Source organism: Eutrema salsugineum, unplaced genomic scaffold (assembly GCF_000478725.1).
Source record: "Eutrema salsugineum unplaced genomic scaffold, Eutsalg1_0 scaffold_1, whole genome shotgun sequence".
Taxonomy (NCBI): domain Eukaryota; kingdom Viridiplantae; phylum Streptophyta; class Magnoliopsida; order Brassicales; family Brassicaceae; genus Eutrema; species Eutrema salsugineum.
This window is the reverse complement of record NW_006256909.1, coordinates 15,158,328-15,226,388: the sequence shown is the minus strand read 5'-3', so window position 1 is coordinate 15,226,388 and position 68,061 is coordinate 15,158,328. Positions and strand designations below refer to the sequence as shown.

Genomic DNA, 68,061 nt, shown 5'->3' with positions numbered 1-68,061 from the left:
AAAAGCAAGGGCTGCGTTCTTGATCTTCTTGTATTTGGGACTAAGACTGCTTCGATTTTAACTTCATCGCAGGTGTTCTTGCTTCAACGTTGGTGTCTGAAGTCACAGATGGTTCCTCCAATGTTAGAGAGGTGTGGAAGCTTTCGTACAAGTAAGTCAAAAGTTCTAACGGGACTTAATGTCGCTCCTTTGTGGAATCGAGTTTAGTGTTTTTTGTTTCTCAAACGCAAAATCTCATTCATGTTTTAGCTTATATATTCTGTTGAGATGGACTTGTCATCGCTTACTTTTGTACTTCGATACAATCTCTGACTAAAGAAAAAGGCTTATGTTCTGCCTTTGATTCTCACCTGACCAAAATACAAAACTCTGTTTACTTGGTAACATGATCTGATAGTGATGACTCGAGATGATTGTGTTTTGGTCACTCCAATGGAATTTGAGATTAGAGGCGTAGCAGTTGGTGTCGAATGGGTCAAAAAGTTTTTAAAAAAAACAAGAAAAAAAAAACCGACTTAAAAATTAAAAAGGTTCAGTGTTTTCAGAAATTCATTATGGACCCCAACTCTTTTTTGGTCCAACAAAGGAAACCCCAAACTCTTTTTTGGTCTAACAAAGGAAAATCCAAATCCAAATTCTGTGTGTTACAACAAAGAATCAAAAGAGAACGATTCAAATTCACCAACCAACAAACAATAAAAAGAACATATGGTTATACAGCTAACACAACTTAGAATGATGATATGATGATGGTGAATGGTCAAGAATCACTCCTGCAACGGTAAATCTTAGGGCAGCCTCTACTGTAAGGATTAGACGCCTTAGGAAGACATTTGTTGGTGTAAGGCTCGCCGCGGTTACCACCGTCGCAAGCAGGTTGATTCCTCCTCAAAGTTCCATATGAAAGCTTATGTACCTGCTCTTCCATCAATCTCTGGCTTGACCATGACTCCATTACCACCGTCATTTCATCCTTCTCCACTACCTTACTGCACCCTCCCACCGAACCATTACAAAGAGACGACGATGATGATGATGAGGATGTCTCGGAGATGACGTGTCCGACAAGGTTAAAGAAGATGATGCTGATGGTGAAGAAGATCTTAGTCTCCATTTGTTAGTCTATTATTGAAGAGAGAAGAGAGTGGGAAAAAAAAAAGAAGAAGAAGAGAGTGCATTGTGAAGGCGAATCTTTGGTTATATGAGTAATAAATAAGCATGGAATGCCACATTGGGGACTATTTCATCGTAGAAAGTATTTCTAATTGTAAAGATAAGAAAACTTAGTGGGAGTAGCACTCTAGAGGGACCGCACTTCACCTAACACACTGCTTTTAGTTAATTGAGTACATATGTATATTTATGTCGGATCAGTGTATCTTTATGCCTATGTTAATGTACAACTTATACATCTCGTTTTCTTGTATACTATAATGTTTTTTTTTTTTTTGGTAAAAAGTTTAAACCTGGATTCTTATTGGAACACTATTATCTACCATCACGTACAAAGTAATGTAATTAGGAAGAGTTTTGTGAGAGAGGATGCTTTCTATTTAATGAGAAACATTATGCATTAGCTTATCCCCGGATTAACCGGACTTGACCTAGGTGCTGGATTTAAAGCATAATGTTTATATCTCGCATGGAGTATTCTGATCCCTTTCTTTCTGCCAGAAAACCTACTTTTTATATTAAGCGAAGTAAAGCTTCCATTTTAATTCAAGTTCTTTTTTTGTAAAAAAAAAATATTTTGAAAGAAAACTCAATTCAAGTTCTTGACGAAACATTGTATTTTCAAATGGTGACACTGCGGAATCGTACAAAAATGAATAAAATACGCATAAATAACCTTTTTAATCATATTGAAAATTTGCAAAATAAATAAAATTCTATATTTTGGTCAAGTAATGGAATTATTGTAACAAATACAATTGGCTGAAATGTTTGATTAGTAATATGTAATGCGGAATTTCAAAATTTTGGAATCTTTTCGCTGATCTAGAGAAATTTGGGTTTGTGAACAAATATATCATTAAATCTTTTTTTTGATAAAAATCATTAAATCTTTGGCGCTATTTACTTGAAGGATTCACTAGTTTAGTTGCTTATGGTTTTGTGTGTAATATCTGAAGAGTTAATTAAAGCCCTAAAGGTATAATCCATTAGTTCAATTGGTGAATTTTTAGTGTAATATTTACAGAGGTTTGAAGTTATAACTTTCTCGTTTGTGTTTTTATCAGCAACATGCATATACGGATTGGAATATGGATAATAACGCAACAAAGATAGCAGCACATACTATGAAATTTACAAATCCTAAGCTTTTCTCGTTCTAAAGACAAAAAAATAATATACATACAGTGTATATATAGAGGAACCAAGGGCCAGTCATATGATATCACGATTCTTTAGGCATGTGACCACCTTTAAGCTAATTAAGGTCCACGATTCCATGGTTTACCAAAAAGAACCAATGAAATTTATTTTTCTACTGGTACGAGAGTTGTTAATCTAAAATCAGACCAAGTGATCAAATTACTAAAATAACTCGATGATCATCCACATATATTTTTCTCTCTTAGATATCAATATTTCGCAAGAGGAGTTACAACTTCTAAGCACATAGTGAAATAAGCAACAAATGTTCCATGTAATGGAAGTATACATACTTACCAAATTTATTACTTATATCATTCATATTTATTGATTTCAAATTATTATATCTCCGGAGAGTTCTCTCTTCAACCCCTGCATCTGTAGTACTTGGGATGGCCAACGTGGTACCTGTTCGACGGAGGAGGCATGACTCTTCCTCCACCACCACCAGCTGGCGGCGTATCATGTTTGAGAGCTCCATAGGTGAGATACCTCACTTTACTTGTCAACATCATCCTCTCACCACTCGATGATGTTACCATATCTTTAGTTTCTACATCATCATGTTTTAGGATCATTTTGTTCACCTCTTCATCTCTCGAACCATCTTCTTCATCGCTCTCGTAACGTTCTTTGACCCAAGTGTTCTTCACGTGATGCTTTCCGGGTGCACGTTTTTCGTCGTTTTCGGTAAATCCTTGAGAGAATGTGTAGTACTCCATGCTTGATGTGGTTTATACTTTGAATTATATATTTATTGATTTGGGATACATCCTTTATTTTATAGTGGAAGATATTCGTTTTTAACTTGTGATGCGTTATCGAATATTTTTTTTTCTTCTTTTCAAAAAGGGTATTCGAGCGAAAAACAATAAAGCGGTCATTCGTTTAAGAAAATAAGTAGTATCGTACGTAAAAAGTGTTATGAAGTAATTGAACTTACCACCCAGATATTTGTTGGGGTCGGTTTCATCCCAACCGGTTAAAACCATATCAAGAATAAATTAATCATCGGGAGAGCCGATTTGGCAAGGGCCGAACCCCCACATAGGAGGAGTAGGCCGAGCTGTATCCAATATTACAGATGGGTCGAGCTGTGAGGAGGCGATGGGCGAGCCGCGCATGAGAGAAGATGGGTCGAGCCATACACAAGTGAAGATGGGCCAAGCTGTGCAAGAAGGACAATGCACCGAGCCGCTACCTTTCGCAATTGGGCCGAGCCGATCCTTCCGAGATGGGCCGAACCGAAGTCTTGAAGGAAAAAAGCCCATAAAAACCCTAGGAAATGCCTTGAGGCGGTGGCCGCACGAAGCGATAAAGAAATGTTCCTAAAATCTCTCCCGAGATTCTCGGCTAGGCGGTTAAGGAGTTAATATAAATAGGAGATTTACACGATTCATTATGTAACTTTGACAACTCGAGAGCAATAAGACCTAAAACACTTTCCAGCAAACAAAACCTTTTTTGATCTTACTGTTCTTGCGATTACCCTATAAATTTCGGATCCCTTAGTTTTTTCTTACAAATTTTTTGTTGTGCGAGTTTTGGCTCACACAATTTGGCACCGACTGTGGGGAACTCGAAACTTTCTTACTCTAAAATCGACAAGACTTTAAGATCCCAAGAACATGGCGAGCAATACCCCCGACGATAACAACAACAACAACAACAACAACGCGGAGAAGGACGCCCCAGCATCGGGCACAACGATGGCGACAGCTGAAACCCAAGCGGAGATGCGAAACATGATGGCTGTATTGATGAAGAAAATTGACGAGCAGGACAAAAGGAACGAGGCGACGGAAAGGTTCGACGCAATGACGGCCGAACGACGACACCCGACTTGGAGAGCCGGAATCTCTGACCCGATGGATGGAATCCGGAAACGCTTCGATTTCTCAATGCCTGCAGAAGCCTCGGGGAGCGGCGCAAGAAACCCCTTGGCTCCACCAATGTTTCGTCCCCTCGGCGAACAGACTCCCTCGGCAACCCGAGTCAACATGACCGAGCCGTCTCCACTCCGTCAAAACTCAAGGCGACGAGCCGACGAAGAGGAGAATGACGCGATCGACGTGAACGCCCAACAGAACGATGGAACCACGAACTCGCAACAAAACGGCTCGGCTCGGCGAATAAGCCAAGAAGAGCTCGGCTTGGCACTAAACGGCGTCCGGACTAATGAAGTCACCGATCTAGCTCGCGGCGACAACCCGACTGAAGAATAAGAAAACCTCCAATGGATCGAGCAGGCGGAGCGCGAAGACGAGCCGAGGAGAGAAGAGCGGGAGCGACTTCCCCAATCAAAAGGAATGACTCACGCACAGACCTTCGAAATCAAGGAACTGCGAGCCTCAATGGCTCGGACAGTAGCCGAGATACGCGCCATGAAGTCTTAAGTGCATAACGCAACGAGTGCTGCGCCCGAGATCGATCGAATGCTCGAAAAAACCCATAGAACACCATTCACGGCGAGAATCACGGAGGCTAGGATTCCCGAGCCCGGGAAGGTGAGAATCTCATTCTACGAAGGAACGACCGATCCGAAAGCACACATCACAGCGTTTCGGATAGCAATGGGACGAGCTTTCACAAAGAACGCTGCCAAACTGACCGAGCGGGAAGTAGATGCCGGATATTGCTTACTCTTCGTGGAACATCTCAAGGGAGCCATGCTCGAGTGGTTTTCGAGACAGGAGCGCAATTTAATCGGCAGTTTCCAACAACTCTCCGCTTTGTTCCTTAAACAATACTCAATGTTTATGGATAGAAGAACTTATGATGCCAACCTGTGGACGCTATCCCAAGGACCGAATGAACCGCTTCGGGATTATATGGCAAGGTTCAAGGCGGTCGTATCCAAAGTAGAAGGAATAAGCGACAAGGCTGCACTCCAAGCTCTGAAGTGGTCTTTGTGGTACAAATCCGAATTCCGACGGGAAATGGCACTCAACACGCCACAAACAATTCAAGATGCCTTGCATCGGTCGTCAGACTTCGTCATAAACGAAGAGGAGATGAATAATCTGGACAAACAGTACGAAGCAACGAAAGCAGCGATCCGAAGCTCAATTTTGACGCGCCCCTCGAAGAAAGGCAATCCATCAAACAACACGGCAACACAGAGCTCGGACGAACCTAGAAGCGGAGGTGCCCATAACTACCAAGTAGGCGCTGGACGCGGAAGAGGAGAGCCGCACTACAACACTTGGGTAAGAAAGCCCACCAACTACGACGAAAGGCGTTCTGCGAGTATCACCAGACCTACGGGAATTCAACGGCACAATGCCGAACTCTAGGAGCAAAACTCACAGCTAAGATGGCAGCAGGAGAGCTCCAGAATGCGGTTAATCTCAAAGACCTCGTCCCTAATGAACCAAAAGAGGGAACCAAGCCGAGCAGCGCGACAGAACCCGCAAATTCTCCCCGACGGGGCGATAACACCAAGCGCGACAGGAGTGGCGAACCTGAAGAGCGACCCGAGCCGAGACAAAGGATCAACATGACCATGGGCGGATCTCAATATTACCAAGACACGGTGTCCTCCATCAAGGCTTATCAGCGCCGAGCCGAAGCGAAGGAAAATTGGACAGAACCGATATTCAGAATACAGTGATCTCCTTCGCCGAGGAGGAAACGACAGGAATCGATAGACCGCACAACGATCCACTGGTGATCGAATTGACGATCAGGGACCACGATGTAGCGATGGTGCTCATCGATACTGGGAGCTCGGTAGATGTCATTTTCAGGGAGACACTCAGAAGGATGGGAATCGAACTTTCCGAAGTGACAGCGATCCCCAAACCTCTGACCGGATTTTAAGGAGAAACAACGATGACTATGGGCACAATTAGGCTCCCAGTGGTAGCTGGCGGAGTTACTAGGATCGTCAAGTTCTGTGTCACCGATCACCCGGCAATCTACAATGTGATTATGGGAACTCCATGGATCAACGCAATGAGGGCGGTCCCTTCGACCTATCATCTCTGCCTCAAATTCCCGACTCTAGCAGGCATCAAAACAATCTGGGGAAACCAGAAGGAGTCGCGAATGTGTTGTTTGGCGGAACACAAGTTGAGGAACCCTGTCACCGACACACGAGCAGACGTCGATCGCAAAAAAGTGAAGACAGACCGAGAGCCTGCGAACGAGCTCTCAAAACTCTTGTAGCAATTACAGATCGCGGAGAGCCGCAAAAAGCGCGCCGAGCCGATATGTGATGCGGTGGACTCGGTGTGCATAGACGAAGCGTGTCCAGAACGACGCGTCGATATCGGATCTAAGCTAGAAGAGCCTCTGAGAAGCGAGCTTCTCTCCCTCCTCAAGGAAAATATCAACTCTTTTGCCTGGACGGCGGAGGATATGCCAGGCATAAGCATCGACGTGACCTGTCACAAACTGAATGTAGACCCAACCTTCAAACCAATCAAGCAAAAAAGAAGGAAGCTCGGACCCGAACGAGCTAAAGCAGTTAACGACGAAGTGGAGAGATTACTCAAAGTAGGATCAATCGCCGAGGACAAATACCCGGACTGGCTCGCGAACCCGGTGGTTGTGAAGAAGAAAAGCGGCAAGTGGCGGGTCTGTGTAGACTTCACTGACCTTAACAAGGCGTGCCCAAAAGACAGTTTCCCACTACCACACATCGACCGGCTCGTCGAAACCACTGCGGGAAATAGGCTGTTAACATTTATGGACGCATTCTTCGGTTACAACCAAATCCTGATGCATCCTGATGATCGGGAAAAAACGGCATTCATAACTGATCGCAGGATATACTGCTACAAAAGTCATGCCGTTCGGGCTCAAGATCGCAGGCAACTTATCAACGGCTCGTCAATAAAATGTTCGCGGATCAGCTCGGAAAAGCAATGGAGGTATACATCGACGATATGTTAGTCAAATCACTCGAGGAGAAAGACCATATCGCGCACCTATGAGAATGCTTCGAGCAGTTGAACAAACACAACATGAAACTAAACCCGGCGAAGTGCAGATTCGCGGTCACCTCGGGAGAGTTTCTTGGCTATCTGGTAACTCACCGAGGCATTTAAGCGAATCCCAAGCAGATCAAAGCATTGATTGAGATGCCCTCTCCAAGGACGAAACGAGAAGTTCAAAGGCTTACAGGAAGGGTCGCTGCGCTAAACAGGTTCATTTCCCGTTCTACCGACAAGTGCCTGCCTTTCTACGACACCCTTCGGTGAAATAAGAAATTCGAGTGGGACGAGCGATGCGAAGCAGCTTTCCAGAAATTGAAGAGTTATCTGGCAAGCCCGCCGATCTTGGCGAAACCAGTTGTAGGAGAGCCCCTCTTCCTCTACATCGCCGTATCTGCTACAGCTGTGAGCAGGGTGCTGATAAGAGAAGAGCGATCCGAGCAAAAACCCATTTTCTATGTCAGCCAGACACTGACCAACGCCGAGACCCGTTACCCCCAGATCGAGAAAGTCGCCCTAGCCGTCATAGTATCGGCTCGCAAGCTGCGTCCGTATTTTCAATCACATTCGATTATTGTGCTCGCTACACTTCCGCTACGCTCGATCCTGCACAGCCCGAGCCAATCCGGGCGGCTCGCCAAATTGACCATAGATTTGAGCGAGTACGACATCGAGTATCGGAACATGTCGTTTGCAAAATCACAGGTGCTCGCAGATTTTCTCATCGAACTTCCTGCCAAGGCGACATACGAGTCAACCCCAGACGAAGTATGGATTCTTCACGTCGACGGCTCGTCATCTAAACACGGCTCGGGAATGAAAATCCATCTCACCTCTCCCACCGGAGAAATATTGGAGCAGTCTTTTCGCCTGAACTTCCATGCCTCGAACAACGAAGCAGAATACGAAGCGCTGATCGCCGGCATACGACTAGTGCAGGGAATCGGAGTTCGAAAGATAAGAACCTTTTGCGATTCACAGCTCGTATCATGTCAATTCAACGGGGAGTACGAGGCAAAGGACGGACGAATGGGAGCTTACCTCAAAGTGGTCCGAGAGTTTGTGCAAAAATTCGACGAGTTCGAGCTCACACGAATACACCGAGATGAAAACACCTCGGCTGACGCCTTGGCAGCACTTGCTTCGACTTCAGACCCGGATCTCCGATGGACAATTCCAGTCGAATTCATCGAACGTCCTAGCACGAAGAGGTAGAAGGAGTTCGGCTGATAAATCCTCCCGAACAAGAACCAGAGAGCGGCGAAGCGTTCGCCACGGACGAAGACGCCTCACCAGCCGAGCTAGAGTACGGCTGCGACAAAGAATGGCTCGGAGCCATCCGAGTATATATCACCGACGGAGAAGTACCAACCGACAAGTGGGAAGCCCGCAAGTTAAAAGCTCAGGCCGGGCGATATGTCCTCGTCGACGGCGAGGTGTTTAAATAGAGATTTTCAGGACCGCTCATGACATGCGTCGAGGGACCGGAGGCAAGAAAGATCATGCACGAAGTACACAGCGACACGTGCAGAACGGCACGGCTACTTCTGGCCTACGATGGTCAAGGACTGCTAGAAGTTTACGGCGAAGTGCGAGAAGTGTCAACGGCACGCGCTTACAATTCACCAACCTACCAAGCTGCTGTCATCGATCTCGTCACCTTATCCTTTCATGAGATGGTTGATGGTTATAGTCAGACCTCTACATCGATCGAAGCAGAAGCGCTTTCTGCTCGTCCTCACAGATTATTTTTCCAAGTGGGTCGAGGCCGATTCCTATGCGAGTATAAAGGACGCTCAAATCGAACACTTCGTCTGGAAAAATATCTTCTGCCGACACGGGGTCCCCTACGAGATAGTCACCGATAATGGATCCCAGTTCATCTCAACGCGTTTTGAAGCTTTCTACGAGAAATGGAAAATCCGTTTGAGCAAATCTACGCCAAGATATCCTCAAGGGAACGGACAAGCCGAAGCAGCCAACAAGACGATCCTAGACGGTCTTAAAAAGAGGCTCGACGCCAAGAAAGGACGATGGGCAGACGAGCTCGAAGGATTCCTTTGGTCGCATCGAACAACTCTGTGCCGAGCCACCGGAGAAACTCCATTTGCTCTAGTCTATGGAGCGGAATGCGTAATTCCCCCCGAGGTCGATTTCCCAGGTATTCGACGAAGACTTCTGCCAGGACAGGAGGGCTTGAATCACTTAATGATGCTGGATGAGCTCGATCTGGTCAACGAAAGGCGCGACCAGGCTCTAATCCGAATCCAGAACTATCAACAAGCAACGAAGAGATACTACAACAAAAATGTTCGAAGTCGAAGATTTAAAGAAGGAGAGCTCGTTCTTTGAAAAGTTTTCCAAAACACTGCCGAGAAGAATGCAGGAAAGCTCGGAGCAAATTGGGAAGGACCTTACAAGATTACAAAAGTAGTTCGCTCAGGAGTCTACGAACTTTCGACAGTAGCTGACGAAGCAATTCCAAGATCGTGGAATGCAATGCACCTGAAGAAGTATTATCACTAAGGCTACAACACGGTCAACATGAACTACGGGACGGCTTGATCACTGCAAAGGGTACGTAAGCAGCCCGTCCTCAGACGGGTTCAGCTGTCCCCCCTCCTAAAAAAGGGGGGGGGGGAGTGGGTACGTATACACATACCTTCATTTAACTCTACAATTTTAGCTCGTCTACCATCTCTAGGATCATTGCCACTTCGGCCAATTTTCTATTCGTTTTAAATCAGTCACTTTTTTCATGTTCACCTTGGAATTCTAATTCGTTCATTGTTGCTTCGGCTATTGTCTCATTCGTTTTGAATCAGCTACTTATTTCATGTTCGCCTCGGATTTTTTAATTCGTTCATTCGTCACTTCGGCAAGTTATCATCATTGATGCACACTTCTCCTAGACTTTTACTTGTCCTTGCATTTACTTCGGCAAACTAAGTCTCCAAACATACCTCACCTCGTTGCTGGCCACAGCGAGGCAACAATCACAAAGTTCTCTAAACGGACTTTTAACCACCTTTCCTAGAACGAGGGTGCAAGTTACATCCTCTATGGATTGAAATAAAGCGTGCTATACAAATTTAAGACAAAAAATGTATCGGTCACCACGGTTCATCATCGCACACGAGGTTATAAGTCGAGACTTTATCGCTTTCTCTAAAACCGAAACAAACTCTTAAAACCCGGCTAAACACATTCACCCTCTCGGGAACGCCAGTCTATAATCAAACTTTGATATCGTCTCAGGACAAAGACCTCGACAACAAGAGGTCCAAACTTAGCGCTTGAAACGGCCAAAGACCCGATCTGAAACGCCTCGCACTCTTTCTCTCTTTCCTAACTCAAACGCCTCGGCACTAACGGTGGAAGGCACAAAGGAACGTTAATTTCTCTTAAGAGCTACCTAAAACGAAGACGCCCCACGAATCAACTCCCAGCTCGGGATTTAGACATAAACAGAATCCTTAACAGCTTGTCCCTTAGCTCGATTTTCTATCGATCTTTCGTAAACAGTTCGGCCAGGGAAGCAATCGAAAGCATTCTCGACACAGCTCGACAAACCAATCAACGACAACTCGTGCCAAACAAACAGTTTTTGTCAAAAATTCATAGATCATCAAGGACAAACACATCAAATCTAACAAAAAACGACTAAGGAAAAGATGAATATAACCATAGCTAAATGAATAGTCAGGTGGATAAAGTCGTCCAGGCATCAATTACATAGAAGTTCGAGAAACGGATAAAATCATCCAAGCCTTAAGTACAAAAACACATGAAACAGAAGATGAGGGAAGGAGGAGAGAGTTTCAAGCCGCGGACTGCGTTTCCCACTCGGCAAGGAGGTTCGAAAGGGCTGGCGTACCCGTATTCGATCCGGTCGAATCTACGACACCCAAGTTGGCTGCTGTCTCTTCGAGCGGCTCGTTTCCCAGACTGGTGTCTACAAAGTCTGGCGACACGGGCGAGAAGACCAGCTCACCTAGGATCTCGGAGGCAATGCGCTCATACCCCTCGTCAACGGCGTACTCGCTCTCCCAGCTTTTTAGCTTCGCCTCCTCGTCGTCCGGTTTCCTCAGATCGACGGTCATTGCAAGGTTGCCCTTGATTTGCCCAACTCGTTCTCATCAGTTTTGGCCTTCTCGAGCTTGGCTAGACCTTCCTCCACCTTGGCAAGGCGTTCCTGAAACTTAGCCGTCAGCTCTCACCTCGCTTCCTTCTTTGCACGCTTGACCTTAGCGTTAAACAAGGCATACTTGGCCTCGATATGCCTCTTAAACAACGCCACCTTGGCGCTTTTGGCTCTCCTAGCCTCCTCGAGGCGAATAACCAAGGCAGAAACCTTGTCGACATCGGCACGAAAATCTATCTTCTCCTCTTCCAGCCTCGATACCCTGGTCATCGCCTCGTCCAGCTTCCCCTTCGCCGCCGTGGTCTCGTTCCGAGCCTCGTCCAGGCGACGTTCGACCTTGGACAGGTCAGCCTCATACTCAGCCATCAGCTCGTTGATGGCCGCTACAAACTGCAAAGAATGGTACGCATTAAACACTTAGTCAGAATTCGATAATATAAAGAGAGTAAGCGGAACATACCTTGGTGCCGTGCTGCGCCATCGCGCCGTAAGATCTTGGTCTCCTCAGCTTCTCAGGAGGATGAAGACGCGTGTTAGCATTATTGACACACGAGAACATCACCGCCGAGGCGTCTGGGTCGTCAACGACCAATTTGCGCGAAGCGGGATCTCCGGACGCCGGTTTGCGTTTCTTCTTAGGTGGCTCGTCTTTCTGAACAGCCACGGCTTTCCCTTTATCAGCGGCCGAACGTTTTCGGCCGGAATCATGTTTCTGAAGATGCGAAGCTGGGGGCCTCGACAACTTCGGAAGAGCCAAAATAGCAGAGTTGGAAGGAGTTTTACTCCGCGCCGCGGAAGCGTCTTTGGGCGCCTCGGGAATGATTTCACCCGGTTCCACCTCGAGTGCCCCTTCTTTCTCGTTCATCTCGGCAACGTTCGCCCCCACAGTTCGGGATGCGCCCTCACCATCATGGCTCGGCGGAACGTCTTGAGGAACAGCCTCGGCCTCCGTTTGAGCCGCCTCAGCGGCTCGTCTCGCAGCCTCTTCTTCTTCACGCCTCTTTTTATCTCTGAGAGTAATGATCACCATTTTCTCCCTTGTGTCTCCTGAGGAATTTGAAGACGAAGAGCTAACAGGAACTCCGGCAAGAATGGCTCGCGCTCTTTCCACTCTCTCAAATGTAAAATGCTTCCTCCAATTAACTTTTCGAGCCGCAAGAGAATCTCGAACAACAAAGAGATCGTCGGGAATTGGAGGAAGAATGTTCAGAACTGCAAAAACAACACGAAAACAACCAACTCAGTAAGGGAAGATTATACGAAAAACAGTTTCGAGCCGAGACAAAGCTTCGGATCGGCTACTAAGTGGTCCCCAAGCGGTCTTGGTTTTTTTTTAACGTAATCCTCGCCAACTGACGCCTCGTTCACCAAGACATAGAAAAAGCGCTCGGTTCAAAACTGATCCTTGATTAGAAAACCACCTATGATCCGGCGATTGGGGTTGTTGGAAATATAAAATCGATCTTCCTTCGGAGCTTTTCTGATTTCCAACAAGTTTAGCAGGTGATTCCGTTCAATGTCGAGCCCGCATTCAAAGCTTCGAACCAGAATGCCGATCATGTGTCGCAGACCCCTCGGCATAATCTGCCTGATCGAGATCCCATGTTTCCAGAGGTATTCAAGGATAACTCTGGGGATCGGAAACCAGAGAAAATAAAGCTCAAAGAACGCCTCGTACAGAGTAAAGTGATTCTCAGGGGGTTTGTCGGCTCGGTCATTCTTTTCTGGAAGGACGAATTCTACCGCCTCGGATATCCCGAAATGACATCTCAATGCCTCGAGTGAGTCAGGGGAGGAGAGCGTGGAACCGGGCGGGTCAGGCTTTTGTCTTTTCACTCGCTTTTGCCTCCCTTGCCCAGACGAAGAAGCACCTCGGGACGCCATGAGACACTCTAATTCGAGCTTCGCCTCGAACAGATTAAAGGGAAACGCTTCCTCCTCAGCTTTCACTGCGGCAGAATTAACATCTTCGTTATAAGCAGGACCCTGAGGGCAGCTCGTCGAAACCGACGGCTCGTTATCTGGAGAGCGAGCGCCTGACGGACTTGAGTGATTCGACGCCTCGTCGCTTTCGGATGAACGGTTGGAAGGGCTCGGCGAGACAGACGCCTCGGAGGATCCCGTTACACCTTTCACCTCGGCGTCTACACGGCTCTGCTCGTAGTTAAAGAGTGAATCTAACGAATCGTTAGAACAGTTCAACATGATTTACAGCTGGTACGGAAAATACAATATTACGCGGCCAACTTTCGTCGGAAAAAGATCTGGGACGACGGAGACCTCGGAACCCTAGCCGGAAAATAAATAAACTAGAGAGAGAAAGAAGAGAGAAGGGAGAGCTACCTTTTAGTGAAAACGAATGGATCTGAAGATTATGAGAAGGAACGAGGGAGCTCACCTATTTATAGAACAACCGAAGCGCGTGGAGTTCGCATGGACCTCGGGATGGCGCAAAGGTGTTCAATGAAGGCGCGTGAAGTCCGCGGCGAATGCGTAACCTCTTGGCGCGTCCGTCATACACGCCAATACTCAAGATGTATTGGAAAGAACTAACAGCCGCTAAATGTTTCCCGTTCAGAGCCGTCCAGGTAAACTGAGCCTACAACACAGCTATGGTTATCTGAGAATATCTCATCAAGCCGTGCGAACCGAACCATGATTTGTCGATACGGCTCGACAATTTCATAAGAACGCCTCGTCGTTATCGCTAACGCGAAGCGGCTCGGCAACTTTCTTAGATAAACGCCTCGTCGTTACCTTGAAACACGGCTCGGCATTATTAACATAAACGCATCGTCGTTACCTCAAAACACGGCTCGGCATTATTAACATAAACGTCTCGTTGTTACCTTGAAACACGGCTCGGCATTATTAACATAAACGCCTCGTCGTTACCTTGAAACATGGCTCGGCATTATTAACATAAACGCCTTGCCGTTACCTTGAAACACGGCTCGGCATTATTAACATAAACTCCTCGCCGAAACCTTGGAATACGGCTCGGCGCGACCTACGCCAGAACGCCTCGGCATAACCTCTGCCAAAACGCCTCGGCAACTGTCCCCGTGTCAGTCGCCTCGCCTCCTTAACGGCTCGGCAATCTTGTTCCTGATATGTCTCGCATGTAATCATCCCACAACAAACTCAACTCGATGGTTAATTCCACGACTAGGAATGATAAATCTCGTCACTCTCATCTCCGAAACTGACGAGCTGGGGGGCTAACTGTTGGGGGCGGTTTCATCCCAACCGGTTAAAACCATGTCAAGAATAAATTAACCATTGGGAGCGCCGATTTGGCAAGGGCTGAACCCCCACATAGGAGGAGTAGGCCGAGCTGTACCCAATATTACAGATGGGCCGAGCCGTGAGGAGGCGATGGGCGAGCCGCGCATGAGAGAAGATGGGCCGAGCCATACACAAGTGAAGATGGGCCGAGCTGTGCAAGAAGGACAATGGACCGAGCCGCTACCTTTCGCAATTGGGCCGAGCCGATCCTTCTGAGATGGGCCGAACTGAAGTCTTGAAGGAAGAAAGCCCATAAAACCCTAGGCGATGCCTTGAGGCGGTGGCCGCACGAAGCGATAAGGAAATGTTCCTAAAATCTCTCCCGAGATTCTCGGCTAGGCGGTTAAGTAGTTAGTATAAATAGGAGATTTACACGATTCATTATGTAACTTTGACAACTCGAGAGCAATAGGACCTAAAACACTTTCCAGCAAACAAAACCTTTTTTGATCTTATTGTTCTTGTGATTACCCTAGAAATTTCGGATCCCTTAGTTTTTCCTTACAAATTTTTGGTTGTGCGAGTTTTGGCTCACACAATTTGGTGCCAACTGTGGGGAACTCGAAACTTTCTTACTCTAAAATAGACAAGACTTTAAGATCCCAAGAACATGGCGAGCAAATTTTTAGTTGTGCAAGTTTTGGCTCACACAGTAATCTTTTAGTATAATCGTCGAATAGTCTACTCACCAGATTTTCTAACGAATTTAAAGCATAACATTCTTTTTTTTTGCTAAATTATACATGTTTTGAATAAGCACGAATCAAACAAGAAGAAAACTAATCATAAATCATAAATTGAAGCAAATATTCGTTTAAGATTTCTTATTAATCGTGTGAATGAATTATGACAAATCTTAAACTTCGTATTTATTGCTTCGAAAAATCCGACTCCTAATCCCACTTGGTAAAAGGTTCTTTTACCAAGTCCAATAAGAAAACTGTATGAAGCGATACTGATCTTTAAAATCGAGCAAATGAAAACGAGATAAAACTCGACCGGATAACAATTTGAAAAGCTGCGTAAAACTACTCTGCATATTAGAAGCTCTTTCCCTGGAAGCTCAAGGAGAACAGCGCTAACACTTAAAGAGGTCTTCAATGGCAGTGATCATCAGCCGCCCTGATGTCATCTAATCGAGGCTCATTTAACTAATCTGAGGAGTTACACTGAATGGAAACAACACCAACCTAGAAAACATGGATAGCTTACTCGATCACTCTACCAAGATTATCCTCCGATGTTATTGAGACAGACAAATGAGATGATGAGAATAATTAGATAATTCCACGAGGGAAATGGATCTCTTACATAAGATGACAGACAGGACGATTCCTCATAATTGGACAACCCCTAACCTACTATCATTTGTTTAAAACGTTTTCTCTTAGTTATTATGGTATTATTATTCCATAACAATGGCTCTCATGCGCCATACTATATTATATATATAATATATATATATATCACTAATTAAATTATCTTCTTTGATTAGATAAGCTTTTAGGCCTTGTTTTACTACACTTAGGCCAAAGAAAGATGCGGGTAATACGATACTATTTCCAATTTATATGTAAAATATTGATATACTTTTTCAATCTTAATTTTGAATATAACTTGTATGCTTCTGACTCTTGATTTACATTTTGATTTGGATCTATGAACGATTTTAACAATTTGATGCAATTTAGTAAATTGTAATTGATGTCAAAACTAATATAATATAATCGAAAAATGTAAAATAAGACTATATAAAGGCGGACTTGGATAATACTTTGGCAAAATCGTAGTGTTCAGATGATGCGGAGATATAGTTATTCTCTCTTGGAATCTTATTCCAAAATATGATTATGAGACGATGACTTACGACGATTCTAAGAATTAGCAGCCTACTTGCGCCTACTTGCGCCTACTTAGCTGATGTCTTAAGCAACGGTCCACGTTACAACTAGTAAAGGCTATTATAAACGGTGGAGAACTAAATCACAACTAAATGATATTACAAAAGAAAAAAAGTAGGACAAAAGTTAAATGATATTTTTGAAAATAGATAATAATTAAAAAAAAATTAGCTACTTTTATAATGCTTCAAATGAACAAGACTACTTTTAACTAGAATTCTTGAATCGGTAAAACCTATTTATTTATTTGGAAGCTCTAATATGAACCATGTCAAACATAATTTCACAAGTAAATAATCTCTACTTCGAGACAAACGCTATAAGCATCTTACCGGGACATCATCCATTTATGAAAGTTTCAGAACTTACTGATAATAGGTCCAATTCATGGAATTTGAACTCTGCTTGAAGAGATCGTCACATCATATATACCATGAATACCAAGTCTGAAACCTTCTTCTAGGTTCAGAAAGTGATGGGGTTGTTGGCATTATACCAATTCTGGTAGTTACACAGTTAAGTTTGGTTATGAGGTCTCTTGTAGGAACGTTGACGAAGAATTAAGTTTCTTGTAACAGAAACCGTCTCTTAATTCACTCAAATAGTACGCATGGAAAGTACATGCGCCAAACAAACTTCGTCATTTTATAAGACAAGCCTTATGGTGCATTAATAGGAAATGAGCGATTGGCACACATACATCTACGTGTGGATCATTATTTTCCACAATGCAGGTACCAAGAAGAGACCATAAACCATGTGATTTTCATGTGTCTACAGCCTTACAATGCTGAGCGCTTACAAATATACCTTCAGATCTAACTATTTTCAAACATAAAATATTTTGGTGAATTTAGACTCTTTTGGCGCTGACCACATTGAAATAGCCACACCGACCTGGATTCATACTCATATAGAAACAAGGAAGGGAAAACGGTCTATTCCGCCACGAATTTTATGCTTTCTGAAATCTATACACGAATTATTGAACTATGCTTATAACTACATGAAATATTGAAATGCGGCCAATTTCACCAAAACCGTAAATGGTGTTAATTTTCCGTCAATAATTAATGACGTGGCTGACATGTGGCATACCGGCTTACTAAATTATTTGGTCGATTTTTATTTTATTTCAGGTGATCAAAACGACGTCTTTTTGATATTTCTTTAAAAAAAAAACATTCCCTAAGACTTGAACACATGACCTTCCAAGTAAGGATTTACTACCAAACCATCTAGCTTCCAAGTAAGGGTTTACCACCAAACCAACTGAGCTAGAGACATTTATTGACTTTAGTAAACTGAAAATATTTATATTGATATCCAACTGAGATCAACATCATCCTTGGTTGATAATCCTTGGCAAATAATCTTCCATTACTTCACTCCGACTTACGGAGTCATCCTCTATGACTTAGTTTGCGCCGGCTAGGGCTGATATTATTATTCGGTATCTAAGATCAGATTTGGGATCCGCTCTGATCTTCTCTGATCCGCTCCAAAAAAATTTGGATATCCGAGAAAGCCAGATCTGGATCCGGATAATAAAATTCTATATCCGTCTACACCAGATCCGTATCCGGATAGTTAACTTATAAGGTCCGGATATCCGTATCTGAATCTCTAACCTCTAAATATATTTAAAAGTTATATTTTATTGATAATTATATAATATATCGAGATTTTTATATATATAAATAATTAAAATTAAATTAAAATTTTTTTCTAATATTTTTTTTACAAAATATTAAATAAAATAAAATTTTTTATTATTTCAATTTTTAGGTTTTAATATTTTTTTTTATCTGGATCCAGATATCCGAAAATATCCGCGAATATCTTAATATTTAGGCGATATTCAAAAGTTCGGATATCCAAACATCCCGGATACGGATCTGGATAATTAAAAATCGGATCTGCCGTATCCGGATAAAGATCCGGATATCTCAAAATTATCTGAATATCCGCTCTGATCCAGGGTTAGCACCAGCAGCGTCTATCCTGGTGCAAACTAAGTCGTAGAGGACGACTGTGTAAGTCGGAGTGAAGTAAGGGAGGATTAGGTTCCAAGGATTATCAACCAATGATGATGTTGATCTCAGTTAGATATCAATATAAATATTTTTAGTTTATTAAAGTCAATAAATGTCTCTAGCTCAGTTGGTTTGGTGGTATACCCTTACTGGGAATGCTTTTTTTTAAGAAATATCAAAACGACGTCGTTTTGATTACCTGAATTAAAAAAAGATATCGACCAAATAATTTAGAAAACTGGTATGCCACGTGTCAGCCACGTCATTAACTATTGACGGAAAATTAACACCGTTTACGGTTTTAGTAAAATTGGCCGCATTTCAATATTTTATGTAGTTATAAGCATGGTTCAATAGTTCGTGTATGGATTTTCAGAAGACATAAAGTTCATGTAGGAATAGACCGTTTTCCCAAACACGGAATGATAAACTTTTCAATAGAATTGACTATTCCGTTTTGGCAGGTTTGGCCCGGAGGCTAGACAGGTTAGGCCACGGCCTAGGGCCACCTCTTTATTTACCCTTTTTATAGGCGACCAAACCAGTTTTAGATTAATAAATTATAAGGTTTTACTCTCTTCTTTTCATATATACAGTAATAAGACCATTTTTTTTTTGTCTAGAGCCACTATTTTTTGTTGGACCGGGGCTACCTTTTGGAGATAATGATATTGCCCTCTTATGAATTGAATAAAATGATCTAATACTTAAACGGGTTTAAAAGAAGTAATTTTTACTTTTCGAAATTTCTAAGCACAATGAAAGCAAAACGATCATATATAGCTCTAAAGTGCCAGAATGTTTAGGGTTGATTTATCTCAACTTCTTATTTTGCATCAGCCTGCCCTTCTTTTCCAGTTTCTTAAGGAAAAATAAAATTAAGTGCTGACATTTAAACTTGTGCCATATTGAGTACAAAGCGAGAGCCATTGTAAAGCAATTTCAAATGAAGGAAGAAATATTACATCTGTTGGGCTTTTCAAGCATATGTCCAACTCCCTATTAATATGATATTGTCCGCTTTAGGCCCAAATGGCAAAGCTCGCACGGATTTGTTTTTGGCTCCTTTCCAAAAGACCTCATACTAATCTGTTGGACATCTTGCTTATATACTAGACACTCTTGGTCTAATCTTCCAATGTGGGACTTGGATTGATATCCCAACAATCCTCCCTTCAAGCCAAGAACCACACAAACCTATGGTCTCCCCCAACTTTCTGCAAAACTTGGCACCCATTTTGTATCGCCCAACCTAACCCTTCGTGCACCGTTAGGAATACTTTCGACACAAGGCACCAGTACCCCAATCGCAAGGTCATTTTGAGGGCTCTTTCCTACACTCAATACACAGTTCACACCCACCTGTCTAGGTCCACATTTTCCAGAACTTTGCTCTGATACCAATTGTTGGGCTTTTCAAGTCCATGTTCAGTTCCCTATTAGTATGATATTGTCCGCTTTGGGCCCAAATGACAAAGCTCGCACATATTTGTTTTTGGACTCCTTCCCAAAAGACCTCATACTAATCTGTTGAAAATTTTGCTTATATACTATACACTCTTGGTCTAATCTTCCGATGTGGAACTTAGATTGATATCCCAACAACACCTCTATAACTTGGAATCACCAGGGTCAAAATGTAGATATGGAAACAAGTTCATGGGAAGTATACTACGGTTAATTTCTTTCATTTTTTTTTTTTTGCAGTTCTTATAATATAGAATGAAGACTTGGCCAATAAAAAACTTATTCAGCGGAACTACATATGTTTCCGGTGAGATTCTTGCTCACCATTTGAACTATATTTTAGTAAACCTCTAAAAAGTGTTTTACTTCGGATCCAACTGGTGACTATTTGGAGAATAACAGGAATGATAAAGAAAAAGAATAAAAGGAATCATAAAGAAAAAAAATATAAGGAATCAATGTAGAGAATGAATAGAACAGATTATCATCATAATAAATGGTAATTAAAAAACATGAACAAAAAATGGAACAAATTCACATTAAATTGATGTCAAACAATATATTTTTACCAATTTTTATTATTTTCTTATCATTTCCTATTCCCTGTCAAAATTAATAAGGAATATATTTATTCTATAATTCCTCCTATAAGAAGGAATAGAGAGGAATTATGTATAACAAAAATTCCATTTAACTGGTAAAAAAAATTTTGAAATGGAGAGGAATACCATATTCCCTATCATTCTTTTCCTCAGTTATGGTCACCAGTTGTACCCTTCATCACTTATATTTTTTACCACGGTGGCATATAAAAAAATAGTTAAAATATATGCTAAACTATGTGGTTTATGATAGGTCAAAACACGTAAAGATCATACTACCAATCTCGTCAATCTCTTTTTAATATGTCTCAGGTAATTATCACATTTACAAGGTGTTACATGTTGTATTATTGTGTGCGAAAGAGAATCAAGAATTATAGTTACTTTGATGCATAGAAAAGCTTACTAAGACTATACTAATCATCAAATTCAAGGCTATCATGGCATCGTGTTCAGACAAACGAAAGTAGACGAAAAATTTCATAGAAATTAAATTATTGGATATAGCATGGTGGGAGTTACAGTTTGTGGCTGTGGTAAGCACGTATATGCCAAGAGAGCAAGGGACTAGGGAGCGAGGAGCAAGAGTATGTAGATTTGGTATTTGTGGTAAGAAGATGACGTAAGTGATCTCAGATGCAAAGGTGTTTAAGATTTAAGTCAGGGAAGTAGTTTGTATGAATCTTACGAGCCTCAGTTTCTAACCTCATAAACCTCTCAGCTGCAGTAAAGGTCAATGGCTCTATGATAGCGTTTCCAATGAGATCCTCAATATTGAAATACGTGGCTCAGTGAGTGACAAAGACCAAGATTTGACCTTTCTTTTGGATTCTTATGCGAGGGGACATGGACAACTTCAAAGGACTAATCTACATGGTTAGTAGAAGAATGCATTAAGTACTAGGACAAACAATGTTGAGGCAGTTTAGTAAACATTGTAATGTTGTTTTGTGTTTTCTGTAATCACTTAGTTTTTTTTTTTTGTTTTTTAGTTACATTACGAAATATTAAATTAAAAAAAATATGATGTGGAAGAAGAAAAATACGAATAACAAAAAAAAGTAATAAAAAAGAAAAGAGGTTGATTTCAAATAACAGTAGAATATAACATACAATTTGCTTTTTTTAATTAAATTTGTTGATATGGTATGGTTTTTCAATCAATTTTGTTCCTTGATTTCAATGTTCAAGGTCTTAAACCTCTTTGGTTTAATCATATCTGATATGAGTGAAGAAATAATTTTTTTTTACAAAAACCTGCAAAAGTTTAAATATTCCTTACAAGAAAAACTGCATTAACCACATTACAATGTCATCTAAGATGAAAAACATCAAACATATATCAAAATATATAAATTAATTAAATACTCGAGAAAATCTGTGCATTTGTGCGAGTCTTCATCTAGTTCTTATTAACTGTTTCCATATATGATCTCGCAATTTTGGTACCAGATCCTCGTAGATAAAAAATAGAAACACTTTTTCCTAAATTTTTTGATTCAATATCAATTATTCTATTATTCAAAAATAAAATAACAACATCAAAGAAATTATCATGGAATAAAACAAGTCCACCATTTATACCGCACGGTTTAACCGTGTACAATTTTAATATAACCGAATTGAAATTGAAATTGTTCTAAAAATATGTCTTTTTTACAATCAGTATTTCTTAAAACTTACAATTCGGTATCATTACTTGAAAAGTGCATAAGAAAATTAAAAATCTAAAAAATCTAAAAAGATAGAAATGTATATAGTTTTATTACAGAGCATCATTAGACACAATGAGTACAAGTGTACAAACAAGTATAAATTGTCTGGACCATCAACACACGGAATCTAGTGACTTCTTATTATTACTCGCTTTTTATTCCATACCACAAAACACATAACAACTACTAATTAGTAATTAATATAACTCGAATTAAACTTAACACAACAAACTCACTCTCCAAACAGGCCAAATTCAAATCCAGATATCAGAAGTGCAGTCTCCACCTGGATATCTCATCTCATGTGCAAGCGCAGGACCCTCAGGTTCATCACCAAAGTCCACAAAGAAGTTAGGGTTTATTGAGAGACCACCTTTCTCTGTATCAACATCAATCTGAATAATGTGTGAGCCTTTATCCATGAGTTCAGGGTAAAACTGACGATCCCACGCGCTAAACAGCGAGTTTGTCGCATACAATCTTTTCCCATCGAGGCTTAGCTGGATCATCTGAGGTCCTCCTCGTAGAGATTTCCCCTAAAAGTACCAAACAAGAAACAGTTTTCAACACAATGCAAAATGTAGAACTTAGTTAAAACCCCCACAAAAGGGTTACAGTCTTGGCACAGACCTTGATCTGAGGAACATCAAATTGGAAACTGTTGCCGTCTTCTCCAACCGCCTTAACAGGACTGCCCTTTTGTAGTAATCCTCCAACCCAAATTTGTCCGGTTAAGACAGGGTTTTTAGGGTCCTCGATGTTGTACTGACGAATGTCTCCATGAAGCCAATTCACAAAGTAGAGGAACCGATCATCAAGGGAGATCAAGAAGTCGGTGATAAGCCCGGGCATTTCTGGAAGAATCCAGTTCTCTACTTTCAATGGTTTAACTGATATAACAATCTACATAGAAAATAGTTGGCATTGCTGGTTAATTATAGATTTGAAAGAACATAAAGAGGCAATGAAGATGATTCAGAAACTACACTTGCCTCATAGCTCCATGTGTCATCACTGTTCTTGAAAAACCTGATCATATTACTTGACAAGGCACTCCCAACATACCCTGTATCTTTAGACGGATCATGCAAGAACCTAATCTGTACAACATGTAAGTTTGAGAAAAACAAACCTGTAATGATTATATGTTGATCTGAAGAAAAACACAGATCACATTTATATAGGATCTTTGATTATGTTACCTCCAAAGGTAAGAGACCAGTCTCTCCAAGGTCAATTAATTGTTTCATTTCACCTCCTGGCCAACTATAAACATGTAGATGGCTTCCATACAAGCCATCAGCAACATGCTGGAGATCGAAACCTTTGGAGAAGGCTTTAGGTGCTCCCCAAGAAGTGCTGATCATTGTCTTGTGACGAGGTTGGTACCAAAAATCATAACCAAACAAGGGACTATGTCCTGGTTTCTCCCACCTGAGAGATCCCACCAAAAAAACCATACACATCAATTCCATTTTAATGCTTCTCTCTTTCCTTGGCTATCCATCTATGTGGTAAACTTTCTATAGTTTTTGTAAACTTTAAAAGTGATAATCACCAACAGTGTGGTATATATGACTAAAAGAGAATGATTTAGTGCAATAAGGTACCTATTCTTGATGTTAAAATCAGAATCAAGAAGGAGAAACCCATTCCCTTTAGCGTTTCCCTCTTCGTCTCCAAGACAGGAAACCAAGATTTCACCTGAGGCAAGACAATGAGCCGTGTGTGGATACGCCAATCCAGTCTTTTCAGCAATCTCTTTAGGATCTACATACTTATACAAAGACGGAGCTCTTGGGTTTTCCTTTGTGTCAATAGCATAGATGCGACCAGATCTTCATTTAAACAAGAAAAAGAAAGAAACATCTATTTGGTCATCATGTCGAAATAAAGTTATAGAGATGTAAGTAGGTTAAAAGGGGAAAGGATCTTACATAAGGGATGGTAACACGAGATAACGTCTATCGGCAGAAGCATCACCATGGCAAGAGCTGCAAGAGTTCCAACCAGAATGATGAAGCTCATCACCAACAAAAGGCATTGGCAATCTGTGAATGACACTAGAGTATGTCTCTGAGGTTGGATCCACATCCACCGTGGCCAAGTAGTCCGGCTTCTCTCGTCCAGTTCCTTAAAATTCCAATTAAACAAATCAAAAAGGTGTCAGAGTGTGTACGAGCCAGAGACAAGCCAGAGGAATTAATCTTACCTAATATTATCATAGCTGATTTTGTCTTGGAAACTTAACCGGAAACAAGCCAGAGAAATATGAGAGGTTACGTTTGAGATTTTTTTTGCTATAAAAACATTTAGACAATTTCTCGATTTTTGCATGAAAATTTGGATTCGATATTTCTATTGAGATTAATTAGGATCTTATAGAGGTTCTTTTTAAGTGAAAAAAAAAAAAGAATTCATCAGAACAAGAATTGATGTCAATTGAACACAAATCATACAATCAATACATCTTAGCAAATCGGGAGATGTAAACAGAGAGATGTCAAGGTTTAGTGATTTCGATCTAGAATCTTGGAGATTCCGTAGGACCTACTCAAGATCTCAAAACCTTCAATCAACTTTAATAAGAAGGTTTTTTCTCTGAAAAAATATATATGAAAACATTCGATCTTGATTCTGATTTCTGAAACAGTATAAATAGATTACAAAACATATTTACCGGAGTAAACGGCAGTGACGTAGATGAGCTTTTCCGATGGACCGGACATGGCCGCGAGTGGCGTCGCATAACCGGGACCGGACTTGCAACATCCTCTGCCTCCGCTGTTGCTCACCGGAGCTACCACTTTAGTTTCTGTCACCATTTCTCTCTCTCTCTTTGAGATCAGATATTTTGTTATATATTATATATCGTAGTGGTATAAGCTACACGTCTCTGACGCTGACGCTCTTTTGATTTTATCACAAACACACAAACACGTGATTTAGATTTATCAATGCGATGCTTTTGGCTGTATTTGTGAGCAAGATCAATCAAACAAATTTTGCTGACTAATTGCTGTTATCTTACGAAGACTTTTTGTTTAAATATATGGTTCACGTTTGCTATTAATAAGGGTTGAATTGTATTTAAATGCTAAAATTGTAATTTGTTTATCAAAATATGGAGTGATGAATTTGAATTAAAATACGTCTCCATGCAAAAAAAAAACACAACAGATTAAACAATTAAGCAAATCGTATCAGTTAACAAAATAATATGGAAGCAAAAAATGAATCTGGTCAGGTGTCTACGTACGTTGCATCTGCAGTGTTCTATTTTGAAAAATGGCTTATTTGGTAGATAACTGAATGTAGAGTTATAAATTAACTGACCAACTTTCATAGAAAATATGAAACTCGTGTGATTTTCAGATATATACGTTTTTATTCTTGAAAATCTTAACTTGATTCTATAAATATATTACATAAGTATTTAATTTTCTTCTGAACCTAGATGGGACAAACAAAATATCAGCGAATCTTCAGCTTAATTGGGTGAAAAAATCCAATCTATAAAATTCAGGAGTGATGATCAAACATCGAGTCGTGCCAACAGTGGCGGAGCCAGAAATATTTTTGACCGTGGACAAAATTTTAAAACCTAAATCATTATCAAAGTTCAAAAACATTATACCATTTTACCATTTTAAAACATTGATAAATAAAAAGTGTATGAATGCATTTATATTTTTTGTCTTAAATTTGTTACACTTTGATTAGTAAGTTACCACATTCATCACATAAGTTATTGTATATATGATGAATAATTTCAAAGCATTTTCAATAATTTTTTTTAGAATTTTGTTATCATGTAATTTACAGAAAACATAATTTTATAAATTGTTTGAAAGAGTTAGAGTAAAAATATTGTAAGATTAAGAAGAAAATGTGTTATTGTGTTAGTACAAGTTAACTTTAAATATGTTTATATTATGTGTGATGTATGTACATATTTATCAACTAAATATCTAAAATTCATAAATTAATATAAGTGATCTTAATAGAAAAAAGTAAGTAAATTTATTTGGCTATCAATTTTGGATGGATAAAACTCAATTATATAAAAACAATTGATCAAATAAAGTAACTGAACAAATGAAAAAATTTGATGGGGGAAAATATTTATTTGATATGGGGGTCAATAATTGATATATTTAAGAAAGTACACTAATTATATATTTTTTACTGGGGCAGCTGACCCCACCCTATATAACGTGGCTCCGCCACTGCGTGCCAACGTTCATTGGTGTAAGAAGCGAATCATATTATTACTAAATGACTCTAAGGGTGTCCACATAGGATTAGAAAAGATAATTCTATTGGTTCACATCAATATTTAAAATTAAAATAAATTTCAAAAATGAATATTAATTGTTAACAAAATATATATAAAAAATAAATAAATAATGTATTAAATTTCCATTAACAACAAAAAATTAAAATAATATTAAATTAAGAATATTTTTTTAAAAATATAAATTTACTTAAATATAAAATAATATGCAATCAATTAAAGAAAGAAAATAAATTTTAAAATTATTTTTAGTTTTCTTATAAAACTGATATAAAAAATGAAATTAAAGATGATGAAAAATCTTACTTTCTTTTATTAGAGAAGACACATATACTAATTTTTTGTATCAATATTATTTTATTAAATAGTAATTAATTATTTTGTTATTGTTTTTAGTTATCATTTTAGTATCCTAACCTACAAGAATTAGAAGAATTTGAAATATTTATACAAGTTAATATTATAAAACAAATTAAAATAATATTTACTACAACATTAAAACAACACATATATTAATATATGGAGATAATTGGTGGTTTAAACATAATTTAAGGGTGGCAATAAATTTGTGATCAATCTATATTTTTATATATATCAAAAATTAATTTAATAGTTTATTAAGGGATAATAAATGCTATCAAGTATAATTTGTATTCCTTAAAACAGTAAAATAAGGAGAAAATTTTTGTCTTTCTTGGTTGTCAATTAAAAATTATTTAGAAGTTATCATACACAATATATTATTCAAAAACAAAATTTGGTATTTATCAATTTAATATAAAATTAACTAAAATTTATATTGATTCATCGATCTTTGTGATTTAATATTAGTTTTAAATTTTATTTTATATATCTTTACTGAAAATATATGAAAGCAAAAATTGTGTTTATTAATTTATTTTTAATTTAGAATAAATCAAAAATTTGTATCGACTAAACTACCTAAGGAAAGAGAATAATTTTTAGTTTTATCATTTTCATAAAAAGCATACATAACAAGGACGCAACTGATGAAATTTTTTTTTTTTTTTTACTAATAAGTGATGTATAGTACTTTATCTTCGTATTAATACTAACTAAATACTATTTAATTAGTTTGTTACATTTTGGATCGATTTTGGTATACAAAATGTTAAGCGTTCAACAAAATAATATGTTTTCTAAACGACATATATATACATAAAATAAAATCGTTGAAACCTCAAAATCTATATATAAATTTTGAGATTAAAACTGAATTACTTTTGATAAATTTAATTACAATACATTAACATCTAAATAAATATAACTGCTTAAGTATGATTTCTATTAATATGATAGTATTAAAAAAATTACCTACGCGTAGCGTGGATGTAAAATCTAGTAAACCTAAAAATTGATGAGTCTTTTCTCCAAAAAATAAAAGAAAAAGGCTCAAAATTTTTAAAAAATTAAATCAACGATGATAAATACAATCATTAAATAATAAAAACAAAACTGAACCAGAATTTCCGAAAAGCTTTGACAATTGCCGGGTATGATTTATGACTAGTTGTGCCTCTGGTATCATTGGTAACTGCAACTGGATATTTTCTCAATTAATAGAATTGGAACTTTGTCCAAAATCCAATGATGATGGAACTTTGAAACTTTGTCCAAAGTCCAAAATCAAGAAAGAGGAAGAAGAAAAAAAAGCCCTCACAAAAATAGAATGATGTGGTATGTGGTAAGTTGTGAGTATGAACATTTACATCACATATTTGAATATTACTTAATTAAGAAAATGGCAAAGAACGTTAAGAAATATGTTTTTTTATTGCAATTTGCTGGAGGGTTTACTGTAATTTCGGCATTGGTGTTGCAGTGTGTAGTGGCAATGGTGTGGAAGCGATTTTAGAACTTACTTATTGTAAGTGGATTCGAAACAAAATATATTTGATGCTCAAATGAGCAACATAAGATAGAAATTAAAACAGAAAATAAGATAGCTCATGAGAGAGCTTTATTCAAGCTTTATTCAAGTGCTGAAAATCCCGTAATCATAGTTTTTCTTCATATAATCCCTTAGTCATAATGGAAAATCAATCTCTTATCAAAATATTCCTCTCAAGTCTTTCATGTATACTTCCTTAATCGCATACATGTCAGCTACATCTGTTTTTCTCAGAAATTTTTCTGAAAAAAAAAACCTTGAGAAAATACTAAAAAAAAAGGTTTATCATTTTCAATCCAAACATGCTAATCTTTGAGAAAACACTAAAAAGCCAATTGAAAAAGATTTTACCTTCAAGGATATCATTACTCTTTACAATCAGACCATAAATTTTAAAATTGAAAGTTTTCTTCTATTCTTCTATATGCATCAGACCAAAATCATGCAAGCAAATTTCTTTAAGTATTATTCAATTTACCTTTGTTTACTTAAAAGAAACATGATGTTTATAACACTATGAATAACATATCTCATTATCATTATGTATGCTCTATTTTTGACGAGGTTGTTGAATGATAGCAAGTTCATATTGTGTGATTTTTTATAGTTTTGAAAGTTTTTTGTTGGATTTTTTTGCTAATATATCATAGTAGCTTTAATAGGATCTTCTGATTTCCAAAGCCAACTTATTTTTGTCTCCTTACGTAATTTTCTATCTGAATGTTCAAGTTGAGCTAACATTATACATAGATTTTCTTCATACAATACCTTAATCACAGTTAAAAAATCATTGTCTCATTTATCAAGATATTCTTCTTGTTTTCAAGTGCTTTCATGGTTTTCATGTATATGTAATTCGCTGCATATATGTCAGCTACATCTGTCTTTCTTATAATCTGTTGTGAGAAAAAAAAAAGAATAATCAAATTTCATAATCCTATCATTTAATCTAAACATATTAATCCTTGAAAAACACTAAAAAGTCACTTGAAAAAAGATTGTACATTCAAGGTTATCATTATCTGAGATACACCCCATATGAATCCTTTTTAATCTTTTTTTTCAAGGATTAATATTAAAAATGTCCAGTTGAGAGGATAGAATCACAATCAACGCAGATTCTATCCGCTCAGCTGTCGATTCTATCCTCTCTGCTACAGATTCTATCTTATAAGCTGGACATTTTAAATGTTAAGAAGAAGTGATTGAGTTTGGATGTCACAGACAGAAAAAGAGCTTCTTTCAAAAGATATTTAAAAAGAAAAGGGAATGATACAAATCATGATCGCATGCATGCATATGAAAAAAAAAAAAAAGAGAGAAATAGAAAAAGTAAAAATGTGCTGTAATTAATATATCGGTCAAACCGTTTCTTAATGATTTCATTTGCTATCGGTCTTTAGTGCGTTTACTCATTACAATATAATACGATCTTCTTTTTCACTAATAAAAACATAATAATACGATCCTCCAAATCTTTTTTAGGTGCGGCAACAAGGTACGCGTGTCTAAAGTTATAATTGTGTTTTGAGTTAACACACCATTAAATCAAACTAATTGACCACTGCAAGTGGTGACAAATGTAACTAGAGATTCATCTAATACTGCAACTCGCCTACATGGCTACATCTAAAGTCTAACAAGTGATGTCAAACAATACAATTTTAATTTATAGATAACTATATTTTTTTGTGTTAGACATGTAAGGTAAAAAGAAGAGAAATAGTGTAATTGCTTGACTCTCACACATGAATCAGTTCCAGGCCTGGGCATTCGTCCCAAACCGAAAAGAACCAAACCGATTGATTTTCCACCAAATCGAAATTTTGAATTTTGGTTTTATAGATATTTTCATCAGCGACTTATCAAATTTCAAAATACTGTGATTTGGTTCGGTTCTGTTTTTCCGTATGCTTGAGGTGTTACTGAATCATCTTTGGATCAACCACTCAGCCAGTCTAGACAACATTATCAACTCTTTTTTACCCACTTTTCTTCATTCATTAGAGAATAAAACTGGTACCATTGGAAATGCTCAAAACTCAAAAGACAGATCGAGACACAATATAAAGTTTTATTATCACGGATTAAACCTCAACAGAGTAGAACAGCTTTTCATTGCCCGGATCAAAACACACGAGTCTAGAGCAAACTCTTATTTATTACACTCTACAAACACAAAAATGAGTCAAATCCAGCTCACTCTTCTTCAAGGGGCCAGATTCAAATCCATATATCGGAAGTGCAGTCTCCGCCCGGATATCTCATTTCATGAGCAAGCGCAGGACCGTCTGGTTCATCACCAAAGTCCACAAAGAAATCAGGATTTATGGTAAGACCACCTTTCTCTGTATCAACATCAATCTGAATTATGTGTGAGCCTTTATCCATGAGTTCAGGGTAAAACTGACGGTCCCATGCGCTGAACAGTGAGTTTGTCGCATACAATCGTTTCCCATCGAGGCTCAACTGAATCATCTGAGGTCCTGCTCGTAGAGATTTCCCCTACAAACACCAAGAAAGGAAAAAGTAAATAGCTTATAGAGCAAGCAAAAAAAAACCTAAAATACTCTAAAAAATATTGCATTTTCTTTTTTAAAACAAACCTTGATCTTAGGAACATCGAACTGGTAAGTTTTGCCATCTTCTCCAATAGCCTTAACAGGACTGCCCTTTTGTAGTAATCCTCCCACCCAAATCTGCCCGGTTAAAACAGGGTTTTTAGGGTCTTCAATGTTGTACTGACGAATGTCTCCATGAAGCCAGTTCACAAAGTAGAAAAACCGGTCATCCAGGGAGATCAAGAAGTCGGTAATAAGCCCCGGCATTTCTGGAAGAATCCAGTTCTCTACTTTTAGTGGTTTAACTGATATAACAATCTACAAAGAAACAGTTCCAATGCATTTATAATCATAATTTGAAGGAACAAGAACGGTAAATGAAGAAAAATGATCAAGAAACTCCACTAGCCTCATGGCTCCATGTGTCATCACTGTTCTTGAAAAACCTGATCATATTACTTGACAAGGCACTCCCAACATATCCTGTATCTTTAGACGGATCATGCAAGAACCTAATCTGCAACAACCACATACAAGATTAGATTATATTCCTTAGATTAGATCATCACATGTTGGGAGTGAGTAATGTTACATACCTCAAGAGGTAAGAGACCAGTGTTTCCAAGGTCAATAATCTGTTTCATTTCACCTTCTGGCCATTTATAAATATGTAAATGACTTCCATACAAGCCATCAGCAACATGCTGGAGATCGAAACCTTTGGAAAAAGCTTTAGGTGCTCCCCAAGAAGTGCTGATCATAGTCTTGAAACGAGGTTGGTACCAGAAATCATACCCAAACAAAGGACCATGTCCTGGTTTATCCCACCTGCTTTTGACATTGAAGTCAGAGTCAAGAAGGAGAAACCCATTCCCTTTAGCGTTTCCTTCTTTGTCACCAAGGCAAGAAACCAACATATCACCCGAGGCAAGGCAATGAGATGTGTGTGGAAACGCTAATCCTGTCTTTTCAGCAATCTCTTTAGGCTCTATAACTTTATACAAAGATGGAGCCTTTGGGTTGGTCTTTGTGTCGATTGCATAAATGCGACCAGATCTTCATCAAAACAAGAAAAAATGTTCATCATCTAAAGATGTGAGGGTTAAAAGGAAAGGTGGAACAAACGAGGATCTTACATTAAGCCTGGTAATACGAGGAAACGTCTATCAGCAGAAGCATCGCCATGGCAAGAGCTGCAAGAGTTCCAACCAGTGTGATGAAGCTCATCGCCTATGTAAGGCATTTTCAATCTGTGAATGACGCTTGAATAGGTTGGTGAGCTTGGATCCACATCTACCGTCGCCAAGTAGTCCGGTTGCTCTCGTCCCGTTCCTTTAAAACCATTCAAACATATCAAAATGTATTAAATACAGAGGAATCAAGATTTTTCCAAGATTCTTCTTTAATTGTGAACTTCACAGTCAAAAGACATTAAACTCATATGGACAATCATAAGAATCTGACATGAGAAAGTGAAATGGAACCTAGAATAGTATGTAAAGAACATAGAAAATCCAGTGATTGTTACTCCATCTGTGTCAAATTAAAAGATATTTTGAATTTTCACACATATTAACAAAATAAATTAAAATTTGATTATAAATGCATCATATTTTGTGATTAACAAATTTCTATAACTCTAAACTAATAGAAATTCAATAAACTAAATTATTTTTCTTGAATTTTACAATTCCTAATCATTAACTAATAAAAAATCTATCTTTTTGAAACAATTGTTTTTTTTAAAGCATATATTAATTTGAAACACAGGGACTACTTGATTTTGAGTCGGAAGCCAATGAAATTTTACAAAAATCTGAGTGATTTCGTAGAAACTAGCAGAAGTTCTTTTAATGTTAAAAGTAAGATTCAGTAAGAAAATACTAAATAAAACGTTAAATAAAAATAGGTAGAAGATGGTGAAAATCAAATGTGTACCGGAGTAGAGGGCAGTGACGTAGATGAGCTTTTCTCGTGGACCGGACATGGCGGCGAGAGGGGACGCGTAACCCGGACCGGACTTGCAACAACCTTTTCCTCCGCCATTGCTCAAAGCCGTCGCCAATACAGTCTCCGTCGCCATCTCTCTCTCTCTCTCTCTATCTGTAACTTTGTGTGGAAGTCGTGAAGTTACACGTCTCTGAGTAAAATGCAGATACAAGCACACATGTGATATTTATTATTGTCAAGCTTTTGGCTCTAAGTGAGTAAAGCTCGATGGTGACTTGTGTCGTTGCTATCTTTATGTCTATATATATAGAGCATGTGACACCAAACAATATTCCTTTACTAATAATTTACTGGTACTATTATCCTACTTTTGGTAAGTGTTTTAATTGTACATTAATGAGTTTAAACAGAGTTCACTTTTGAGTTCACCTTACGAAGTTGTCTCAACATTCAACAACCATACATACATCACTCGAAATAGTTCAAAATATTAGTACATACCATTTATTTATCTTGTAAGTAAAATTAAGCAAAAAAAAAAAAAAAAACAGTAATTTGAGGATGTGTTAAAACATAGATTTTGGTTGAGTCACATAAATTGAAATTAGTTTTTTATTGTTTGTAACTGACAAAATAAAAGATTATTGTTTGTTTTAGTCATAAATAAAAACATATAAAATTTAAAGAACCATTCTCTAAACAAAAAAAAATATATATCAACTCTGTAATAGAAAAAGAAATAGCATTCCTCCATATATTGAGTAAAAATAACATTCATTTATTTTAGAGTTGGAAAGAGAGGTGGATTTGAGAAAATTTAACAGAAAATGGAGTTTCAAACAGAAACAGAGGTGGGATGACTTTATGTTGTAAACATCATGTTGTAAATTAACTTACAACTAATGACTAATGTTTCTAATGAGTGATTGTTGATATGTGAATATCAACAAGGGGCAAAACAGTATTTTAGATCGGTAAACTCGGCTTTATTAGATCGAATCGAGAGAATACAACTGAGTTCGGTTACTAAGTAAAGAATAACGAACTAAGACTTTATGAAACTAAGAATCTAGCGTAATGAGTTCTCAGTCTCTAAGTCTTCTCTGGAATATCTTGTGTCCTCTGGAGTCGATTCATCTTCCTTTATATATATCCTCTGAGTCGGTCATCAAGCGCATCTTCGGCGATATGGGACCGAGAGGACTTTCCTTTTCTCTCGGTCCTTTTCCTTTTCTCATACGAGTTTCCTTTTATCATTAGGAAACTTTCCGTTCCTGACCGAACTCGGGGAACTTCTCAGTTCCTTCGAGAAGCTTCTCGCCGACCTCGGCTTGATGAGCTGCGCTCGGCCCAAAACTTCGCTCGGCCCAGTCTTCCCGGTACATTCTTTCGTGAACCGGGCTTACGTTACGTCGATCTCGATTTGTACCGGAGAAAACTGGGGTGCGGTTTTCACCTCCAACAGTTAGCCCCCCCCTCAGTTCGATGAAAGGAAGTGGCTTTATTCGAACTCAGTTGATTCAAAGTAAGTCACAAACTGAGATCGGTAACTGCAATCGATTCACATTCCCGGATGTTTCGCACCTTGTCTTCAATGAGGCGCGTGAATTCTGGGATCTTCGCGAAAATCTAGGAACCACGATTCCCACTGTTTATAAGGGAAAAACCTTCTCTTCACATTCATTACTCTCGCTCAAGCATATATAAGGTACGCTGCTCTCCCTTCTCTCTAGATTTTTGTTTCTCTCTCTAGTTTTCATTTCTAATTTTCTCTCGTTTCTTCAACTCTCGCCACCGCGATTCCTTGATTTTTCCGACCTATCTTCGAGTTTCCCGTTCGATCTTCATATTCTCCGATCAATCTTCAATCTTTTCCGGTTGATCTTCAAACTGTTCTTCATTCTCCTCAGATCCCCTTTCGATTCTACCTTTCCGAACTCAAAATGTCCTCCAGTTCTTCGATTAACTCTTCTTCTAATCAAATCCTTCCGGAAGATCACCGCGAATCCTCGGAGCCGAGCTCTTCCTCTTCAAACCCTCATCTATCGAATTCGTCTCAGGGAGAAAGCAATCCCCCACAACTAGTTCGCAAGAACTCTAGGTCTGTTGATGCGAGCAGCAGCCGTGCTAGACCTCGAGTCGAAGCTACCGAGCAATTGGTGACAGAAACTCGCGAGACAGAAGCTCGTGCTGGACCGAACGCTGGTGGTATCGACCACGAGATCGAGGAGGTCGAGGAACCTGAAGGAGAGAATCAGGAAGAGAATGCCACTGAAGCAGAAGTTGCCGAGGACAACCTCGAAGCAGTGAACCATGCTTCACCACCGCTTCCAAAGCGAAGGGTCGTTCGCCCCAACAACGTGCCATCTTCTTCCGTTACTCCGGGTGCTGTTCAGGCCATGCTCGAAGAAAATGGGCTCTCGGACCTAATTGTTTTTATAATTTCAGAAGCTGGAGATCGGCTGTGGGACGTGCCCGAAGGCTTCCTCTGCATCTACTTGACCTATTTCACGCAGTGCGGGCTCTCGCTTCCTATCCCCTCTCGTCTCCTTGGATACTGCAATCGGTGTGGTGTAGCTCTCACACAGGTGATGCCAGCCTCGATAACGAACTACGTAGGATTCGTTACCTTGTGCGATGAGCTCGGTGAGATCCCCTCCAGTCGACTGTTTGAGGATCTCTTCTCGGTCAACATCCACAAGTCTAAGGAATGGTTCTTCGCAGCGAACGCCAAACCGAGGAAGAACATCGTGTCTGGGGTCAAGCCCAGTAAATTCAATGACTGGGAATCCCAATATTTTATATCTCGAGATGAACGATCTCACCGTCAGCAATTCTGACATCCCCACTTAATCGGAGTGGAAGATTCCAATTGGTAGATTTAGATGATCTCGTACTTAGTTAAATTCTGATTTTGCATTTGTCTAACTTTCTTTCGTTCTATCTTTCGCAGGTTGTCATCTCCCAAGTCTTCTTCTCAATTCCGGACTAACTTCCGAATTTGAAGCCGCTTTCAGTGAGGCCGGTAAACGCCGTTGGCCCGAAGTTTGGGAAGAAATCCTTCAACGTCGAGCTAAGAAAGCAGGTTTGTCTATTGAGTTCGCTTTTACTTTCTTATTTTGAACTTATTCCAAACTCCCTCTTGATATATTTCCTTTGCAGGTTCCGTTCAAGAACCAAAGCCGGTGAAACGAAAAGTTCGAGCTAATAAGCCCCGGGCTGCTCCAAGACGAAAGGCGCCTAAATCGCGAGCCAAACGAACTCAGACCGCCAGGATGCTTTCGCTAGACGAGATCCCAACCTTGTTTGATGAAGAAGAGCCAAACTTTGCAGATCCGACTCATGTCCCTGCCACCGAAGGGACCAACGAGCAGCCTGAAGAGTTGCCGCCTGCTGCGAACTCGCCTAACCAAGCCGGTCAGAAGAAGCCGAAGAAGAAGAAGTCTTCGAAGAAGACTAAGAGGATTGAAGATTCTTCTCGGGCACAGGATGCATCTGCTGAGCTCGACCCGCCAACAACTGTGGCGTCGGACCTCGCTCTTCCTCAAGATCGAGCTGAGGCTTCTCATTCTCGGAAGAGACATGCCGAAGGTTCTCCGGAGCCCGAGCCGGCTAAGAGGGCTAAAGTCTGTTTCGACTACGATGAGGAGACTCCTTTCGAGGAGAACGTTGATGCTTGCGCCGATCTTTACCACAAGATCTCTTCTGACGTCCCAAGTCTCCCGGCGACCTCCGAGCTCCGGTTCCCTAACTTGTACAAGGGGATTGCTCGCACAACTGCCGTGGTACTTCCTTTATTCCTTTTCTTTATTTTGATATTTTTCCTAAGTATGAGTTCTAACCCATGCTTTACTTTGTGTAGCTCGCCAGCCAGACCAACACTCTGGTAGCTCTTTATGATGAGTAAGTTAGGGTTGCTGAGCTCGAGGAAAGGGTCTCCAAAGCGGAAGAGCGCCTTGCCACCGAGCTCCAAATCAATGACACTCTCCACTCTTCGGTTGATCTGCTGAAGCAAGAGAGTGCAGAGCTGAAGGCGGTGAGAAAAGAGCTGACCGAGGCTCGAAACATGCTTGCTCAGGAGTTCGAGAAGGATCGGGAGCGGCTACGTGCCTTGGTGACCCACTGGAAGGGTCGAGCTAGGAGCGTTCACGCACAAGCTTGCGAACGTTTGGAGAAGGTGATCCGCAGCTTGGACGACGCCGATCGAGCCCGCAAGCCCTACTTGGTGGTCAATCAACTCACTAGAGTTCTCGGCTTCATTAAGCAGCTGAAAAAGAAAGGTTTGTACGAGGTCCCGCCAGAGATGGTTGCCAACATCGAGGCGAAGCATGCTAAGGCGTTAGAAGACTTTCGTTCAATCGATGCTTGTGTTCTCACCGAGGAGGATAAGCGGATGTCTCCGTTCGTGGAAGAAGATGATATTCCGGTCGTGGCTGTGACCCAGAGCGCGCAAGATCCTGCGAGGGGCGAGCAATTCGGTTCAAACAAGGATATGATCAACGTCGATCAAGCTGCTACTTCAAAGTCTGCTTAGTCTTTCCTTTCTCTTTCCTTTCTCTTCTTTTGACTCGAACTTATTTGCCCTTTCATGGGTTATGTATTATTTTGCTTATTTATTTCTGAGCCCTCGGTGGGTTTTTTAAACTTTATTTGCCTTTCAGAAGGCTTTATGATATGTTTTTCGTTATTTCAATGATTTCTAATTCTTTTCTTAAGTAGTAGATCGATACTCAATCTGAACTCAACTTGATTTGATCGGTTACCGATTTGCGATATCATCTAAGTAGTAGATCAGCAACTAATAAGTGATATTTGAACATAATTTTATCTTTCGGTAGCGAATTGCGATATTTCGGCTTACGTTTTGCGAGTGTTGAGAACTCGGCTTACGGTGCGAATCTGAGGAGTTCGGCTTATTGTGCGAGCATTTGAGCTCGGCCTGGGGAACCCAAGTGAATCGTATCGTACTGGAAGAGTGAATTAATTTGAACTCCTGTAAGCGCACAAAACGAGTTCAAGGTTTTTCTAAGTCGAACCTAAGTATGCGAGATGTGCTCGGCTTATTGTTCTTGGTGACTTAGAAATTTAACTGCGGGACTGGCCCCGGCTTTTGATATGTGGTTTTACCACGGCACCATGTGGATGCTCGCGAGACGGATCTCGGATTTTTAAGTTTGCATTCATGTGGAATGCTATCGAACAACTGGCCAGAAAGTCGATGTAAGAACAAGGAGTTCGGTATCTTGTGATTTCCAAACTAGAACTTAGACGTTTTTGTTTTAAGAAAACTTTATTGATGTTATAGCTGGACTCGGTAACAAGCTGCCTACGTACCCTTTAAAGGGATCAAGTCATTCGTAGTTCTAAGTACAAAACTATTTTTTGCTCCGACTAAGTAGTTCGGAGGCTTTTTTTTTTTTTTTTTTTTAATCAATTTCGTAACGAACTAGTAGTAGTATCGTTTGAGATGCATGGAGTTCCAAGATCGCGCGATCGGAGTTCCGTCTAACTTCATGAGTTGATAAACGCCGGGCTTGACGACCTTCATTACTTGATATGGTCCTTCCCAGTTCGCGCCGAGTTTTCCTGCGCTCTTTTCTTCTGTGTTTTTATAGACTTTTCGAAGTACGAGATCACCATCTTCGAAGTGACGGCCTTTAACTTTCTTGTTGTAGTAACGAGCTGCCAGTTGTTGGTAGTTTTGTATCCGGAGTAATGCTCGTTCGCGATGTTCTTCGACTAAGTCGATTGTGTCGAGCATCATATCGTTATTCGCGTCGGGTTGCTGAGTGAGCATGGTTTGACGAATACTTAGGACGTTGAGTTCGGGTGGACACATAGCTTCTGTACCATATGCAAGGAAGAATGGTGACTGACCGGTCGAACGTCATAGTGTAGTTCGGTGAGAACACAAGACACCATCGAGTTCGTCCGCCCAAGTTCCCTTAGCGGTATCGAGTCGCTTCTTCAGACCATCGATAATGGTTTTGTTCGTGGCTTCGGCTTGCCCGTTCCCTTGTGGGTATCGTGGGGTAGAAAAGCTTAGTCGGATTTTCCACTTGGCGCAAAAATATGTGAAAATTATCGAAGTGAACTGGGCTCCGTTGTCCGTAACGATCTCGTACGGGACTCCGTGTCGGCAGATGATGAACTTCCAGACAAACTTTTTGACGTCGATTCCATGAATTTCGGGGTACGCCTCGGCTTCGTCCCATTTGATGAAGTAGTCCGTGACGACCAGTATGTATTGCTTCTGAGTTGTGGATCGGCGAAAAGGACCGCTGATGTCCATTGCCCAGCGCATGAAAGGATATGGTGCGGTCGAGGTCATCAAGAGATCGGTAGGAAGGTTGATCATTGAGCCGTGTCGTTGGCACTTCTCGCAGCGTGTTGTATACTTTTCGTAGTCAGATAGCATAGTAGGCTAGTAGTAGCCGGCTTTTTTGATCTTGAATTCCAAAGACCGAGTTCCGGAGTGATTCCCTCCTTCTCCTTCATGAACTTTCTGCATTACTTCCATGATGTCGTTGCCGCGAACACAAGTCAAGAGTACTCCAGACGCATCCCATCTGAGGATAGTGCCTTTAATGACCACATATCGAGCTGCTCGAGCCTTAAGGCGTCGAGCTGCCCATTTATCTTCGGGGACCGTTCCATCTCCAATGTAGCCTACAATTTCTAAGGTCCAATCTTCGGGCTCGTCTTCACCTTCTGCTTCAATATCGATTGGAATATGTTGGCCTTTGGACTCATCTTCGAGATCAGATCCGTTGTCATCTTGTTCGTCCAAGTTAGTGTTGAGATCGGTGACGACCTCTCTGGGTTTTGTCTTTCGGGTGAGGGGCGGAGCGAGATTGGGTTGGGCTTCGTAATCACGTCATCGTGTAATGATGTTGCAGTTTGGAGCAGTATCGATACTTGGTCGCTCGATTGCTGCGATTGGGATAGTTCGCCGAAGATCGGGATCAGAATTAGTCGAGAGAGCGGCTAAGGCGTCGGCGGTTGCATTCTCATCACGAGGTATCTTTGTAAGCTCGAAGGTTGAGAACTCCGAAGCAACATCCTTAAGGACTTTGAGGTACGCGTCCATGCGATCATTCTTGGCCTCGTATTCGCCGTGAAATTGGTTAGCCACAAGTTGAGAGTCGCAGTAGGCGTGTACGTGCTCGGCACCAATATTTTTGGCAAGTCGTAGTCCGACAATCAATGCTTCGTATTTGGCTTGATTGTTGGATGCCGGGAAGCCAAGGCGGAATGATTGTTTGATAACTTCTCCTTCGGGGGATTTGAGACGAATCCCGACGCCGGATCCTTTATGGGATGAGGAGCCATCGGCGTGGAGAATCCAAGGTTGTACGACAGGATTAGCTTCGACGAGCTCAGGTGGGAGCTCGACCAAGAAATCCGCCAAGACTTCATTGCAGTTCTTCCTCGGTATTCGATGTCGTACTCGCTAAGTTCAATGGCCCACTTGGCGAGCCGTCCGGATTGACTTGGGCTATAGAGGAAAGTGCGAAGAGGGTAGTCAGTGAGGACTACGATCGAGTGAGATTGGAAATACGGGCGTAACTTTCTCGCGGAAATAACTACGGCATATGCGAATTTCTCCAAAGTCGGGTAACGATACTCTGACCCATCAAGGGATTTGCTTGTGTAGAAAATTGGCTTCTGCTCGCCACAATCTTCTCGAACAAGAACACTTCTGACCGCGAACTCCGAGATTTCGATGTAGAGATAAAGTGTCTCGCCGGTTTCGGGTTTGGATAGGACTGGCGGAGTAGACAAGTACTTCTTTAGCTCGGCAAAAGCTTCTTCGCACTTCTCATTCCATTCGAGATGTTTGTTACCGCGAAGAAGTTGGTAGAAAGGCAAGCACTTGTCTGTTGATCGGGATATAAATCGATTCAGTGCTGCAATGCGTCTGGTGAGTCGCTGAACTTCGCGTTTGGTTGTCGGAGATGGGAGCTCGAGTATAGCTGCAATCTGTTTTGGATTAGCTTCAATGCCTCGCCGTGTCACGATGTATCCAAGGAACTCTCCAGATGTTACACCGAACGTACACTTAGTGGGATTAAGCTTCATGCCATATTGGTCCAAAATGTCGAAGCATGTGCGAAGATTGCCGACGTGATCGGAAGCGACGAGCGATTTTACGAGCATATCATCAATGTAAACTTCCATAGTTCGCCCAAGCTGGCTTCGAACATCCGGTTCACCAGTCGTTGGTATGTTGCTCCAGCATTCTTCAGACCAAAAGGCATGACCTTATAGCAGTATATGCCGCGGTCTGTGATGAACGATGTCTTTTCCCGATCTTGTGGATGCATAAGAATCTGATTATATCCTGAGAATGCGTCCATAAACGAGAGTAGCTCGTTTCCGGCTGTTTCTTCCACAAGGTGATCGATATGAGGCAAAGGAAAATTGTCTTTCAGACATGCCTTATTGAGGTCGGTAAAATCGACGCAGATCCTCCATTTACCATTCTTCTTTTTGACGACAACGGGGTTCGCTAACCAGTCAGGATACTTGACCTCGGTGATGGATCCTGCTTTGAGCAACCGCTCGACCTCGTCGTTGACGGCTTGTGCCTTCTCTGGCCCGAGCTTTTGACGTTTCTACTTGATTGGTTTGTATGTTGGATCGATATTAAGCTCGTGACACGCGATTTGTGGATCAATCTCGGGCATATCTTCGACCCACCATGCGAAGGTGGACGAATGCTGTTTTAGAAAGTGAATGAGTGGCTCGCGGATGCTTTGGTCGAGTTCGGCGCTGATTCCGACTTGACGCTCTGACCTTAGCTCGTCGATGCAAACTTGAACGATCGATTCCTGCTTAGGTTTTGTCTGTTGGACGACGAGTTCGTTCGTCGGTCCTAACAAACTAATGACACAAGCTTGATTGGCTGAATGAAGTTTGCATTCGTTTATGTAACACAATCGAGCGATGGTTTGGTTTCCTCGGAGAGTGTAGACACAGTCGGGAGTCGGAAACTTCAGGCATTGATGGTATGTTGAGGCGACCGCCTTCATTGCGTGTAACCAAGTCGTACCGAGAATGGAGTTGTAGATCGCCGGTTTGTCGAGGATGAGCAACTGGATAATCTTTGCGACTCCGTCGAGGTAGATCGGAATGTTGACCATGCAGACCGTCATACAGTGTTCTCCATCGAAACCTGTAAGTGGCTCGATAAAGGGCTCAATCCTATCTGATGATAAATCGAGCTGGTCAAGTTCTTCCTTGAAGATAATGTTGACCGAACTGCCTGTGTCGACCAGAATGTGGCTAACTTCGACATCGTCGAGAAGTAGTTCGACGACGAGGGCATCATTATGCGGTTTATGCAATCCGATTGTGTCGGCCTCGGTAAATACCAAAGGTGTTCTGTTCGGCGGATCGTGCGGGACTTTGGGCGCGTTGGTGGCCTGTCTACTGTACTCTTTGATAGCTCGAACCGAGTAGCTGCAAACCTCGATGGCTCCCATTATCATGTTGACGCGTTTCCTTGCTTTGGGAGCATGGTTCTCCTGTGCTCGGTCATCGCGATTGCGTTTCTGTTGTTCGAGCAAAGCAGGTGGATTTCGGTAAAGCTGGTAACGTCGGTAAAGTTGGTGGAGTTGGTGGGTCTTTAGCAATGGCGTTCTCGAGCTGTGCGTTATTCGGTCGTGTCATGTTTAAACGATGGAGATCGTCAACTGAGGTTTGCCCACTGTTCCTTGGCGCGTTTAAGCGACGGAGAACGTCAACTGAGATTGGCCCCTTTCGGTATTGGCCGAGTAGATATTCTCGCAGGTGTCTGCATTCTTCAATGCTATGTCCTCTACGGTTATGGAATTCGCAAAACAAGGACTCGTCTTGATCTTCTTCACCGCGGACCCATTTATTGTTCCACTGTTTGGTCGGTTGTTGGATCGCATTAGCGTAGAACTTCTTACAATTTTCGTACCCTCGACTGTATCCCGACTGTCGTTCGTTAGTTGTTGCTTTCGAACGTTCGGGTTGCTTTGTCGAATAACTCTGCTCATAAGCGGCTTCTTCTTCCTCTTCGGCGATATAAGTATTAGTTCGGTGTAGTGCGTCTTCTAACGTCTGTGGAGGGTTGTGCGTGATTGTGCTTCGGAAGCTAGTCTTTATCCGAGCTCCTTTCTGAAGGCATAAGAGGGCGGCTTCATCGCTGATCGTACAATTAGCGACAATCGTCTTAAAGCGTTGGATGAAATCGCGAAGGCTCTCACTTGGTCCTTGGGCTATTTGCCAGAGCTCGGAGTTCTTGGTGTTCTGTCCAATAAACATGGAGAAGTGTTTGACGAAGGCTGTCGTCAGCTCCTTATAGTTATCGATTGAGTTAGCTTCGAGTCGCGAGAACCAGTCGAGAGCTACTCCTCCCAGACTTTCCACAAACAGTTGGCACTGAACTGCGTCTCTCTCTTCGGCGGATTTGAACTGGTATCGATTCATGCAGATGCCGAATGATGTCAAGAAGTGTCGGGGGTCAGTATTGCCTTCATAGATATTTATCTTCAGTTTCTCCATGTGTTTGACCGGCGTTCCAGCTATGCGCGGTGTGAAGGGTGTTTTCTGTGTTTCCTGAATGACGCGCTCGATCTCTGTAGCCGCGCTCGTTGCTTGATGTATCTTCGAAGTGATCTCGCGGAGTTGCGTCTTCATTGCTTCGAACTCGGCGTCTCGGCTCAAATCCGATGCTGGTGCATTTGCTGATCCGACTGCGGTAGACCTCATAGTTCCGGCTGGGTCTCCGTCAGTATTGAGGTCGTCGATAATGTTCCGAACTCGAAGGGGAGTTCGTGCTTGACTGAGTTCGGCGATTTGCGCTGCCATCTGGCTGAAACGTTCCTCGCTCCTTTTGTTAGTGGCCTCAAATTGGGCGTTGAACACTTGGAGCAGCAGTTCGGTTCCATAACCTCCTACGGCTGCGGGGGTTTGGCCGGCTACAGTTCCAGTGTTTTCCCCAGGAGTTCCTCCTCCCTGTTCCGCTGGGACGTTAGCGTTCTCTCCACCGAGAGGGTTTCCTTCCTCGTGAATGTTGGTTTGGTCCGTCATTGCTGATTCGATCTATCCGAAATCCGATCTAAGACTGAAAATTCTGTTTAGGCCCCCTACCTGGCGCGCCAATTGTTGATATGTGAATATCGACAAGGGGCAAAACAGTATATTAGATCGGTGAACTCGGCTTTATTAGATCGAATCGAGAGAATACAACTGAGTTCGGTTACTAAGTAAAGAATAACGAACTAAGACTTTATGGAACTAAGAATCTAGCGTAATGAGTTCTCAGTCTCTAAATCTTCTCTGGAATATCTTGTGTCCTCTGGAGTCGATTCATCTTCCTTTATATATATCCTCTGAGTCGGTCATCAAGCGCATCTTCGGCGATATGGGACCGAGAGGACTTTCCTTTTCTCTCGGTCCTTTTCCTTTTCTCATACGAGTTTTCCTTTTCTCATTAGGAAACTTTCCGTTCCTGACCGAACTCGGGGAACTTCTCAGTTCCTTCGAGAAGCTTCTCGCCGACCTCGGCTTAATGGGCTGCGCTCGGCCCAAAAATTCGCTCGGCCCAGTCTTCCCGGTACATTCCTTCGTGAATTGGGTTTACGTTACGCCGATCTCGGTTTGTACCGGAGAAAACCGGGGTGCGGTTTTCACCTCCAACAGTGATAAAGATTTTTTTTAGATATAATTTATTTTTAATTTTTTTTCTAATATTATTATTATAATGATTATAAAAACATAATTCCAACACAATTATTCTATTAATAAAAAATAATTGTTATTATAAAATCATATTTTTAACTCGCACATTCTATTAATCCAAAAATGATCGTAGTTATGAAATAATAATTCTAACCCGTTTTTTCATATTACTATATAATATAAATATTTATTAATTTTGAAATATTTTTTTTCTTAATATCTTGCATGTTTTGATAACCTAACCCGCATAAGATTATAACTATAAAAAAAAATAAACTTTCCATCAAATTATCATATAATATTAATATTTATCAGTTTTTAATATGTAAAATTTTAATCTGATTGAATATGATTAACAAATATCTAATCATATATGTTATTCTAAAAATAATATTTAATTTTAAATGTTAAATTAAATCTAACCTATATTTAAGAAAATTTAAAGTAATTTAAATTAATATCTTTTAAAGAATTAAATTAGTTACAAAAAATAAATAGTTTGAATTTTAAATTAAATATAAGCTATATTTAAGGAATTTATAATTATCTAAATTAATATCAAATTTTCGAAATTAAATTTATATATAAAATAAAATATTTTTAAAAAATATGTGCACGTTGTTACTATATCCGTGAGTTGGTGACTGATATTAGTAAATGCACGTTACTAAATTCGTGAGTTGGTGAGTGCGTGACTGAGTGCGATTAAAACAGTGACCCTTTTGTTGTTATCTAAATAATATCCATCACACATGTGATATGAAACTCCATTTTTTCGTCTTTATTGGGGATACAATTCGGTTTTCCGTGACCCTCTTTACTATGACCAATTCCAAAAAAATCTCAGCAAATTTCTGAAAACAAATGTTACAACAAAGAAACTATACATTACCAGAAGTCATTGCAGGAACATTTTCCTCCTCTAAAATGATGAAATCTAGTAGCATCTCGAACTATAATCTCTCTTCCTGTAATCTCACTTACATGTTTCAGAAAAACATGGCAATCTCCACAAACCCTAAGGTTTTTCACAATCCGTATCGGAGTTCCAGGAACTCCCTTAAGCAATCCGTACGCAACAGCAGATCGCTCGCTATGCCAAAACAAAAGCTTCTCTTTCTCTTGCTCATCCATGTCGTGCAAGATCCAACTCGTATCAGGAACATAACCGTTTCTTCTTCTCATTTCTTCCTCCAACTCCCTAAGCAATCCAAAGATCTCTTCTTTCAGAGGATGAGATGTTTCCCCCGCGTAAAACACTTCGGTTTCTTTCCTAACCTCCACGCTACTATACCCTGGATCTTTCCTAACCTCCATGTCTCCTAGCTTCCTTCTTGCTTCTGATACTTTCCCCCACGAAGAAGCACTCGCGTAGACGTTTGATAAAAGTATATAAGTCGAAGGATCTTTAGGTTTAAACCTGCTTAAGAGAAGATCAGCGATTCTTACACCCATTTGACCTTTCCCCTGTCTCTTACAAGCGCTAAGCAAAGCAGCCCAAGTTGGTTCATCAGGAGGAAACGGCATTGTATGGATTAAGCTCTCAGCTTCATCAAGAAGTCCAGACCGGCCCAGAAGGTCCAACAAACATGTATAATGCTGCAAGGAAGGACGAATCCTGTAGTCCTCGGTCATTGCTTGGAAAATCTCACGGCCTTTAGACACAAAACCAACATGGCTACATGCGTATATCAAACCAACGAATGTGACCTCGTTAGGCTTTACACCGTGAGAAACCATATCATCATACAAGGACAATGCCTTCTCAGCACGCCCGTGCTGAGCCATTCCAACTATAAGCGATGTCCATGAAACCACATCTCTGTGACGCATTCTACTGAAAATATCCTCTGCGGCTATAACGTCGCTGCATTTCGCGTACATATCTATAAGAGCGTTACTGATAAACACACAAGAATCAAATCCTAAAGAGATAACCAAACCATGAACCTGCCTCCCTGCTATGGAAGCTGCCAAGTTAGCACAAGCACCAACAATGCTCGAAAGAACTAAAGGATCCAAAATGTCGACTCTTTCTCTCCTCATTTCAGTGAATACAGAAAAAGCTTCAAGCCCTTTTCCACTCTGTACAAAACCAGAGATCAATGCAGTCCAAGAATACAGATTCTTGGCTGGTAACTCCCTGAAAAGCTCCAAAGCCTCTTCCTTTCTTCCGCTTCTCGCAAATCCAGATACCATAGCGGTCCACGAGATTGTGTTTTTCACTCTTATAGAATCGAAAACCGCTTTGGCCATATCGAGTGAATCGCATTTTGCGTACATATCAACAAGTGATGACTTAACAACATCATCATGAGAATACTCAGAGACTATGAAACGGCAATGAACTTGCTTACCGTGATTAACAGATCCTAAGTTAGCACAGGCTTTGACAAGCGCCGAGAACACGAAATCATCCGGACACAACCCACTGCTAGAAGAAAACAACGAGAGGGTCTTACCGGAGAGATTTGATTGGTTAAGAGCTGTGAGAACAGAGGCCCAAGCGATGTGGTCTCTGTGAGGCATTTCGTCGAACAACTTGAGAGCATGAGAAGCAGAGCCGCATTTTCCGTAGACGTTGACGAGCGTGTTGGCCAAAGGGCAACATTGAATGATCCCGATCTTGAAGATTTGAGCATGGAGGGATTTTGCAGTGTTTAGGGTTCGATTTCTCGCGCAGAGCTTGAGCTGATGAAGATAGTGAGGGATAAGCATTCATCAGCTGTTTGTCGCTTTGTGGTTTCCAGAGATTCTGTATTTATGTTAAAACTCAAATATCTATTTTACAAAAATTCTCACATATTTCGATTCCTTCCTTAATTGGATGTAAGCCGGGAATTCGGTTTCGGGTTTTCAGTTCGTTCGGTTCTCAAAACTCTTAGCAAAATTAACCGAAAAAACTACAATTCAGTTTAGTTCGGTTATCGGTGGTTAGTTCGAGTATATTAAATTTCACCGAAACTAACCAAAATTTTCGAATTTTATGGTTAAATTCGGTCAAAGTCGGGTAATGTCAGTTATATTCGGTTCGATTTGGCTATTTGGTTCAGAATTTTATATATATTGTCATAAATTTTGGTATATTTCGGTATAATTTGGTTTTTTGTTTTAAAAAAAAAAACAGATCCCAAATGAGAACCGATCCTAATCTTAAAAACTGTTGATCAGTTAGGTCCTCAAAACCGTGCAAAATCCGAAAACCGAAAAGTTCAGTTTGGGATGGTTCGGTTCGCTCAGTTCGATGAAAATTCCCAGATCTAATTGGATGGTTAGACTTAAATATAAACATGATTAGAAATAATATAAAATCTACAAGCTTTATAACATGTTCAATTATTGATTTGTTTTTGTACATTTTCTTTATAGAGTAGATGATTTTATTGTTTAATTAATAACTACATCAAAAGTAGGAACAAGACTAATCAAAATGTTGTTAATTGTAAAGTTGATTAATCTCGTCTTTGTACTTAGCCACAACCTTGTCCCTTCTAATCTTCATCGTTGGTGTCATTAAGCCATTGTCTATCTGCAATGTTTACCAGTTTTCTTAATAAGGTTTTTGATCTTTTGACTCCTAAATGAAGCCAAAAACACATCAATAAGAACGGATTAAAGATATAATTACCGTGAAGGGCTCTTCCACGATCAAGACCGGTCCGACTTGGAACGAGCATTCTGATGTCCTGCAACATTGTTTTAAACAGAGTGAATATATAAGATCAAACACCTTTTAACTCAAGTTAAAAAGTAATTTTCTTTTCTTTACCATTTCCTCAGTTCTTGATAAACTAAGCTCTTTAGCTTTTCTTTGCTCTGTTTGGATGTTTCAGGATCTACTTTCTCTGCTTCCTCTTTGTTTGGGATAATGATAGCTCCAAGACGACGTTGATCCTGTGACCGATCAAACAAATAAGCGAAAATGGCCATTTTTCAAAGATTTTTGTGATTGTCTTCAAGAAATATCAAGAACCTGTCCAATAACAACGATTTGTTCAATCAATCTGCTTCTCATGGCAGCTTCTTCAATCTCCAATGGTTCCACGTTTTCACCTAGAGTGATACAATGTTATATCAACATAAAGACCAGTTTCTGTTTTTTTTATTTAGTCTGATTTTGAACATATTTGAGACTTGGATTATACCTGTAGAGAGTACAATTGTGTCTTTGGCACGGCCTTCAAGAACGATAAGACCTCCACAACGGCGACTCCTTCCTGTTGAGTGATGAGGAGCGATCCAACCCGTGTCTCCTGTATTGAACCATCCACTCTCGTTTAGAACTTGTTTGGTGGTTGATGGATTCTGCAGCACACACCAACAGAAACATGAGTCAAAACCACCAATGCAAAATCCCTTAACACAATAACATATAACATAGTGATACTTAAATGTGAGGAAACGAGAGAGTGAAAAGAAAGAAAAATATGCATTAGACAGGTAAGCGAATATCTATGCTCATTAGCAGATAATTCAGAAGAAATGAGCTTGGTTTTTTAAACTTGTGTGTAACTTTATGAAACTAAAGTAAGTTTTGAATATACTACTACCTTATAATAACCTTTCATTATCTGTGGGCCTCTGACTTTGACAATGCCCTTTGAACCAGGAGGGAGAACATTATTAGTCTCCGGATCTACAATTTTGAACTCTGTACCATGCATTGGATGCCCAGCTGAGCCAAGAACCTTCATTTAAAAAACAAAAAGACGACAAAGATTACAGTATTACGTCTATGAAAACGGAAAATGATGGAACAAAAAGACATGACAGCTAATAGCTTGCTTGTAATGTCATATAAGGAAACAAAAAACAAAAACAAAGTTGTATTCGATTATTACTGTTTTTGATTGATTTGGAAGCTCCGTGCGCAAAAAAAAGAACTCAAAAAAGAACATTTGAATCGTTGTGAGTTCAAAACTCGATTGAAAAATTGGAAGCAGGAGTGACTTACATTACAGCTAAGTGTCCGAGCACAGACAACCGGCGAGGTCTCTGTCAACCCATAACCATTTTGTAGAATCACACCAATGGCCTGCATGATTTTGGAACAAAGTCTTTTACATAACAAAACTTGTTCCAAGGCAATAAAAGGAAAAAGAGATCATAGACGGCTTAACCTCAAAAAACTTGTCAATATGAATGGGTAAACTACCACCTCCGCTAATACCAGCCTGTGGAAACGAAAATCATATCAGCCTCACCCAGAAATATTTTGGTAAGAGAAACAGAATTTGTGTACTACCTTTGATATCCCAATAGAAGAATGAATTTTCTTGTAGATTAGGCTTTTAGCAAGCATATGCAATGGCCACAATAAGGCAGCAACTACTCTTGCCCGCAAATAATCCACCAAAGAAACAATATACATTGGAGGCTTTTGTTCTTTTGTCAAACACATACCCTGTAAACAGAGCAACGACCAAATCAGTAATTCAGGCACCAAGAATTGGGAATAAGCAGACAAACTCTTTAACAGAAACCATAAGATAAGAACATATGTGTCATGGAACCTCATAGATCCTCTTCATCTCCATATATACCAGGCTGATTTTGATCAATGTAAGTGCTAGGAATTTACGAGCAGCAGAACTTGTGGAAATTTGCTTTTGAATCCCACTGCAGTGATCAAAGAGGAAACAAAGAAACGAGAGAAAACAATGATGTTTAACAAGCAACTCATGTTTGAAAATGCTGAGAAGTAGTGAATGATTAAGATCACGTAATATGACTATTTTGCAAACTTTTAACTTGAAAATTGACGAACCTGTAAAGTGTCTCATATACTAACGGAACGGAAATAAGATAGTGTGGTTGATACCGCTTTAAATCATCCTATACCAAAAGAAAACCAAATGAAATGAATTAAATCCAAAAGGAGAAACATTCAATGATACACTTCCACCATTCTTCAGTTAAAAAAATTCACATTTTCCCACTTTCAAGGGTAAAGAGCGCGTTTCAAAACTTTCATGGCACAATGATCTCAGGAAGTGACTCAAGTATCACACTGACACAACTCGACATAAGCACAATGACTGCAAAACATACTGACTGAAAAAAAATGGATGATGAGAATCACCTTTAAAAATCTTATAGACGTATACATTTGCTCAACACCACATGTGAATATGAAGTATTCACAAGCACGTTCATAGGCATGCCATGATGGCAGCATGCTTAGAAATCTATCGCCGGCTTGAGCAGGTACATATGCCGATAAATGTTTTATCTGGAAAGTGTTTAAAAAAAAGCATTAAGAAGCTCAAACCTAATTCTTAATAAGAAAATTTAGTATATACAAAAACATAATCACCAAATAAACGCTTGAACCTGGTGTAAGAGATTCCGATGTGTAAGCATAACGCCTTTAGGATTTCCCGTGGTACCACTTGTATACATAATCGCAGCTGTATCATCTGAATTAATGGAGTCATATACAGATTTCCCTGCAGTCATTTTATTTGTTAGCATTAGAAGTTTATTCTTTTAGGACCTTGGAAAAAAAGGTAGATGCCTCAACGTACTGGTATCATTAGATCCTGAGAGTTTCGCACGTCTCTCCTGTCCTAGGTTTTGAATTTCTGTGTAAGTGTAAACTGGAATCTGCATCCCTTGCGTAGCCAATGATGACTTCTCACCCCAGAGAAGTATCAAAAATCTCAGAGATGCCTTGGAAGTAAATGTGTCAGCAATGCGGTTGAAAAACTCAAGATTATCCACAACAAGGGCTACACTGCAATACAGATCACTCGAAATTCTTGATCTCTATATTGCAAACAACTCTGGCACAGATAACTGAAGAGACACTGTCTATCAGCCAAGAATATCTGTGAACCATTAGAATTTACAGGAGCGCTGATGCAATAATATAAATGAGAATTTGAGGTGTTTAGCTAAAATTACACCAAATCAGAAATGCATTTCCTAAACAGGAACCAAAACTTGTCAATCATTAAGAAATCTTAGACTCAGCAGCACCATCAGATACATCTGAAGACTGTGATACAAACAGTACAAAAATTAGGCTAGTATACCGTGATTGAATGCATGTAGTGTTTATAATAAAGTTACTTTTTCACATCTCAAGAGTAGGTATGATATTTACATCTAACAAAAGAATCAAAAAAGTTTAAGCATACCTTTCAGAATGACGGTATATCTGCAGTAACTCTTCAACGGATGATCTAGATCCTCTGACAACATTGACTGCTCCTGTGGCCATTATACCTGCATAAAGTGATAAAATGAAATTAAAGATAGCTAAGCGAAGCTAGCACCGTGAGCTTCTCACAAACTGAGAGAGTATCACGTAACATTTCCTATAAGACTTGATAGACAGAAATCATTGGTCCTTCGATGTATAAGGAAGATACTAATAAGGTGGTTGGGTGTGTGAAGAACTACAAACTTATAAGGACGAATAGAAAAAAGCAGAAACATCTCAAACGTATCTCGAAAGATTGTTTTTTTTTTTTATTGTTAATTTGTAAGCTTGGCAATGCAAATTTTGATGAAATCAATCCTTATAAGTTAATGCTTCATGCTCTTCCTATAAATTGCTAAAATTCTAGTGTGCTCCATATCATCAACCGCATACCTTGATCCGAAACAAGCCATCGGCAGGAGTTATCAGCAAAAAGTGCAATCTTCTCATCTGCTTTCACTCCAACTACTCGTAAGCCCTCAGCAAAGTCCAGAATCTCTTGTTCCAACTGAACATTAAGTAAATAAGATGAAGGCTCACCAAAGAATTAACCAAGAGCATAGTAACTGAAATAATCTTGGTGCTAAGATCCTAAGACACAATATCATATTACAAACATGTCTGATTAAAAGCGTTGTAAACCGTAATTTGAATACTTTAAACTATCCAGGATTTGGATCATCATTAGGATCTAAACAAGAATGTCAATTAACTTCTCTGCGCTAGTAAGGAATGACTTCGCAATATCCTCTCGCTGTAGTCAAGATTTTACCTGCTTGTACGTCAATTTCAGAGGTGGGTCATGATATGGATCTATCAATGCAACTTTATCACCATACTTTTCTGCAGATGATCTCCAAATATCAGGAACAGCCTTCCATTCGTTAGAGCGCAGAGCAGCATCTCCTGACGGTGACGAGCTTTCGAGGATACACACTTCCTTTTCCTGAATCATACATACCGAAAACTGATGTTAACAGATAAGGGTAGTGACGATAAACTACAACGGCCCAAAAAAAAAGACACTAAATGAACATACACACACCTGAACAGAAACTACAAAAGCTACAAACTTTTGCATCAAACAAAAACTTAAGAAGATGTAATTTTGAATAGCTTTCTTGATCAATCACTAAACGTGTTAATGATTACATAAAGAAAGCAACTTTCTTCACCGATTTGACAACTTTCGAGATAAAAAGTGAAAAGGGTATTATACAATTCCAAGAACCCAAAAGCGAGATTTAAGATAAACGAAGGAATCTGAACTCGCCTTGGAAACGCAGTGAATCCGAAATCGCCTTAATGAAGGGAATCGAACTCGGCGACCAAATCCATCGTGACCCGAAACTAATCTGAACCGAAATTTAGGAACTTTACGAGAAGAAGAGCAGTGAGAGATTAGAGTCGGAGGTCCCAAAGAAGTCGACGCCATCGTCGACGCGCGAGGTAAGGAGGAGGAAGAGGCGATGAAGAAGGAATGATTCGGTTTCGGTTTCAGGTGAAGTTGCATTTGAAGATAACGACAAGAGAAGACTGGGGGGACCTCAGAGAAGAGACAGAACAGAGAGAGATCTCGAAACAAGTAAGATGCTGAGTAACGCAATCATATCGTTGTCTTGATTACACAATTTTCACTGGTAAAGAACGGTCACTGGAAGAGAATTAATTATTGAGTCGATTTTCTTCCAAATTTACTGTTTTTGTGTTTTTTATTTATTTGGCATCCAATATGAAAACTTAGGCGTAATTCAATGCAATCACCTGCAATATGCGACATTGTTTTAGTTCTTAACTAATAGTTTGGTAATGAGATTTATGATTCCATGTTCTTTATTAAGGACCAAATTGTTGTTTTTTATAGCTAAGGAATAATCCTCGTTTTTTACTACACGATCGATTGAAGAATTTTTAAATTAGTCTAAAACATATTTACCATTTCGACTAAGTAAGTGAAAGTGGTTAGATACTTTCACGTTTCAGTGAAATCGAAACTTTTAATAGACCAACAAGACAACTCCTTGACAAATGAGAATCACTAATCCATTATCATTTGGTTTAACATCTAAATTGTTTCAAACTGATATGCGTTTGTGTTTGTATTTATTTATAAGTCTAAACAAAATTCAAAAGAAAAACCACGTTTTTGGGATACAAACATCTATCTTAACTTGTCATTGCGAATTTCAAATGCTAACCTTCTTTTTTGTTTAAGGGTTTAATTCAAAATGCTAATCTTTAGTTTGTATTTGGTGTTTTATGTTAACACTCAACCAAAAAATTATATAAGATGCTTAGAGTTCAAGGATTGAAGGTTTAATGTAAATCTCATAGAAAATGTGATCTCCTTTGTAAGGAAAAAAATTTCTTCATTAATTATTTGATTTTTTTTTTTCTCAACATCAAGAAACATGAAGCAGAAAAGGTATAATAATGATGAACAACAACACTATTGTAATAGTATAATCCAGCCTTGATCATTTCATTTTCCTTAGTCCTCACAGAGTAACGCTCGGAAACTTGCAACGATCATTTCCTGTAAAAAATCAAAAATATAGCTTTGTCAGCTACCGTATATTCCATAAATACCCTTGCAAGCAAGGTTATTTTTGTCCAATTTAGAGAATTAAAAATGAATGGCTCACCAGGGTTGATCGTGGTCTCATGAGCCAATCCATTGAAGTAACATCGAACGTCTTGGGTACGGAACTGAGCCCAATATGAGCTAACCGCATAGCTTGCGTGCCAATAAATAGAGACCGGCTCGTAACATTCTCTTCCCGGAGCCAAAGCCGCACACGTCGTGTTGCTTTGGCCACAAGCAAGCCTCAAAGCTTCCTCAAGCTCAGTCTCGTTGGCTCCTTCGACCGGTACGCACCACACTTGACCCTTGTACGGAACGTTGTTCGTCGGTTTAGGCAAAGGGTTAAACCCGGTTAAGGGTTTTTGACCGGTGAAATCAATGTCGTAGATTGGCGTACCGTCGGGATGCAAGAGTCCCCAATGTCTCTGTGTTCCCGAACCGGATTTTTGGTTTTCGTTGAACAATGAGAAAACAAATGTCGGTATAGGTAAACCGGGTCTAGCTGGTGTACCGATTGGTGGGTTTGCAGTCATCTTCTTGATTAAATTCCGGTTATACGTCGCTGCGTTGAGAATGTTGGCTCCGGTTTCGTCGATGTCACCGAAGTTAGGCCATCCGGTTTCTGAGATTGCGATGCGGATGTGTGGGTAACCGAGTTTGGTCATGGCGTAGATAACCGAATCCAACATTTGGTCAAGAAGATTATGGTAAACCAAACCGGTATGAGGATCGGTATAAGTTGAGTTTCCTTGGAACAGAGCGAAATCTAAACTGGTGTTCATAGGGTTTCTTGACCAGCGGAAGTAAGGTTGAAGATTGATGAAGAAGTAAGAGTTTGTTCCGTTAAGAAACTTCATCAACGGCAACATCAATTCTCCGGCGATATCTTCCCGGAAAGTGGAGTTCGACGGAGGAAACGTAGACCGGAGAGAATCCATGGCTAAAGGTGTCCCGACTTTGATGTTGTGAATACCATGAGCTCTAAGAGAAGTCACGATTTTGCGCATCGCCGGTACAAGATTCGCAGTTATGTTCCTGTTTTCAGCGGAGAGGATCTCGTTTCCGACAAGGACGAATCTGATCTGTGTTTGTGGATAATAAGGGAGGATATTGGTTTTGACCCAATCTTCAGCTGTGGTTTGGTTTGAGCCGAGGGAAATGATTTGGTGGTTAGGAACGGTTATGGTGACGTAAAGATTGGTATGAGAGAGGAGTGTGAGAGATTCCGGATCGGCGTCGTAAAGCTTGACATGACCGGCTTTGATGGATTTGATGAAATTGATTGATTGGTAAGGCGATGGGAGGTTGTTTCCTTGTCTACCATAGTTGATACCAATCTTGCTGGCCAAATCTAGCATTGCTTTCCTCTGCATGTACCTGTGCGGATAATGGAACCGAGTCGCTGAGGAACATGAACCTGTAAAAACCAAAGAAAGATTGAAGAATCGGATTGAAACGGGATAAAACAAAAAAAAAATGAAAATTGAATCTTGGATGAAGAAGATGACTTACTTGAGAAAACAAGGATGGTGAAGAGGAAGAAAGCAAGAAGAGCCATTGTCTTTATTTTGTGTTTGGTATGCAATGTGTTTTTGGTGATGATTTGAGAAGGAATGGTGTGGAATTTGAGATAAGTGATTGAGGTATTTAAGTAGGAGTATGGTGTAAGTTTAGTGTGAAGTTTATAGATTTATATTGAGTCATGCAAGAATAGCTTCTTTTTTCTTGCTTTTGGTTACTTTTGAAACTAAATCATAGTTCTTTTGTGCTATGGTTTTTTTTTTTTAAAAAAGATTGTTGGTTGAATGGTTCAATTTGAACCAAGACGCTCTTTCCCAAATTTCTCACATAACATCTTTTTATACAAAATACATTTGGTGATTGTATACTGAGAAAAAGTACCTCAGTAAAAATTTTGAGTTGAGAAGACTAATAAAAGACATCTATGATCATGCTACTGTATTATGCAAATCGGCGAAGACATATTTGATGGTAACGAATGATGGTTCACATAGTATGAAACTATGATCATAACATCATATACAATATATATATATATATATATATTTATCTCTACATGGCATATGATGAAGTAGCATTTATGTATTTCATTTTCAGGTCACTATGTTTGCTACATAGAATAAATCATTCATGAATCATGATCATATCTATTGGTTCAAGATTTGATGACAGCATTGTAACTCTCAGTAAAATTACTACTATTAATGATGCCATTTTTCTTCGTTTCGTGATTTTTGATTTTGATTCTAAATCAGTTAGTTTTTCTCGTTTAATTAGAGAATGTATTATAAAGGGGACCTACATGCTTTTTTCTTAGAATATTCTTCTTTATTCATCTTCCCAAAAAAAAGCTTCTCTATATATGAGTTTCCAATCATCGATTGAATGGAATTGGAGGATGATGAGATACCGTGTTGAATAAAGTAACAAGCACAATCAATAAAACATCAAGTTATCTTTTAATTTGATCTGAAACAAAGGGATAAGTAATCACAAGAAAGCGAGGCTAAGGAGGCCACACGTAACTAACGAAGGAGCTTGATTTTATGGGGCGGTTTTTTTATTTAAAACTTTTTCATATGAAGTGTAGATTGATTTTATGACCGATCAAGAACATGAAAGATAGATCGTAAAACGAATAAGAAAAAAGAGTAATATACTAATATCATGCTACATATTTCCGAAGGAAACATTACTTTAGGTGTTTAAAGCACTCTTCTACTAAGGCGAACTCGTCGACAGTTGTACTTTGCTAACTTATAGTTATAGTGTGTATCTAAATATTTGTGTCTTAGATTACAAAAGTACAAACCTAAATTAATATTCATCAGTTAAATTTAGTTGTGTTTAAAGCATAAATGAATGATTCCCCGAGATATGAATGAAGAAAAGAAAGTAGAATGGAAAGAGGCAAAGAGCTAATTAATATATACTTTCCTTGATAACATCACATAATTAATATACATACATATATATTGTGAATATGCGTAGAAGTCAACAAATATATGAACTTTCCAAATCTTTTCTGTTTTCTTGTAGTCATCATGTATATATACAAGAAAACTCCCTACACAACATCTAATTCTATAGAATCCAAACCTACGCAATTCCTTTTCTTTTTTTTTATAAAAAAATGACATCAAAACATACCAAAGTGATGCTTTTCTTGTTAGCCCTAATCGTAACATTGATGTGCCAACCACCCGAAGAAGCTCAGCCGAATTCGAGCATATGTACCGATACATCGGCATTAGATAATGTGCCGGGATGTTTTGATGCGGTGAAATTAGCGGCGGACAAAGATACCAGATGGCTATCAATAGATTGTTGCAAAGCAGTGAAAACACTTCCCGATTGTCTTTTGATTGTCTATCCTGATAAAGCTTACAATACTGAAATCTTCAAAAGCATTTGTGTCCAAAAGTTCGCTGGAATAATTTCATAACTTTTTCGTATCTTTTTTTTTTAATTTCTTATGATATAATAAAAAAAAAATTATTGTCTATCGTTCATATGTTTCGTCTTTCGCTGTGTTTGAGGTCTCATCTTTCATCTTGTTTCTTTAGTCTTTAGGGCTATGATCTTCTAAATGTCAATATATTTAGACTTCGTATCATGTTTCATATGTCCAAAAGTTAAATCAAGAAAATCAAATCTTTGAAAAATATATTTACGATCCATAATCTTTCTATATCCACGATAGACTTGAAGTCTCGGATTACCAGTTTCTTTCCTCGAATAGCGGCTCGCCATCTCAGACCTTACAAACACAAGTTACCAACACAAAGAAACCAGGCAGCTAAGCAACTTCACACATTTATGTACACACTCCTTGTGAATAAACAGAGATAAAACAACTGAGTTTATTAGACAATCAATTGAATATAAGAACCAATAAATAAAAATCCTGAAGAAACATTGTTCGAAGCCCAATTTTTTTGTGGCTCAACTTCTTGATGCACAACTGCCCTTTTGGAGACGACAGAAGCAGCTCTTGTAACGATTTCAATCTTCACCGAACACAAAGTATACTTCAGAGAGGTAAGTTGGCTTCAACTAAACCATGACAACTTGACAGCTCATAGAGCTTCTTGGAATCGATTTGATCTTTTTGATAATGCTGCCGAAACTGGAAGATAGTGTCGATTTTTTTAGAGCTGCACCCTTCTCTAGAAAGTACTTTGCCAATTTCATCTTACTCGATGCTACTGTAAGTTGATTTTGCTCGTTTAGGACGTATCCTGTCTTTAGGTGAACAAACTCAAGAGATGATAGGAAACAATGTGGCACAGATGAAAGATGGATCTGCTCTGATTTTGGAAACCAATAGAATTCCTGATAGTATATATAACCAAGGGAAGTTTGAGATTTCGTTTTATAAGTCTCAGTACTGTTATTTACTTGAGAGGAAGAGCAAATGAGACGCACCAGAAAGGCAGAGTGTAGATTTGGGCAGCTATCAAGGAAAGATGGCAACATTTCTCATGAATATTCTTGAAAGCAAGCAAGCATGCAAGCGAGACAAGTTAGAGAATCGAGGTAGCTGTACCATTTTCCAGTACTTATGAATGATCTGTTAGCGAAGAGAAACCAAAGAAAACATGGGTTCACATAGAAAAGTGAAAAATAAATTGTACAAGGTTAATGTTATTGAGTCAACCATTTATATATATATATATATATTTCTGTGTATACCCGATTTTAATATTTTATAATCTGTGAAAAAGAAACTATAAACGAAAAAAATAGAAAACAAAACTAGAATTATCGTATGAAAATAAATAATATAAGGTTGAGACAGCCAACGCGAAGCCTCTATAGTCCCAGGAGAGATGATATATATACCTCTATAGTTCCGGGACAGATGATAATTTCGTCGGCTGTAGATAATCCGGTGAGAAATTTACCGATCATAGTAATCTTGGAAGAATCAGCTGGGTCCAATGGCTCACCATATCTCACATTAAAGATAACACCAATGTCTACCTTTGTAGAGGGACCAATACTATGTATAATGATACTTTCAGATTGGAGATCGATTAGAGTCAAATACTCAAGCCTTGGAGCATCTATTGTAACAACAACATGTTCTTCACGTCCGTAATGCTCAACATCCAGTATGAATTTTTTAAGTGGCTGTGAACGCACACACACAGCTTCAAGACAATCCCCGGGGTCACGAACTATGGTTAACTCTTCGAGAACAAGACAACTTGATATTAGAGTTTCCAGAGACGAATCAGCATCGTACCTGACCTTGTCTAGTTGCATAATCTTCAAATTACAAAGCAAAACAGATTTGGGATGATCCAAGCCTACGAGCTAGAGATTTAAGCTCACCAAACTCTCACAGGAATAGAGAGATAGAGGCATCTTAACTAACTCATCAGCATCACTATGAATATTAAGATGGCGAATTCGACGCCTAATCACAGGATCTATCCAAGACTTGAAACGAGATAGATCATGGTCGTAAACCGCGTAGGTCAAGTTGAATCTAGTCAAATGTTGGTGATTGTCAGATCCTAGAAACTTATCTAGGAAACTCACAAAGACATGATCATCAGGGAATTTATTAGAATCTAAGTCCAATGCAGGAACATGTAACCATAGATTACTCCATCGTTTTGATAAAACGGTAGTGCAAACCGATTCCTTGGTGGACAAGTTTGAGAGTATCTGACATAACAACGAATCAGGTATATTGTTGATCATATCATGATCGAAGCTCATTTGATTCTCTTCGACAGTGGACCTGAACCCTGAATTGAATATAAATAAGTCTGAGATTCGGCATGTAAATCAAAATTGTTCTCACAAATGGGATCGAAAACTTAGTAAAAAGTCAACTTAACATCTCCAGAAAAGTCAAACAAGAATTACCTTTTTCGCAAGAAAGGGAGAATAAGACAACCATGTCGGGATCGACGTGGTTCCGGTCAATATTGCAGCAAACCACCGTCAATTCTTCAACGAAATAACACAGAGATATATCGGTGATAGAGAGAAGTAGGAAGAAGAAGAAAAAGAAGAAAACACGTTGTCACAGGAATAGCACAGAAGATCGCTTGCTTTTTGACTTCTTTAATATTTTCAAGTGACAGACAATTTCGAAATGATGATAATCAGCTATCGGTACAGGCGTAAGTTTGCAAAAACATTTATTGATATGTTTAACAAAAAAAAAATGAACCATTTGTTGAAGAAAATTTCTCTCTCTTTCCTGAGAGCAAAATTAAAGGCAATTTAGGTCATTTGAAACCCTAACCGTCGTCGTAAGTTGGCTTCACGCCGCCCCCATTTCATGGCTGCTGCAAACTCAAGGGAGCTCTCCGTTCCTCGAATTCCTCTGAAACCCCCAATCCCCCCTGATCCTCCCTCTTTCTCAGTGGTATTTTCTTCTCCTCTTTCGGGTCTAGTCAACTTGCTTTCCCGACTCTCCCATGGCTGAAGCTCCGGGCTCTGGTTCTCTTCCTGTTCCACCGTCTCCTGGTATTGTTGGCTCTGGTTTAGGCTCTAATCTGCCAATCCCTCAGGCCTCTACTTCTGCAGTTCCTCCCTCTGGGGAAGCTCAGACATCTTCTCGCAAAGCTTCTTCACCGGCTTCGGAGTTTAATTGGGCTTCAAAATTCAAGTCATCGTGTAGATTTCCGTGAATCTGATGCGGAGGTTTCGACTTCCGGGAAGGCAGACCAAGGGTTAAAATCCCAAATGCGGTTTATGAGAGAAGTGCAAAGCTTCACTCAAATTTTATTGTGGGTATCTTCTATGGAAACGCTCCATCCTATGGGAAAATCTGGGATGTTTTAAACTATCTATGGAGTAGAGATAAGAGAGTAACAATGCACAAGCTAAATCATCATGCTTTCCTATTTCACATCCCTTCTCCTGCTCTGAGAGGAAAGTAGTTCAACATGAACTATGGCGTGTAGGTGACTCACCATTTTTTGTTACGAAATGGAAATCTTCCTACAACACTGACCCGCCATCTCTCCACAGAGCTCCGATTTGGGCAACAATCGGTAATGTGCCCTTTGACCTGGTTACTGAAGAAGGAACCAGGATCATCTCCAAGCTCCTTGGCCGATTGGTGGATGTTAAACCCTTCACTAAAATTGACTCTTTTGAGATCAAAGTCATCCTGGACCTCACAAAGGCTCTCGAGGTTGAAATTGAGAGTGAGGATGGATCAGTTATTATCCTTAGCGTCTCCTACCTGTGGTTACCCCCATTGTGCTCTTTCTGTGACGAGATTGGTCATAAGGAGGTTTTCTATCCTGTTAAGCCCCTGAAAAAGAAACTTTTGAATCGGTCTGGTCCTTCAGGCTCCAATGCTGGCCCCAAAAGGGAAAGCTCCAAATGCAGCGAACAAGCCTCCCCAAAAGGCTAAAGAAGGTGGTCCCTCAAGGCCTCAAGCATCTCAAGTTTGGCGTCCAGTTAATCAGGTTTGTGCTGATCCTCCCTTACCTTCTTCGAATCCTCCCCTGCTGGCACAGTCTAAAGTTCAGGGTAAGTCGGTTCTTGCGAATGAATTGAAATTGGAGCCATCTTTGGATGTTGTCCCCTCGCCTGCGGTGTCCTCTCCTGCCCAGCCTTCAGAAATTTTTTTGCTTGTGATCAAGGCCCCTGCTTCCAAGTTGTGCCTCGCTTCATCGTCTGAGATTCTCCCAGTGGGCTTGTCAACCCTGTTTGCTGCTTTAGAAGATCTTGACTCGGAGTTACTCAATCAGGAGGGTTAGATGGAGCTTTGGAAGCCTGCTAAAGGCTCCTCCTCACCATCTTCCACCCCATCCAAAAACAAGAAGAAAAAGCAAAAGCTCTCTTCTCAGGAATCCCCTGTTCTCGGTGGTTATCTTCCTCTTGCGATAGAGGATCACCCTAACCCGTAATCTTAGTATATCAGATACATTTTTTTTGGAACGTGCACGGTCTAAATGAAAGTTATAAGCACCGTCCTCTCGAAAATTGGATTTCTTCAAGGCCAGTGATGTTTGGATCACTTATAGAGACACAAGTTGTGGAATCAAACATGAACCATATTCTTTCAAGCTTCGATCCTGGCTGGACTGTTATTTCAAACTATCAATTTTCTACATTGGGAAAAATTTGGATCATCTACAAACCACCAACAAAGGTTAATGTTATTTTTATGGATCTCCAGTCTATCACCTGTGAGATCCTTTTGGAAGATGGCGAGAGTTTCATCTACTCGGCAATCTACGGCTCTAACTCGGATGAGGAAAGAAAAAATATGTGGCTCTCGCTTTCTGATTCTCATGCCTCGTTCTCTCTTCACGCCAAGCCGTGGATGGTATGCGGGATTTTAACGAGATCACTTCTCCTTCTGAATTGTCAAATTGCAACATCATACACTCAAATCCCCAAATGAGAAGGTTTCGCAACTGTCTTCATTCTCTTGGGCTTTTTGATCTCCCGTCACAAGGTCCTGCTTTCACCAGGACTAATAAAAGGCCAGATGATCTGATTGGGAAAAATCTAGACTGTTGTTTGGTTAACAACCAGTGGATTTTATCATTCACCTCGAGCCATTGCTCTTTTGAAGCACCAGAATTCTCGGATCATACGCCCTGCCATATTCGGCTGCTCTCTCCTCCTCCATCTTTTGCCTCGTGATCTTTCAAGTTCTATAACTTCTTGGCCAATTAACCCTCCTTCTTGGATACAGTTTCAAATGCATGGAATGAAGCAGGTCCTCCTGCAACAAGTTGCGGTGATCTGTGATATAAGCTAAAGTTAATAAAGAGATCATTAAAAGCTTTTGTGCAGGGAGAACTTCATTGACATTGAGAAAAGAGGTGCTGAAGCTGCTGATTCATTAAAATCTGGTTTCTTTATCTGATCCATCTCAAAGCAATCTCGAGTCTGAAAGGCAAGCAAGAGAAAAGTGGATGGTTCTTCGATTAGCCGAAGAAAGTTTCTTCCGTCAGCGATATCGTATCAAAAGGGTTTGTAGAAGGAGACTCCAATACTTCCTTTTTCCATAATTATACCAGGATTCGCAATGCCCTGAATGCTATTAAATACCTGCTCAAAGAGGATGGCTCCAAAACTGGTTCTCTGCAGGAGTTTCACAAATTGGCTGTGGATCACTTCTCTGTGTTTATGAACAAAGTCAGAGGTGTCTTCTGTCCTGCACTCCCAGATTTCCTTCATGACCTCCAACCGAACCATCTGGTTGATGCTCACAAACAGGCCTTGATTGCTACAGTCTCTTCCGACATGATAAAGGAGACTTTTTTCAACATGCCTCTCAACAAAACCCCAGGACCTGATGGTCTCCCAGATGAATTTTTAAGGCGTCTTGGGGTATTATTGGTTCGGAGGTCTGCTCTGCCGTTAAGGATTTCTTCCAGTCGACTTTTATTCCCACAACTCTTAACAACACCTCCCTTGTTCTTATCGCGAAAAGACAAGGGGCTGATTCTATAAAGGAATTCCGATCCATCTCTTGTCTGAACACTGTCTAAAAGATCATATCCAGGCTTCTTGCAAATCGATTAAAGGTCAGTATTCCTTTTCTAATAACCCCGAATCAGTCAGCGATTGTCAAAGACAGGCTATTGTTTGAAAATGTTTTGCTTGCCTCAGAGGTTTTGTTGGGTTATCACAAAGACAATTCGCCCCCGCATATCACGCTGAAAGTGGATATTGCAAAAGCCTTTGACTCGGTTAGATAACATTTTGTGCTTAGTGTGCTGCATGAGTATGGTGCTCCGATTATTTTTACTCAGTGGATCAAGGCGTGCATCTGATCTCCATCCTTCTCGGTTTCTATAAACGGGGTAACCTTGGGTTATTTTAAGAGCCAATCTGGTCTTCGACAAGGAGATCCGTTGTCCCCTACTCTGTTCGACATGATCATGAACATTTTATCCCTCATGCTTAATCAAGCAGCAGAGAATGGTCTTTTCGATTACCACTTGGGATGTGAGGATCACAAACTGACTCATCTTTGTTTCACTGACGACCTTCTCGTCTTTCTTGAGGGGTCAGAACATTCTCTTGAAGGTGTCCTTGCGGTTCTGTCTCTGTTCGATAAGATCTCTGGATTGGCTGTCAATATTGATAAAACGTCCATTTTCTATTCTGGAATCTCAGAGGACTCGCTTAGCAGAATTAGTCAGAGATTTAATCTCTCTCCCTCATCTCTTCCGGTGCGTTACCTTAGGTTGCCGCTTTGCTCCAATAGGCTTTCTTTTGCAGACTGTGACCCTCTAATCACCCAAGTGAAAAATAAATTGGATGGTTGGTCTTCAAAGCTCCTGAGTATGGCAGGTAGGCTGCAGTTAATTTCGTCGGTGATCTCCGGTATAACATCTTTCTGGTGCTCGGCTGTCATTCTGCCGCAGAAGGTGATAAAGCGCATTAATAGCATGTCTGCTTCGTTTCTCTGGCACGGGAGTTCAGACAAACCTTCTAGTGCCTGTGTTGCTTGGAAGGATATCTCAACGCCAAAGCAAGAGGGAGGCTTGGGTCTTCGTGATTGGCCTGCTGGAACAATATTTGTAGGATCAAGCACATCTGGATGCTATTTTTCAGAGGAGGATCGATTTGGGTAACGTGGATTCGAAAATCTGATAACACCGTATTTGTACCCATTTTCACTATTGATTTTAAATACTTTTTCAAAGGTTTTAATCAGTTTTAAGAATTTTTATTATGATTTCTCTATATTTGTAGTATCAAGGCTCTTTTCAGGAAACTTAGGGAAAAAGATGGCAAAATGGAAGAAATCCACATTTTTAGCTAAGAGTCAGACCGTCAGAAGTTCAGCCTCAAATGAAGAATTTTTCACCGTCCGATCCAGCTCAAATTTGGAGACATTCAATAGAAGACAACAAGCTTTCCATAGCACTTTACATCAGGAAGATCCAACGGTGGAATCAAAAGATGCATGGAGAACAAGTTGACCAAATTCACCGATCCCGGAAGACTCTCACCCGTGGCAAACATACATTTTGCCTGCCCCGTAAGACTTTCACCCCCGATAGACCATATCCGAGCCACAAGGCCCAATATTAAAGCCCATTTCACCATTCATCTTCAGAGAATCCCTAAATGAGACCTGGAAGAGCCTAAGACCTATAAATACATTTCTTAGCAGTCCTAAACGGGTGTGTGCTTCTGTAATGAGATTTTGAGCCACCAAACTTTGTTTTTTTAGGCTTAGGCGATGGAGAAAGAGATTCTTCCTTGGATCCATTGTTCTTTCTCTTTTTTATCTAATTAACTTTTCTGTTTCATCTTTTGCATTCTTTCATGTCTTTTATCATTCCTTGCATCATGTCCCAAAAAGTCAAGTTGTTAAAGAGTCATCGATAGGCATACATGTTTGATTAGGATTTCTAAGTTTCTAGACCATATTCTGGATCTCATCTCTTCTAAGTTGTTCATATTACATGAGAGTAGTTTCATGACCTATTCTCTGAGAATAGGATCAATCAGAGCCACATGAGTACTGTAACAGATCATCCATACCTAGCTTCAGAAGAACATAGTCGCTACATCAGTCCAGAGCTACCTGTATAGAAGATGTGAGCAAATGAATTCAATAGTTAATGCATGATCTTATTTGTGGCATGAGAGCGAGGGTTAATTGTCATATTTAAGTGATTAGTTGATTAAGATGGCGAGAGTTGGGTAATTATACACATGTCTAAACCAGTTCTATGCAGATCCCAGAAATAGATGAAGATAAATCGCCCAAAGGCTAATTGGAAACGCTTTGACATCGATTAGAGTAAACCAGGGAAGTTTAAATCGCCCACTATGAGTTTAGAGTCTATAGTTTGAGTTGACATCTTTGAGATATTCTTTTTAAAACACATTTGCATTGCATTTTATTTTCAGTAAATATTAGATTAGGTTTAGTTTAGGATTCTTAACCAAAAATTCCAAACCCCCATGAGTTTATGACTTTGCTTACTCTCCTAATTTGGTGTTTCTTGCAGATTAGATATATTCCCTGTGGATCGACACTCTAAGTCGTACAACGTACATCTGTTTGTGTAGCCAAAACTCGCGCAACCAAAAATTTGTTAAGGAAAATTTAAGGGATCCGAAATTTCTAGGGTTTATCGCAAGAACAATGAAATCAAAAGAAGGTTTTTTTTGCTGGAAAAGTGTTTAAGTCTTATTGCTCTTAATGAATTGAATACGTCGTCTTTTTATACTAATCCTTTAAACTTCCTAGCCGAAAATCTTGAAAGAGATTCTCGGAATATATCCTTATCGCTTCGTGCGACCGCCGAATAACCACTTGCCTAGGGTTCTTCATGGGCTTCCTTATACGGCTCGGCCCAACTCAGGCTAACAGGGGACTCGGCCCATGCCGCTCTACGGCTCGGTCCATATCGACTCAGGGCCTGCATTGTAGTGTGGCTTGGCCCACACCATTTGTACGGTTTGGCCCATATCATCTTGCAGCTCGGTCCGTGCTGCTTTTAGGGCTCAGCCCATATCATTTCAGGGCTCGACCCATCCTGCTTCATGGATGGGCTCGGCTTGCTTCTTCACAGAACTCAGGTTCGTCAATATCTTTTGACACTTAGTCATTTTGAGATGGTTAATTCAGCTAGGGTGGAAACCGACCACAAAAGTTAGCCCCCCAGCTCGTCGGTCTCGGAGACGAGGGCGACGAGGTGTGAAGCTCCGAAAGCTGGATTGACCATGTTTGCCGAGCCTCCATGGTGCAGTTTTGTCGAGCCTTTTCATGATGAAATGATATCGAGCCGTTGTGTGGGTGATGTGATTCCAGTGAACATGCCGAGACGTTTATTTGGCGAGGCAATTGAGGAGCAGAGCCATTACAGAGTTACAACGATGAGGCATCTTTTCAGAGACGATGCCGAACCATGTTAATGATAACGACGAGGCGTTTTTTTAGAGATGATGCCGAGCTGTGTTAATGATAACGACAAGGCGATTTTCAGAGATGATGCCAAGCTGTGTTAACGATAACGACGAGGCAATGATGCGAGGCGCAGCCCATGTTGCCTGACGAGATATTCCGAGGCAGATGATCGTATCGAGCTGTTTTGTTGAAGGCGAGGCAATTTTGACGAGCCGTGCTTAGCGACATGGCAATTTTGATAAAGGAAAACGCCGAGTCGTGTTTAACAACGAGACATTCGTGTAAGGATCATGCTTAATCAAACGATGAGGCGTTCTGGGTTAAGTAGGCCGAGCCGTACTAAACGACGAAGTGTGTCATAAATCGTTATCGAGCCGTTTAGACGGAGAATATCCGAACCGTTCGTCACAAGGCTCGCCCGTTGTTATCCAAGATACGCGCATCAGACGCTCCCTACTATTATCCGTCTCT

General features: G+C 40.1%; 13 protein-coding genes and 1 pseudogene across 15 annotated transcripts in view; 5 read left to right on the top strand and 9 right to left on the bottom strand.

Annotated features, from left to right (window-relative positions):
* LOC18029926 (histidine protein methyltransferase 1 homolog) overlaps positions 1-351 on the top strand; it is a 2,044-nt gene extending 1,693 nt beyond the window's left edge. Inside the window, exon 8 of the mRNA XM_006414762.2 lies at positions 73-351. Coding sequence (XP_006414825.1) covers positions 73-155 — 83 coding nt within the window. The 3' untranslated portion in view covers positions 156-351. The remainder of the gene's footprint in view (positions 1-72) is intronic.
* Positions 352-522: 171 nt separating this feature from the next.
* LOC18029925 (protein RALF-like 32) lies at positions 523-1,176 on the bottom strand. The gene has a single exon (XM_006414761.2). The coding sequence runs from the start codon at positions 1,112-1,114 to the stop codon at positions 761-763; it is 354 nt and encodes a 117-aa protein (XP_006414824.1). The 5' UTR covers positions 1,115-1,176; the 3' UTR covers positions 523-760.
* Positions 1,177-2,535: 1,359 nt separating this feature from the next.
* On the bottom strand, positions 2,536-3,122 carry LOC18029924 (protein RALF-like 32). The gene has a single exon (XM_006414760.2). It carries the CDS (start codon positions 3,096-3,098, stop codon positions 2,742-2,744), a length of 357 nt encoding a protein of 118 aa, XP_006414823.1. The 5' UTR covers positions 3,099-3,122; the 3' UTR covers positions 2,536-2,741.
* A 1,689-nt stretch (positions 3,123-4,811) lies between these two features.
* On the top strand, positions 4,812-5,672 carry LOC112082060. Its single transcript, XM_024149153.1, has one exon. The coding sequence runs from the start codon at positions 4,812-4,814 to the stop codon at positions 5,670-5,672; it is 861 nt and encodes a 286-aa protein (XP_024004921.1).
* Positions 5,673-6,210: 538 nt separating this feature from the next.
* Positions 6,211-8,531, top strand: LOC112082059. Its single transcript, XM_024149152.1, has 3 exons — positions 6,211-6,498; positions 6,556-6,957; positions 7,590-8,531. The coding sequence occupies exons 1-3, from the start codon at positions 6,211-6,213 to the stop codon at positions 8,529-8,531; spliced, it is 1,632 nt and encodes a 543-aa protein (XP_024004920.1).
* A 13,965-nt stretch (positions 8,532-22,496) lies between these two features.
* LOC18029923 (selenium-binding protein 1) lies at positions 22,497-25,383 on the bottom strand. Of its 2 annotated transcripts, XM_006414759.2 has the most exons (8): positions 25,150-25,317; positions 24,682-24,714; positions 24,407-24,602; positions 24,080-24,307; positions 23,672-23,903; positions 23,462-23,569; positions 23,100-23,372; positions 22,497-23,005 (listed from the first exon to the last, which is right to left on the bottom strand). In XM_006414759.2, exons 1-8 carry the CDS (start codon positions 25,292-25,294, stop codon positions 22,724-22,726), a joined length of 1,497 nt encoding a protein of 498 aa, XP_006414822.1. In that variant the 5' UTR covers positions 25,295-25,317; the 3' UTR covers positions 22,497-22,723. The 2 variants fall into 2 exon arrangements, with proteins under 2 accessions (XP_006414822.1, XP_006414821.1); XM_006414758.2 differs by lacking the exon at positions 24,682-24,714 and having other exon boundaries at positions 25,150-25,383.
* Positions 25,384-30,734: 5,351 nt separating this feature from the next.
* Positions 30,735-33,403, bottom strand: LOC18029922 (selenium-binding protein 2). Its single transcript, XM_006414757.2, has 6 exons — positions 33,178-33,403; positions 32,376-32,571; positions 31,836-32,295; positions 31,649-31,756; positions 31,285-31,557; positions 30,735-31,183 (listed from the first exon to the last, which is right to left on the bottom strand). Exons 1-6 carry the CDS (start codon positions 33,320-33,322, stop codon positions 30,902-30,904), a joined length of 1,464 nt encoding a protein of 487 aa, XP_006414820.1. The 5' UTR covers positions 33,323-33,403; the 3' UTR covers positions 30,735-30,901.
* A 1,729-nt stretch (positions 33,404-35,132) lies between these two features.
* On the top strand, positions 35,133-37,723 carry LOC112082058. The gene is made up of 5 exons (XM_024149151.1): positions 35,133-35,958; positions 36,143-36,274; positions 36,352-36,974; positions 37,052-37,075; positions 37,118-37,723. Exons 1-5 carry the CDS (start codon positions 35,133-35,135, stop codon positions 37,721-37,723), a joined length of 2,211 nt encoding a protein of 736 aa, XP_024004919.1.
* Positions 37,724-41,807: 4,084 nt separating this feature from the next.
* Positions 41,808-42,683, bottom strand: LOC112082057. Its single transcript, XM_024149150.1, has one exon. The coding sequence runs from the start codon at positions 42,681-42,683 to the stop codon at positions 41,808-41,810; it is 876 nt and encodes a 291-aa protein (XP_024004918.1).
* A 3,108-nt stretch (positions 42,684-45,791) lies between these two features.
* Positions 45,792-47,629, bottom strand: LOC18029921 (pentatricopeptide repeat-containing protein At4g14050, mitochondrial). 2 transcript variants are annotated; one of them, XM_024149747.1, is made up of 2 exons: positions 47,351-47,546; positions 45,792-47,291 (listed from the first exon to the last, which is right to left on the bottom strand). In XM_024149747.1, exons 1-2 carry the CDS (start codon positions 47,544-47,546, stop codon positions 45,793-45,795), a joined length of 1,695 nt encoding a protein of 564 aa, XP_024005515.1. In that variant the 3' UTR covers position 45,792. The 2 variants fall into 2 exon arrangements, with proteins under 2 accessions (XP_024005515.1, XP_006414819.1); XM_006414756.2 differs by having other exon boundaries at positions 45,792-47,629.
* Positions 47,630-48,198: 569 nt separating this feature from the next.
* On the bottom strand, positions 48,199-53,691 carry LOC18029920 (long-chain-fatty-acid--[acyl-carrier-protein] ligase AEE15, chloroplastic). The gene is made up of 18 exons (XM_024148917.1): positions 53,385-53,691; positions 52,884-53,057; positions 52,505-52,619; positions 52,047-52,134; positions 51,432-51,640; positions 51,238-51,353; positions 50,987-51,136; positions 50,672-50,739; positions 50,418-50,523; positions 50,150-50,308; positions 50,025-50,078; positions 49,859-49,939; positions 49,455-49,592; positions 49,050-49,209; positions 48,878-48,957; positions 48,674-48,798; positions 48,533-48,590; positions 48,199-48,433 (listed from the first exon to the last, which is right to left on the bottom strand). The coding sequence occupies exons 1-18, from the start codon at positions 53,622-53,624 to the stop codon at positions 48,341-48,343; spliced, it is 2,214 nt and encodes a 737-aa protein (XP_024004685.1). The 5' UTR covers positions 53,625-53,691; the 3' UTR covers positions 48,199-48,340.
* Positions 53,692-54,530: 839 nt separating this feature from the next.
* Positions 54,531-56,253, bottom strand: LOC18029919 (probable glucan endo-1,3-beta-glucosidase A6). Its single transcript, XM_006414753.2, has 3 exons — positions 56,208-56,253; positions 54,757-56,112; positions 54,531-54,647 (listed from the first exon to the last, which is right to left on the bottom strand). The coding sequence occupies exons 1-3, from the start codon at positions 56,251-56,253 to the stop codon at positions 54,610-54,612; spliced, it is 1,440 nt and encodes a 479-aa protein (XP_006414816.1). The 3' UTR covers positions 54,531-54,609.
* Positions 56,254-57,849: 1,596 nt separating this feature from the next.
* LOC18029918 lies at positions 57,850-58,161 on the top strand. The gene has a single exon (XM_006414752.1). It carries the CDS (start codon positions 57,850-57,852, stop codon positions 58,159-58,161), a length of 312 nt encoding a protein of 103 aa, XP_006414815.1.
* A 611-nt stretch (positions 58,162-58,772) lies between these two features.
* On the bottom strand, positions 58,773-60,633 carry LOC18029917 (annotated as a pseudogene).
* Between the last annotated feature and the right edge of the window lie 7,428 nt (positions 60,634-68,061).

Bases quoted from the DNA above. Each gene is read 5' to 3' on its own strand.
- LOC18029925 (XM_006414761.2), bottom strand. From the start codon at position 1,114: ATGGAGACTAAGATCTTCTTCACCATCAGCATCATCTTCTTTAACCTT.
- LOC18029924 (XM_006414760.2), bottom strand. From the start codon at position 3,098: ATGGAGTACTACACATTCTCTCAAGGATTTACCGAAAACGACGAAAAA.
- LOC112082060 (XM_024149153.1), top strand. From the start codon at position 4,812: ATGCTCGAAAAAACCCATAGAACACCATTCACGGCGAGAATCACGGAG.
- LOC112082059 (XM_024149152.1), top strand. From the start codon at position 6,211: ATGACTATGGGCACAATTAGGCTCCCAGTGGTAGCTGGCGGAGTTACT. The intron at 6,499-6,555 runs GTGAAGACAGAC...TAGCAATTACAG, and splicing joins CAGACGTCGATCGCAAAAAA to ATCGCGGAGAGCCGCAAAAA. The intron at 6,958-7,589 runs GTCTGTGTAGAC...CGGTGAAATAAG, and splicing joins AGAAAAGCGGCAAGTGGCGG to AAATTCGAGTGGGACGAGCG.
- LOC18029923 (XM_006414759.2), bottom strand. From the start codon at position 25,294: ATGGTGACAGAAACTAAAGTGGTAGCTCCGGTGAGCAACAGCGGAGGC. The intron at 24,715-25,149 runs GTAAATATGTTT...TTTCCGGTTAAG, and splicing joins CGTCACTGCCGTTTACTCCG to TTTCCAAGACAAAATCAGCT. The intron at 23,570-23,671 runs GTAACATAATCA...CATGTTGTACAG, and splicing joins CTGGTCTCTTACCTTTGGAG to ATTAGGTTCTTGCATGATCC.
- LOC18029922 (XM_006414757.2), bottom strand. From the start codon at position 33,322: ATGGCGACGGAGACTGTATTGGCGACGGCTTTGAGCAATGGCGGAGGA. The intron at 31,757-31,835 runs GTATGTAACATT...TGGTTGTTGCAG, and splicing joins CTGGTCTCTTACCTCTTGAG to ATTAGGTTCTTGCATGATCC. The intron at 31,558-31,648 runs GCTAGTGGAGTT...GTTTCTTTGTAG, and splicing joins ATGACACATGGAGCCATGAG to ATTGTTATATCAGTTAAACC.
- LOC112082058 (XM_024149151.1), top strand. From the start codon at position 35,133: ATGTCCTCCAGTTCTTCGATTAACTCTTCTTCTAATCAAATCCTTCCG. The intron at 36,275-36,351 runs GTTTGTCTATTG...TTTCCTTTGCAG, and splicing joins ACGTCGAGCTAAGAAAGCAG to GTTCCGTTCAAGAACCAAAG. The intron at 36,975-37,051 runs GTACTTCCTTTA...TACTTTGTGTAG, and splicing joins TTGCTCGCACAACTGCCGTG to CTCGCCAGCCAGACCAACAC.
- LOC112082057 (XM_024149150.1), bottom strand. From the start codon at position 42,683: ATGATAATGGGAGCCATCGAGGTTTGCAGCTACTCGGTTCGAGCTATC.
- LOC18029921 (XM_006414756.2), bottom strand. From the start codon at position 47,622: ATGCTTATCCCTCACTATCTTCATCAGCTCAAGCTCTGCGCGAGAAAT.
- LOC18029920 (XM_024148917.1), bottom strand. From the start codon at position 53,624: ATGCAACTTCACCTGAAACCGAAACCGAATCATTCCTTCTTCATCGCC. The intron at 51,354-51,431 runs GTACGTTGAGGC...AAATGACTGCAG, and splicing joins CTCAGGATCTAATGATACCA to GGAAATCTGTATATGACTCC. The intron at 50,309-50,417 runs GTTCCATGACAC...CTCTGTTTACAG, and splicing joins AGATGAAGAGGATCTATGAG to GGTATGTGTTTGACAAAAGA.
- LOC18029919 (XM_006414753.2), bottom strand. From the start codon at position 56,253: ATGGCTCTTCTTGCTTTCTTCCTCTTCACCATCCTTGTTTTCTCAA. The intron at 56,113-56,207 runs GTAAGTCATCTT...TGGTTTTTACAG, and splicing joins CACCATCCTTGTTTTCTCAA to GTTCATGTTCCTCAGCGACT. The intron at 54,648-54,756 runs GTGAGCCATTCA...GATTTTTTACAG, and splicing joins TGAGACCACGATCAACCCTG to GAAATGATCGTTGCAAGTTT.
- LOC18029918 (XM_006414752.1), top strand. From the start codon at position 57,850: ATGACATCAAAACATACCAAAGTGATGCTTTTCTTGTTAGCCCTAATC.